Source organism: Coptis chinensis, chromosome 1, assembly GCF_015680905.1.
Source record: "Coptis chinensis isolate HL-2020 chromosome 1, ASM1568090v1, whole genome shotgun sequence".
Taxonomy (NCBI): domain Eukaryota; kingdom Viridiplantae; phylum Streptophyta; class Magnoliopsida; order Ranunculales; family Ranunculaceae; genus Coptis; species Coptis chinensis.
In genome coordinates, this window is record NC_141456.1 from 87,401,901 (window position 1) to 87,473,989 (window position 72,089).

Genomic DNA, 72,089 nt, shown 5'->3' on the forward strand with positions numbered 1-72,089 from the left:
CTGGTGCTTTTGAGACCAAAACTAGGAAATCTTTCGAGAAGTAGAGATTTTCCTGAGGACACAAAGGTGCAAAAGAAGCCATTGAAATTAGTTTATATGATAGTTCAAAACTTGATAGAGGACTAATGGTTTCTTATAAGTACCAGATTTCGTAAGTTGAATATATGATTGTTGAAGACAATACATATATTCAAGATGCCTTTCTCGTGGCAAACGTTATTCTTTTCCTGCAAGTTTGGATTGTAGTGTTCTGTTCTATGATAGTTGCAGTCGTATGTATAGGTGAACAAGTTTTGAAGAAAAACTATATATACAACTCAAAAGGTAGACAGATATAATGCAGTTCGATGACAAGATCAACATATTCATGACCTTGATATATCTAAGTTCTAAACTAGATCTATAATAGCACAGACCTTGGAATCAATACACAGTCAATAGTTTCTAAGTTCTAAACTATATCTCATTTTCGTTTTTTTTTAGCTTCTTTTTGGTGTTTTACCACAACTTGATCCCATGACCAAACTAGCTAATATTTCATTTTACATTATCTTGATATAGCCCAATTAAATGAAATACCAAAATCCAAACACAACGGGTCGTCTTGGTTGTATAAGATAAAATGATAATTTATGTCAATGTCCATGTTAGACTCAAAAAGAGAAATACCTCATGACATATCAACAACTTGAAAAATAAATAGGATAGCGAGAGAGGGAAAAAAAATGCTTGAAAATAAATATATTTGGTATCTTGACTATGAGTATGAAACTATATGGGCCTGCATTTATATTGCGAATGGCCCACAGTTCCTACGCAAGGGCCCGTGGTGAAATTTCAAAGACATTTGGAAAGTGTTGAAAAATAGTGAAATTAATATATAAAAAAAAAACACCCGGGCTTGAACATTTAGTGTTTTGAGGACATTGAACAAAGAGTTGTTAAAGAAGATTCAGGATTGCCACTCAAAAGGAGCTGCTACAACTAACATACACCACAAATATCTAGGATTGTCACTCAAGGGGGGCTTCTAGCTACAACTAACATACACCACAAATATCTAGGATTGTCACTCATGGGAGGCTGCTACAACTAACATACACTACAAATATTTTTTTGGGAGAATTATATACGTACACTATTATAACGAGTATATTTTTTTTTGACGAAAAAGTTGGGTGTGCAAAATTTCACACACCCTATGAACAATGAGTGTTAAGCCCCAGACAAAAAAAAAACACTTGCAACGTCGGTTGTGATTGGCTGGTCTAGAGAGAGAAGAGAGGAGAGAAAATTTGACTCGTTATTTTATTCCAAGCAGCCTAATCACAGTCGACTTCGCAAGTTTTTTTTTTGTGCTGGGCTATGTGTTGTAGTTTTATCCTTTCAAGAAATTGGTCCCAATGCCCATTTGAAAATCACTCTCAGAACCAAGGTTTTTTTTAATCACTCACAAGGACAATTTTCAGGTGAAAATAACCCTACAAACCAGTCTTCGAGTGAAAATAACCCGTAAGGACAAATAGTCTAGATTGTAAATAAAAATTTTCCGATTTTACCATTTCTGTCGTTTTGCTATGAACAATGAGTGTTAAGTTCATACTTTATGTTGATGTATGAACAATAATTATTCATACCCAAATAGTTAAACGTACCTCATACAATATATTAATGTATGAATAGTGATTGTTCATACTCCAATATGTATTATTATTGATCATACATTATGACATTATGTTAAAGTATGAACAGTGATTGTTCATACGAATAATAAATTAACAATGATTGTTCATATGAAGTTCATACTCTAAATATGTATGAATAATCATTGTTCTTACTATATATACCGGGTCATTTCAGTTAAGCTGGACCGTTTATTATTTTACTGAGTCGGTTTCTTTCTGCTCCCGGTATACTTGATTTTTATCTAACCGAGCCGTTTTAATTTAGGTCGGAGTATACTTGATCTTTTATCTATCTGGTTCTTGTGAGTGATTAAAAGAACGGTGAATTACTGGATCGGACGTTGAATAAAATATCATTCCATTCTAGCCCGTTGAAAGTGGCAGAGATGTTTTAATCCCATTTTGGACATGGTCCCCATACAAAAAGTAGTTTTGACAAAAACACAGTTACGTTTATACCCTTCATCCTCTCTCTCCTTATTTTCTCTCACGGACTCTCTTTCTCACCGCTTTCTCTGTCTATCCTAGTTTAACACTTTCCAAAGGCTTGTGTTTTCTTCTAACCTACTAAGAAGGTTCTACATATGTTGTCATACTATTAAAAAAAAACATATGTTGTCATAGGAAAACGTTGGTATCCTCTTCCAAAAACAGACTATTTATTTCCATCGTTAAGGTGATGGCGGTGACCACTATACAATAGTTTGAACTAATAGGAGATTGTAGCCTGCAAGGTAGATTTCAAGATATCGGCTTCCCTTTTTCTTAGCTATCTCATTCAAGATGTATTCTGCCAATTAAAAAATCGTAACCTACTAACAATTATGTGAATTTGATGAGATTGGTTACTAAAAATCGTAATCTATATGAGATTAATTGGTTACTATGAACTTGATTTGTAGATTATTTATCATTTAATGTTTGTGTTTGGCGTGATGACAAGTACTTATGTGCTTCGGTGAGCTATTCCTCCACCTATACACTATTATTCAATATAATGTCTTAATTTCTTGTTATGTTGTTTCTATGTTCATTTTCAGAATAAATTTCTACAACAGTAATGAATATTAAAAGGCTAAGGAAAAGGAGCCCTCACATAGCTAGAATGAGACGAATTTAACAGCACAATGCGCATAATGTCGTACAAGTGAGATACAATGTCTTACTATGATCATATTTAGTTTAGTTAAACGTGTATTTAACAGCACGACATAATGTCGTACATGTGAGATACAATATCTTATTATGATCATATTTAGTTCAGTTAAACGTATATTTTCAGGTTATCCAAATACGAATGTTACAACACTACATAATGTCGTACATATGAGACACAATTCTTCATATATAAACATTGTGGAAGGATATTAGGGTATTTCATACTATCATCAAGTAGAGGCCCATCCGGAAATGGAATAAATCTTCTATAACACATTCAAAAGAAAATGGTTTTGAGAGTTACTTTTCCCCGCAATCTGTGTATGGAGAGTCACTCGCTGATTGGTTTTAGGCTTTTAGCATCGAAGTTTTGAGACCAATCATTTCACTACAATCTATTGCTGATTCCGTTGTTATTCAGGATTTCAGGTCCAGCCCATATAGAGTTATAGACAAAAAGGCGCTAAAGAAAGGAAAAGCTGGAGCACAATAAATGCAGGGCATGCAGGCAATTTTAAGAAACTGGAAAACAACAGAACAGCCAAAAGCGTGACTTAATTAAGAAAAAAAAGACAAAACAAATTTCAATCCCCCTAGTGAACTCCATCATGATTCTCCTCATCTTGAGGTTTTGCTGAAGTGGAGAGAGAAATGAAGAGTTTGAGTGGAGGGCCAGGGACTGTGAGTGGGTTGCTTTTGAGAGTGGGCCAAATTTTATTTTCTTCTGCTTCAATTGGAGTTACACTTTCTGCTTTCAATAGTTTAGGATTCAGTTCTTTCTGGTAATTCTTTCCCTTTTATTTTAATTTATCTGCATTTGGTATTTGTAGGAAAGTAACTAGCCCATATGATAGTGGTAATTGCTAGTTTTACGTAGTAACCCTAAATTAATACCATAGTAATTCCTTTATGTATGAAGATGACACATCACGATGCATTTTAATCCTAGTGACCTCTATTTAGTTATGTCAGCATAACATCAAACAAAGTTTCCAACTTGATTGGATGCAAAATTACGTTTGTTCATTCTTCCTTCAAGGAACTCCACTAAACCGTATTATAATCTCGACCAATTAAAACATGATGTAGCTAATAACTAAGCCAAACATTCAGAACCGGAGCTGGAGTAAGTGAGAAAACTTTGTGTGCTCTCCCTGTTCCTTAAATGATGGTGACTGTTAATTTCCTTAACTTTTGTGAATGAGAAAATGAATATCGCCTTGTTGTCTAAGCATGTAATCTTGGTTGTTTGATATCAATGCCACTAGTACTTCACATAGTGACGGACCTATGATAGATTCGTTGCTTGTTTCAATTTAGTGCCAATTGCAGTACAGCACATTGAACTTTAAATCGATAGAGCTATAAGGCTATAACAATTCATTGACTTCAGAGATGTCAATAAGCAGTATCATCAGTGGCGTCACTAGGAAATTTGAGGATAATCAATATTACCTGGGCTTTCTGACCTTTTATGTCATCATGCAAGGGACCAAAGATCATTAGTTTTGTTGTCAAATTCGTGTCATTTCCTTAGAAAAGAGGATGAGGAATTTTATGATTTCATTACTTGAGTTTTAATGACTATAACAACCTCTTTATAATAGGCAGAGGATTCTAAGTTAGTTACAAAGCTGGAATCAGTTGTTTGATAGTTGTCTGAGACAGTTATATACTTAGTCGGTTATATACTGGCATACTGCTAATGTGTCACTTATCAGTTATCATGTAGAATATACTTGAGGTAGAACATACTTCTATAATTTTGTAATGATCATTTCATGGAATCCTTTTCTTCAGCTGGTTGCTTGCTACAATGGTGCTCCAAGTACTCTGGAGCTCGGGACTTGTATGTTTTGATGTCTGTGCTTTGAGAATAAAGAGAGACATTCGGGACCCTGGGATAGCCTCCTTTCTCGTTTTCGGCGATTGGGTAATGATTTATCCCTCTTAAAATCTTTATATATATCCTGCATAGAGACATATTATCAATTTGCAGCTACAATTCTGAGGCATGTCTGCTTGAACTAAATCTTTATTGTTTCGAGAATATTATGAGAGAAAGGAACACAAACTGACACACACACACACACACTCACTCTGTCTCTCCCTCTCTCTCTCCATTCTGAATGTATTAGTTAATTTGTGGTACATTATATAGTTTCAGGGAAGTGTGTTATGTGCTCTAACTTGTAAATCATTCACTGTGCTGTAACTCATTCCACACAACTTCCTGTATTTGTGGAGGTTCCAACGATTTGTAAAATACAAGATCGTGGCCTGAAAACTGATGGTTGTGGGCCTAAACTTACCCTCCACCTGAACTTAAAATGCTAGGCTCATACATTCAGCTGTCTAGAGCTTCTAGATACTTCCAAAAGGTTTATAGATCTCACTAAAGATATATGGTAGTCTCTGCTCTCATTTTCTTCAAATGTTTCATTGACAACTGATACTCTTTAGTTAATTGAATGCAGGTGATTGCCACTCTCTCACTTTCGTCAGCTTGCTCATCAGGTGCGGTGACAGTTTTATATGCTATAGATTGGAATGTTTGCAGTCAGGTTCCAATCTCTTGCATCAGACTCCAAGTCTGTGTAGCTATGGCTTTCATCGCTTGGTTCCTCACTGCCATATCTTTTCTTGTTACGTTTTGGATGTTGGGATCTGTTTGAATTTGAAGTTAGAAGACGGGCTCCTCCTCACTCACTCAGTCTAACACAGTCAATCAGGCACACATTATACTGCTTAAGTTTAGATGTTAATAGTTCTATACCATACGCCTTACTCTTTGGGTGTTCCTAATATGCAAAAAGAATTTATACTTGTTGTCTTTCTGTTTTACTGCATCAGTCTTAGTAGGAATATTGATTCGTGAACCTGTGGATGCAATATCTGTGTAAGCGCATATCAGCCCATCAATGTGGAGAAACAAGAAACGTGATTAATTTAAGAACAAAATTTTGAAAGCCAGGATCTTTCAGAAAACGGATTCGGATACCGCTTACATTGGAATGTATACATTGTCTGCATAGCTTCGCTAGGAGTGCTGTTCTGGTTTGTGGTCAGTGCCTTATTGAATCTAGTCAAGAACGTCGTTGGTTACGTTCTTGAGCATCTTTGACTCTTTTCAAACAAGAAAACGAAGTACAAAGGTTATCAAGTGCCAGCGACCAGGTTACCCTCCTCGGTTTTTACAATTTAATGGTGATGGCCCGTATCTTCCGGAAGAAGCCTCTATAAATTTCATTAGCCATATACTTCATTCGTAGATCACTAATCTTTCATATGTACCATTTGTTGCACACCAAACTGAGATGAAGTTATTCAGGCCCAGCCCCAACAGACAAAAACGCGCTAAAGAAGCACAATAAAATGCACCAATTCAAGAAACTCAAACAGAACAGAACAACCAGCAAAGTGACTTAATTCAGAGAAAAGACAAAACAAATCTTAATACCTTTAGTGAACATCTCCATCATGCTTTTTCGTTTACCTCAAAACCCCTTTGTTGAATCACTGAAACTGGTTTTGGTGAAGTGGGGAGAGGGGAAAAAAATGAAGAGTTTGATAGGAGGGCCAGGGACAGTGAGTGGATTGGTTTTGAGAGTTGGGCAGGTTTTATTTGCTTCTGCTTCAATTGAAGTTACGGATTCTGCTTTTAGACATTATATGTTAAGTACTTTATGGTAAAGTTTTTGACCTTTTTTGTTTTAGTATAAATGTGGGTATCCAAACTAGCCCCTACTATAATGGTAGTTATTAGTTTGGTGTGCAAAAAAATTCATGTTTGGGTTGCTCAACGTTTGGTCACGAATCATGAGAAATGTATGTGTATTTGCACATTAGTTGATTCAAGCAAGTCCTTTTTTCTATTTGTGATTTTTCAACGAATCTGTGTTTTTAGGTATTTCCTTTTGTGTGTAGGCGTTTAGAATTTAGGCTTGTGAACCATTTTGGTTACAAGCTATTTTTTGTTCTTCCCTTGTTTTTCTCAATATTTTTGTTTTACCTTGAGATAAAATTATTTTCCAATTTTGATCTTGTGTGCATTATCATCGCTGGTTCTTAATTGAGGCTATAAGTTCACCGTTAACAACTCTATTTAAAGGTTTCACAATATAGCCCTAAACTAGTTAATTTGTATTTTGGTTTATTTATGAAGATAACAAATCGTGATGCATTTTCAGTCTATGACTTCCATGTAACCATCAAAAAGTTGAAACAAAATTGCCGACTTGATTGGATGCGCAACTGTGGAATGCTCAAATTATGATCGTTCATTCTTCCTTCAAAGAACTCTGCAACACCTTCTTATATAACCTTGATCAATTACAATATGATAGAGCTATAAGATACGGTTGAATGGGAATATATATGAGGTTTTTGACATGAACAACTAAGTCAAACTTTCGGTACAGGAGCTGAAGCAAGTGAGAAAACTCCTTGTGTGCTCCTACTCTTCCGCAACGGATGCTGATAGTTTAAACTTGCAGAATAGTAACAGTGATGTACTGGTGTTGCTTAGTTCTTTTGATAGGTGTGATCTTGCTTGTTTTGAATTCAATGTCCTTTGCAGTTGTTCACATCGTATTTTCAGTTGTTGGACCTGTGGTAGACTCATTGGTTGTTTTATGTTCAATGTCGCAGTACTTCACACACTATACTTCAGAGATGTCAATTAGCAGTACATATCGTCTGTGGAATCATTGGAAGTTTGAGTGTATAGTCCATATTTCCTGGGTTGGCAACTTGGCATACCTTTATGTCACTGTGCAAGGGACCAAAGATCACTAGGTTTTTTTTTGGTCAAACTCATGTCATTTCATTACTGCAACTTGTAATGATCATTTCATACAATCCTTTTCTTCAGCTGTTTGCTTTGGCAATGGGGTCCCAACTACTCTAGAGCTTGGGACGTGCACGTCTTGATATTTATGCTTTGAGAACGAAGGGAGCCCTACAGCGCACCCTCGGCTGATCTTTGCCTTCGCTTACGGTGATTGGGTAATGATTTATCGCTATTAATCTTCATATAAATCCTGCATAGAGACGTACTACATTTTGCTGCTACAATTTTGAGACATGTGTGCTTGAACAAAACCTTTATTTTGTCGAGAATATTATGAAAAATGAACTCTCTCTCTCCATTCTGAATGTGTTACTTAATGGCACATTATATTAGGGAAGTGTGATATGTGTTTTAACTTGTAAATTATTCTATCTGCTGTAATTCATTCCGCACAACTTCCTGTATGTGTGGAGGTTCCTAAGAAGTGTAAGATGCAAGACTATGGCCTGAAAACTGATGGTTGTGGGTCTAAACCTATCTCCCACCAAAACTTAAAATGGTAGGCTCAAACATCCAGCTATATAAAGCTTCTTAGAGCAAGTCCAATGGGGTGTTATATGGGCTGCTAAAGGTCCATATATATAGCACCCCAAACACCAAAATGTCATTCCAATGGAGCTGCTAGAAGGGTCCTAAATATGGCTGCTGTGATAAACCCCAGCCAAATTTGTGGCTTTGTCTAGTAGCTGCCACAATTATGTTCCGGGAGACGGACGTCAGAGTTTCTACCGTCTGTATGTTAAATTTCGACGGACGGCACACTTTCTGCCGTCTGTGCTTTAACTTTCAACTTAAGTTACGAAAATATTGGACAGACGGCAGACTTTCTGCCATCCGTATCAATTTGGCACTCCAACTTTAAAACCCCATTGGAACTGTTTTTCGGTTTTCACATGCCAAATTTGACTTGCCTAGCTAAACCTGCCAAAAAAGCTTAGGTGACACCTTTTAGCAGCTCTCCATTGGACTTGCTCTTAGATACTTCCACAAAGCTTACAGGTCTCAGTGAAGATGGTCCCTCTGTTCCTCAATTTTTTAAAAATTTCTTTGACAAGTGAGACTCTTTAGTAAATTACTGCAGGTGACTGTCGCTCTATCACTGGCGACAGCTTGCTCATCAGCGGCGGTGACAGTTTTATATGTTACAGATTGGAACGTTTGCAGTCAGCATCCAGCACTCTATTGCATCAGATTCCAAGTCTCTGTAGCTTTGGATTTCATCACTTGGCTCCTCATTGCCATAGGTTCTCTTGTTACGTTTTGGATACTGGGATCTGTTGGAAGTTGGAAGTTGGAAGTGCGCTCCTCCTCACTCCCTCAGTCGAACACAGTTAATCGGGCACGCATTATACTGCTTAATTAGGTTTAGATGTTAATAGTTCTATACCACACCCCTTACTTTTTGGGTGTTCCTAATATGTAAAAGGAATTTATAGGTAATGTATATATTGTCATTCTGTTTTACTGTTTTACTGCATCAGTTTTAGTAGAAATGTTGATTCTTAAACCTGTGGATGCAATATCTGCATAAGTGCACATATCCCGCCATCAATGGAGAGAAACAAGAAAAGTGATTAATCAAGAGCAAAACTTACGATATTGCTTACATTGGAATGTAAAATTCCAAGTATACATTGGCTGTATATTTTCGCTAGGAGTGCTGTTCTGGTTCATGGCTAGTGTCTGATCTAGTTAAGAACATCGAGGGTTACGGTTCTTGAACACCTTGATCTCTTTTTAAACAAGAAAACGAACTACAGTACAAACGGTCTCATTTACTCTATTTGATGGTGATATATATTTCATTAATTAGCCATATACGTCAATCTCATATCATTGATGTTTCTTGTGTAGACCATCATTTGTTTTCAGACCATATGGAAGTAATTCGAAAATGCAACTAATCCATCCATTCTCAGTTTGCATGTGTCCTACTGTGGATTTTCTTAATCTAATGCAAACGTGAAAACATGCATTGAAATACAATAATCTTGTGTGTGGGTTTGGCGCTTTAAAATACCGGCGCGATTTAAAAGTCACAATCCAGTATTACTACACTGGGGATATCGATCAATGGCTCAAAGTCCAGTCAAAGTCAATTTTTCCAGTATCAAAAACCCTTATTACCTTCTCGCGCCCGCTCTCTCTCTAACCCAAAATGGTACTTTTCCTTCCTCCTACCGCAACTTTACTGGAACTCACCTCCCGCACACACACCACCACCACCCCAGAGTTTTTTTTCTTTTTCAATTTCACGAACAGGGAAGAGCTTCAGGCATATATTAATGCATTGCAAGCACAAGTTGAAAGGTTCTATATTCTGATCTCTTGTTGTCAGACAATTTGCATAAAATTTGTTATGTTTTCTGTTTTTGATGGTTTCCTAGCTATGATCAATCGCTTGCTTCCAAACCTGGTTTTGCATTACGTTTCTGATTTTCCATATTGCACCATACCATCTTTTATTAGTTCACTTATCTTATTTGTTTTATTAGTCAATATTTTGTTCAATTTGATGAATAAGTACGTTTCATTTTCAATATAATATGTCGTTGTCATGTTGATCTATGGTTGCCTTGATTTTCAGCATTAGGCCATGTCAGAATAACTGTACCTTAAGCACGATTCTGCATTTCATAGGAAGAATGGTTTTATGAATCTCAACGTAAAAGCATGGCTGAAAGTGCAAGTTTTGTTTATAAATGATAGCTATTCTAATTCCACCCAATTTTAATTAACACATCCAAAGGCTTGACATGCTGGTTTCTGTTAGTGTCAAAGGTCACACTATGCATAATGACTTCAAATCTCTTGTCATTTTTGAAGCAGCAAGCATTTCTTGTAAAACCCCTACAAGAATCAGTAGTGTAAAGCAGCACACATTCATGTTTCCAAAATTTAATCCATATCCTTAAGAAAAAGGTAGTGTAACGTGTGCAATCAGATGAATCTTTGTCAGATTGGTTCATTGTTGTTTAAGAGTTCTTATTAAGGTTTAAGCCCATTTTCGTTTCTTCCAAATTATGAAAACTTAACAGTTGTCATCATTTTGACAGACAACAAAGTGATACAAAGCAGGTTCTTGAAGAGAGGATGGAGTCCTGTTCAGATACTATTGACTTGCTTCCATTGACAAAGCACGTGGACTTGTCAGATGAGAATGTGGATAAAGCATGTCTCAGCGATTCGAGATCAATATCAGTTTCTAGGGATGGTGTAGTTCAGTTGGATGTTGATCAGGTTCATCCCCGATCCATAGGAGATGGTGAGTAGAGTGATGTACAGGCAACAGATTCAAGGATATCTGATGTAAGGGAAATCATGCCTGAGGCAACAGGTACTAGCTTAGATATTCTTGTGATAACTCTACCAGTTGATGACCACCGTGAGCATGACAGAAACTCGTTTCATCAACCTTGATATTTGACGTCTGTAAAAGAACTTAAAAAATGTGAGAGTCCATAAGTTTTTTTGAGTGACATTATTTGTAGCAGTCAGTTCAGTTCAATCAATTTATAGATCTCTGTCTGTGCAGTGTTCAACTTTCGGTGCATGTATGTCTTTGAAATCTTTTAACTTATATATATCCAAATTGGTGATAAGTGCTGGTGTAACACTATAACGCTGATTTTTGAAACAGTTAGAGATTATGTATTTATGTTGATGGTGATATCAAGGATATCTGTTGTAAAACTTTCAAGATATTGACAATTGTGTTTATATGACACTAATGAAAGCGAACTGCAGAGGCGTTAACATGGGAGTAATTGACATTTTGATATTTGCATTTAAAGCCTCTGGATAAACAACTTGCAATTGTATTTCATTCTGCGGCATTGATTTTGTTCAGTCAGAAATTGCAAAAAATGATTTAGTGAATTAACACTACTCAAAGAGGCAAAAGATCCAATTGATTTTTCAAGAGTGTAAACACTGAGAAAAAGCCATCCTCTTCTGAAAAATCAAGAAAGCTTAGTTACATCTTCTTTGGAAACAGTACAGTAAGGTTACAAAATCTGTAATGAACAAGATCTCAAATGATCGTCAAATCAATGTATACAGCTTCAGTTGATATACTGAGAAAAAGGCTTTCAACAATATGCAAGTGCAACTCGGACCTTCTTAGCTGCTGATGTGGACAAGCATAATTCACTCCCTCCAAAATTTAGCTTGGCCTGAAAATTACTACCATGTGATATCTGCTTCACAAATTCAGTGAAGCAGGTCCAGTTATCACGTTCAAATAGAGTCTGCCCCATTCTCAGAAAGTTGAAGGAGAAGAACAACTCGTCAAGACCGTCTGAATAAAACATGGACATCTTCAGCACCTGCTACAATGACTGTTTATTGAGTCTTGCTACAGAATTTTCACCATCAAAAGGTAGATCAGATGCCCAGGCAGCCAACAGAATTTGTCTATGCAACCCTTCTGAACTGCTGAGTGGATGCATCTGCTTCTCCTCCGAGTCTCTCATTTCAAAGCCAACACAGCATAAGATCACTCCATACCTACCAAAGAGGCGAGCTATGGGGAGGTATCCATCTCTGATAGAGGTATTGTAGTAACCAGCAGTCAACTCAGACGGATGAGATTCGGTGCCATAGTGCCAGTGCATCCCTGCCAATTTCCCAGAAATGCTTACTCCAGTCCCCCAAAATATGGTTTATGCCGTCAGACACAGCCTCTCCCCATGTAGAAGCAACATACCAGAGTGCCATTCAAGAAAAAATCTGCCGTATTCCAAGACCCATCACTTTTAAAAAATTCTGTTTCTTCAGGATTCTGCATCAAATTGCCAGCTCCAAGAGGACCACCATTTCCCCACTCTCGCATTCCAACCTCTTGTGCGCATGCATTCAGAGAAGCAAGCATATACTGTACAATTGAAGAGAAGAAAATTGAATCTAAAGCAATCCCATTGTATAACAATACACAAGGTATAGTTGTATTTGTATAGTGTATAATGTTTATACAAACAAATGTGGCAAAACTATAAATTCCATATCATAGCACCTTAAGAACAAACTGTCATAGCAGGAACTCCCTCCCTTTTACCCCACAAAATCGTTAACAAACTGTCAATTACCCTTATAATTCAGATTCACGACCAAAATAATGTCCTAAACAAAATGGAATTTAACGTCTTGCACTCCCGCTCTGAAGGTAATTTTATTCGTAACAACCAATGAGTGAAGAATCGCTGGAAACCTGTAGAGATTGGAGCTGGGAGATGGGTTGCAATGTAAATAATTTAACAACCAATGAGTGAACAAACAATTTATTTTAAGACAGAATGTAAATAAATCGAAACAAATCTCGCAACAAGTAAATGAAAAAAAAAATGAAGTTGGAATCAAACCTATTCAAAAGGCATTGTTGGCAATATTTGATACAGCAAGGCTTATTATTATTTCTCTAGTTCTTGCAGTTAGCCAACAAACGGGACGTTCTTTGTCGACACTACATCAACCAATCAATCAATTAGATCAAATTAACAAACGAAACCTCAACAAATCAATTTACCTGGTCACACGTCTTTGAGAGTCCAAAGAATTGATCTTTATCACATTTGACTCGTTTTGAAGATGGGGAACAGAGAATGGGAACCTGTTTGGGTTTGATTTTGGGGACGGAAATTTTGGTAGAATGAATTTGGGTTATTCCAATTTTCGATTTCCAGTAGAGAGCGCGCGGGTTTTTGATCGCAGAAACAGAAACGAAAAGAAAAATGGTCTCTTGACTTTTGCTTACGTGGATATGACACGTCACCAGCCACCTCATTGTGCTTTGGTGTGTGATTAAATTAGATAGTTAGCCAAGTGTACCAATTCAAGAAACTATAAAGTCAAAAGTTACAAAAAAAAACGCGCTAAAGAGCACTATAAAATGTACCAATTCAAGAAACTGGAAAGAACAGAGCAACCAGCAACAGTGCCGGCTTGTCTTTTATGGAAAAAAAGCAACCGCCTAAAGGCCTATTTGAAAATGTATTTGTTGGGAAATCCCAAAGTTTACCTTAAAAATAGAAATTTCGGAAATCAAAAACCCAAAATAAATTTCCAAGACTCTAAACATGTAAATGGCCTCCACTGAATTCAGATAAAAGAAAAAACAAATTCTTAGTTTCTTAAACTTATATACTAATTTTTTTTTTATTAAATTTTTGAGAAAAAAGGCCTTTATGAAATCGCATGAACATCTCCATCAAAACAAACGTTAATACCTTTTACTTGAACATTTCATCGTTTTCATTTACTTCAAAACCACTTTGTTGGATCAATGAAACTGGTTTTGGGGAAGTGGAGAGAGAGAGAAAAAAGAAGAAGAAAATGAAGAGTTTGATAGGAGGGCCAGGGACATTCAGTGGATTGGTTTTGAGAGTTGCGCAAGTTTTATTTGCTTCTACTTCAATTGAAGTTATGGATTCTGCTTTGAATTCTCATAGCTTCATTACTTTCTGGTAATGTTTTTTTTTTTAACTTTTGTTTTGGATTTTTCAGGACCTGTTTGGTTAATATTGAAAAATGTATGTTATCTGCATTTCGTAATTTGTAGAAATGTAGGGGACCCAAACTTTCCCCTTATAAATTATGATGTTTGTGTTGCTCAATTTTTAAGTCATGAAAAATGTGTGTATGTATAGTTGCACAATAGTTGATTGAAGGCTTCAAGCAAGCCCTTATTTCTCCATGAACTAATTCTTCTTCTTTCTTTTTTGAAGGATGGTGAAAGATTTGAAGGGTTTAATCTTGCTTGTTTAATTTCAATGCCCATTGCAGTAGTTCACATAGTATTTTGCAGCGATGGACCTGTGATATGTTCATTGCTTGTTTTGATTCAATGCCCATTGCAAAGATCTTGCACATACACACGGGCTAGTAGACCTTTTATGTCATCACCCAAGGGACCGAAGATCATTAGTTTTGTTGTCAAACTCATGTCTTTTTGTTGTTGCAACTATGTAATGATCATTTCATTAATCCTTTTCTTCAGGTTCTTACGTCGGTTCAAAGCCGAACTATTATGCATGGAGAGTGGCCTCAAAGAGTCTTTTGCTACACTAGCATTCTCCAACGCCTGTCGAGTGCGTAGTATAGACCTCTCCAAATCACTGATGAGATCACGCCCTGAAACTCTGTCTGCGCTATACGCGCGGGTCGACAAATATATTAAGCTGCAGGAAGGGTTATGACACCACGGTCTACCAGAAGACCAAGAGGTCGCTGCAATCTCTGATGACACCCCACCTGCCAAGAAGCGATCCCGGTCGCAAGCGCCAAAATCAGGTAACAGAATGGACAACAATAGAGAGTTCGCTGTCTTGACATGCTCTCCCAGTTACATATTGAAAAAGATCAAGCGAGCTTCATATGTCCGACCTGATGTGCGGCAACCAGCAGACCGACTTGACAAGCCCTACTGCGTTTTCCACAAAGCAAAATGTCACGAGACCGATGCTTGCTGAGGACTAAAGCACTACCTCCAGGACCTCATTGAAGCTGGACAGATCAAACAGTACACCAACATTGCCGACGGCGACTTGCGCCATAAGCTCATGACTCACCGAGTGCGCAGCAGATCGCCACCTCGCCATGCACGCCAAAATGTTCAAGCTCGCTCCCGCAGCAGAGGACGTCCCATAAACCGTTCTCGCCATGAGTGACGCCAACACTCCTCAAACCGTGACAACGCCAAAACCATCCATATGATCACTTTCCCAAATAATTATGTTACTTCTTCCAGAGAGAAACGAAGGCATGTCGGCGCTCTTCAAGAAGTTTATCATTTTTCTTCACAAGCAGCACACGTCCCGCGAAATTCAGGTCGCCACTCAGGGGGATATCACCTTCACTGAGGCCGACCTCAACAAGGTCTGCCTCCCTCACAACGATGCGCTTGTCGTCCACGTCAAGATCAGCGACTGGACAGTTAAGCGCGTCCTGATAGACCGTGGCAGCTCATGCGACATTTTGTTCTACCACACAATTCAGGAAATGAACCTACCCAAGTCAGTCTTCATCGATCCGATTGCTCCTTTGTATGGATTCAACGGCTCCAGGGCCGACCGAGGCGACATCATACTTCCAGTTTCGGTAGGATCCCGAGAGGATAAGGTCAGCTTCAATACGCGTTTTAGCATCTTGGATATCAGGTTGTCCTATAATGCCATTCTAGGATGACGATGGATTCATCAAATGCAGGCTATACCATCTACTTTATATCAAGTTATCCGTTTTCCAGGCCCCAAGGGCATGATGGAGCTTCGAAGCAACCAGCTCAAAGTCTATCATTGTAATCAAATCCTCTCAGTAGATAAGACCACTGAGGCTCCCATCAGCACCAGAGACGAGCCCACTAGCTATACAATGGCTAAAGATTTGGTGGCACACGTTAGAGCCAACGCACCAAATCAGCACTGGGGGCTCCAGCAAGAAGGTCTATTCACCTGTCCCGACCCTGAAACTCACTAAAGCAGTGATTGGTCCAACAATCAAGACCCTTGAGGTTGCTCCAGCAGTCAGCGTCCCGCCTGTTCAGACCTCAGAGATCACCCCACCATATCCTATACAACTCACTCCAACATCTGTTGTCATGATCACAGAAGTCACCTCAGACCCTGTTGTTGTAACCACAGAAGACGCTCCGGTTCCTGCAGCAACTCCCGTTACTCATCAGACCAACAAAGCATCCATAGAGCGCAGTCCCCCAGAGGACGCTCAACCAACACAAGCTACGACACCAACTGAAGAAAGGCAGCGAATGAACTTAGGAATAGAAGATGACCCTAAGTTCGTCTATGTAGGGGCTAACCTCGACCCCATACTCAAAGCCCAGCTTGTAAACTTTTTATCCATGAATAAAGATGTTTTCGCTTGGTCGTACATTGATGTGCCAGGTATAGATCCTAGTGTCGCATGCCATAGGTTAAATGCCAACCCTAACGCTCGACCAGTTCGACAGCGACCTAGGAGACTATCATTACGATTTCAAAAAGCAATCAACGATGAGGTCGACAAACTCAAGCAAGTCGGTTTCATCCGCAAGGTCGACTACCCAGATTGAATCGCTAACATAGTAGTAGTTCCGAAGAAGAATGGCACGATTCGACTTTGTGTTAGCTTCACCAATGTCAACCAAGAAACACCCAAAGATAGCTTTCCATTACCTAGAATCGACCGACTTGTGGACCAGACTTGTGGCCACTAGCTCCTCTCCTTTATGGATGCATATAGTGGGTACAACCAAATACCACTCGCTGAAGAAGACCAAGAGAAGACTTCCTTCATTACAGAGCAAGGAATTTATTGCTATAACGTCCTCCCGTTTGGCCTCAAGAACGCTGAGAGCGACGTATCAACGTCTGGTAACTGACATGTTCCAGGACATGTTAGGAGATACCATGGAGGTCTACATCGATGACATGGTTGTCAAGAGCAAGAAAGCAGACGACCACCTAACCCACCTTGAGCAAGTGTTCTCCAGGTTATGCCGAACTCGAATGAAGCTGAATCCAGAGAAATGCCTTTTCGGAGCATCCTCCGAAAAGTTTCTGGGCTATCAGGTATCACAGCGCGGGATCGAAGCAAATCTGGGTGTTCTTGGACATGCCCGACCCACAGACAAAGAAACAGATACAGAAGCTATCAGGCATGGTCGCTGCACTCAACCGATTCATATCCAGGGCATCAGAAAAATGCCGACCGTTCCTACAACTCCTCAAAATGGCGAACAGTTCTCATGGAACGATCAATGTCACCAAGCCTTCTCTACTCTCAAAGAGTATCTCACAACACCTCCCGTCCTAGCCAAACCAACAGACGGAGAAACGCTAGGGCTTTATCTAGCAATATCAAACTTTGCTATTAGTTCGGTTCTCTTCAAGGAGGACAACAACTCAGAGAAACCAATCTACTTTACAAGTAAGACACTAACTCCAGCCGAAAAGAACTACTCTTACATCGAAAGAGCAGTATTAGCACTATTATATTCTGCAAGGAAGTTCAGGCCATATTTTCAAGCGCACCAAATCAAAGTACTCACCGACCTCCCGTTGAAGAAAATACTTCATAAGGAAAACAAGACAACTCACATGGCGGTTTGGGCCGAAGAGCTCGGGGAACACCACATCGAGTTCGTCCCACGCACCTCGCAGAAAGGACAAGTCGTGGTTGATTTCCTCGCCGACTTCCCTGTGGACGATCTACATTGGGAACCAGAGACAGACGTCCTACCCCACAAGCACAACGACAAGACTGTTTGGTATCTCTTTGTAGTGTCGCCCGCTGGAGCAATGATGGAGAAATCAGTTCGCATCAACTTTGCGACCTCCAATAACAAAGCGGAGTACGAGGCAATAATTATGGGGATCAGAATGGCGCTACAGCTCGGGGTACAAGAGCTTCATGACTCGCAACTGGTCGTTCGCCAGATTGCTAAAGAGTACACTACCCACGAAGGTAACCTTTTTAAATACCTTAAAGTTGTTAATCAGTTACTTCTATCTTTCAAGAAAGCCATCATACACCACTTTTTGCGTGACGAGAACCGTCACGCAGACAGTTTAGCTTACTTGGCTACTTAAACACCGAGCTGCGCCTCTAGACAACTACTCATTGAAGTAGTTGACCGACTTGCCTACCAAGTAGAGCACGTCTTAGAAGTCAGCGGCCCACTCTCTGAGGATCAGATGAGCCAGACATGGATGCAGCCCATCATAGAGTACATCCAGAATGACACACTCCCAGAATATGTACCAAAGCCAGATAGATTCCATATCAAGCACGTCGTTATTGTAAGTCCTTGGCCATTCCACATGTGGGGTATGGACATCATGGGACCATTCATCTTACAGAAAAGCACCGGGTTTCGCTTCGTCTTAGCTACAACCGATTACTTCACTAAGTGGATCAAAGCAGTTCCTTTGGCAAGTGTCAAGGAGTCACATGTTAGAAATTTCATTTGGACTCACATTATCACCAGATTTGGTTTGCCACACACCCTGGTGATGGACAATGGTTCCCAGTTCAAAGGCAAAATGGTCAAAGATTTTCTGGCCAAGTGGAAGATTGTTCACGCATTCTCCACTCCCCAGTATGCTCAAAGCAATGGCCAAGCAGAGGCCAGCAACAAAGCCATTTTAGAAAAATTGAAGAAAAAGATTGAAAAGAACAAGAGCCAATGGCCAAACTAGCTAGAGAACATTCTGTGGGCTCATCGCACCACAGCTCGCTCCAGCACAGGCGAATCACCATTCTCCTTATATTATGGCATGGAAGCTGTTATTCCCACCGAGCTGACAATCATGACAACTCGATCCGAGCTTATCGAGTCAGGACATAATGACTCAATCCTAGCTCGAGAGGTCGATTTGCTAGAGGAATGTCGTGACCTAGCAGCCATCAGAGTGACATCTTACCAACAAATTCTAAAGAGGTCCTACAACAAACGAGTACACCCTCGCTCTTTTCAACCTGGTGATCTAGTCTTGAAAAAGACTCAAGATGACTCCAAGCTAGCACCAACATGGGAGGGACCATACATAGTAGACCGAGTCGTTGGCAACGGGGAGTATTGGATCAAGACCCGAGAAGGGAAACCATTACCACGCCCCTAGAATACTTATCTGTTAAAAAGGTTTTATCAATAAAAAAGCATTATTCTACAATTCATGTTGTATTTTATGTAAAGTTCAATAGCTTAATTATGTTTCTCTTATCAACCACTCCGTCCAAACGACATCATCGACAAAACCAAGTTCGCACCAGCTGCACCACCAGTACAGACACATTTTCAACACTCTCATGGCTCTGAATTCTCTTCGTGAGCAATACGCTTTCACAAGCTAAAAACGCTCTCCGTGAGCAGTACGCTTTCATAAGCTAACCTCGCTCTCAACGAGCAACACGCTTTCCGTGAGCAGCATGCTTTCACAAGCTAACCTCGCTCTCAACGAGCAACACGCTCTCCGGAGCTAACAGGCTCCTTAGCCTCTCCGAGTCTCGCTAGTTGAGGACCTATACTTCTAGGATCGACTCGGTGAGAACTCTCCTCGAAAGCAATACGCTTTCACAAGCTAAAAATGCTCTCCGTGAGCAGTACGCTTCCACAAGCTAACCTCACTCTCAACGAGCAACATGCTCTCCGGAGCTAACAGGCTCCTTAGCCTCTCTGAGTCTCGCTAGTCGAGGACCTATACTTCTAGGTTTGACTCAGCGAGAACACTCTTCGTGAGTAACACGCTTTCTCAAGCTAACAGGCTCCTTAGCCTCTCCGAGTCTCGCTAGTCGAGGACCTATACTTCTAGGTTTGACTCAGCGAGAATGCTCTCTGTGAGCAACACGCTTTCTCAAGCTAACAGGCTCCTTAGCCTCTCCGAGTCTCGCTAGTCGAGGACTTATACTTCTAGGTTCGACTCAGCGAGAACGCTCTCCGTGAGCAACACGCTTTCTCAAGCTAACAAGCTCCTTAGCCTCTCCGAGTCTCGCTAGTCGAGGACCTGTACTCCTACGACCGACCCAGCGAGAACGCGTCTAGTGAGCAATATGCTATCCTAAGCTAACACGTCCACCACACAGAACGACACTTACGAGCAAAAGGCCTACTTAAGCTAAGTCTTAGACTCCTTAGCCACTCCACATCATAAGCATAATAAACAAGAATAATAATTACAAGCAGTCAAGCACAAGCAGGCATTCCATATACATCCACCAATCAAACTGCCCGGTCAATGCCAGGAAACCAGTTCACGAATCCACTGATTTGCTGGGTCTACCTTGAAAATCCAGATCGGTTCTTTGAACAGTTGTAACAAATTAACGAACTACCACTTTCGTGGAAACCAGTTCTCTGTATCAACTAAGGCGAACTGCTCAGGCAAGCCTGAAAACACAGCTCTATTGTTTAACTCTCATAGAGAGGAGAACAGACAAAGCAGTCATCAAACTTCAAAACTTTTCAAAAACAAGAAGAGAAATCACCATCAAGGAGCAGCCACAACATGTTTATCCTTTGGGGTAGCACTGGTCGAGGGAGTGTGACATGCAGACCTCAACACAACGCGCATACCTATACCCTGGTCCCCATGTGCCTTCTTCAACTGGAAGTATTTCTCATCCAGTTCGGCATATTGGATACAGGCCGTGGTATACACATCTTGCCCTTTGCGTGCGACACCCTGACATTTCTTGGCATACTCGGTGACTTCCACTAACTTCCCTTGCAGATCAGTCATCGCTGCAACAAGCTTAGCGTTCTCATCAGCAGCAGCACGGTACTTATTTGTCATCGCGTCCAGCTTATTCTTGTCAACTCCCCATGCAGCTCACATACATCCTAGCTCGACTCGGGAGTTTACATCGATATCGATGTCGCTTTGCCGCTTCTTCAGTTTGTCATACCCCACCAAAAACTAAAAGTACAAAGCCAAGGTCAAGATCACTCACGAAACAGAACGAAAAATCTAACAAATAAACGCTCACCAAACAAGTAGCCATGTCTATGGTTCCCAACAGCGTCTCCATATCTTCATCCTTTACCTCAGCTTTGTCGCCGTTCAACACGAACCCCTTCAGAAGACTGGTCGCTATGGGTGCCGAGTGGAAGCTGCAGTCAGAGCGTTTCACAGCGCGCTTCTTCCTCGTCCTCCCCAGATAGTAGAATTAACTCCCCACATCCCCGGTATGTGGGGGCGAACTCTCACCAGCGACATGGTGACCTTGGCCCAGATCGCTAGCTCCCTCAGCAGCCCGATCGGTATCATCCACCTGCTGAGGCGACCTGAAGACAATGCCACCCGTCGAGCGACCCGAACTCCTGGGTCGCTTGTTACTCTTGGCCCCTGAAGCAACAACCTTTCTTTTGCCACGATCTCCATGCACATGCGGATGGAACTCCATTTCCTCTATTATCAGAGGGGAGGTCTCTCTCAAACTCCCCTCTCCCCTAACATATTTGCGGCACCTGGCCATAATGAAACCTACGAGCAAAAATGACACTACGCGAGTTAACAAACAAGCCATAGGTTTCTTTTCACAAAAAATAGCCAAACAGAGAAGCCGAACGTACCTGAGTAAAGAGGCAAAGCAAACGAAGCACCACAGTTGGGAGAAGAGAAGCTGCAGCAACAGGAAGAACATTTTGCTCTTCCAAGAACACTCCTATTTATGATGAAGTAACGTATCTTCCCAAGACAGGTCATGATGGCATCGAGACGCCAAACGGCAGGCCACCTGGCAGCCATCATTTCATATCTCCCGACCGCCCCTATTCCTACACGTGCCACGCACGCACTGTAGCTCAAGCAGCTCCAGGGTAGAGAACGCCCCTTGCGTCCTCAAGATATGTGCGACCTACAACATTTAAATAAAATAACAAGTACGACAGATCAACAAAGTCACAGGTCATCGAGACTATACCCTCCGTACAACAAGTCGCAACATCATACACACGCTTACAGAATGCAATCACATATATCATACACAATCTTACTTGAACAAAGCAAGGCAACTTATTTTCCATTCACGAAAATGAGTGAACTGACGACCTCAGTGAAGCCTCAGTTCGCATACTAACCGAGCTGCTGAGGATACTCAGGGAATCCAACTCAGTTAGCCACTAGTCATCATAATCATAAGCAAAGAAGAAAAACGAACTGCCCAGGTCACCCTAGGAGACCAGCTCTATTGTTTCAGGCCAAAGGTCGAGTACAAACACAAACACAAACACAAACAATACTTCTCAAACAACATCATCAAAATTTTCGGAAAGAAGGACATTCAGCAGTTGGGAAGAGCCCGGATCACCAGAAAATGCCACAACTGCCTCGGTTACGGTCACATCTAGCTCGCCAGAACCCTGAAGCTGATCAATCACCACACCAGTAATAGGAGGAAGCACGACTGCAGGAACATGACTAGCATCTTCGAGTGGCCCGCCCCCGCGTTCCCTCGAAGCTCCACGTTCTCGTTCCTCCTGCAGATCATCACATTGCTTCTCCATATCCTGTACCTCAGCACGGATGGCAAGATAGACATCCTTCGCCTGCAGTGTGGCTGTCTTACATCGTTCAGCATAGGCGTTCGCTGCGACCAGCTTGCCCTTCAACACCTCCACCTCATGCTTTAGTTCGATCGACTCGTTCACCGCAGTCGACTTCTCCAACGTCAAGGAAGTGAGCTGTGGCTTCAAAGCATCCAGTTCTTTCTTCTCAGACTGCTGCACAGCTCGAAGAGTCAAGAGCTCGTCCCTCAGCGACTCGACCTTTATCTTCTAGCTCAATTAACCGAAAGGCCGTCTTCAACTTTTGGTACCCAACAATAAGCTAAGACAGTTCGCACAATGATCCACATTAACATCGAGCAATAACAGGATGCACAATACAACAAAAGAGCCTAATACAGAAGGAAATTACCATGCACAGCGCCTTATCCATGCCTCTGAGGTTCGATTTCAGCTCCTTGGAGTCCAAGTCTTTTCTATCTCCATCCAAATACATCCCCTCGAGCAAACAAGCAGCTTATCGGTCGCGGATTTGTAGCTAAATCCGACCTCCTCACATAGCGTTTTTTACCATTCACTTCGCTACTACATACATCAGCTACGCCCAAATTATCTTTCCCAATCGGGAGTGAACTTTGCCGATCTCTTTCATCACAATCTTCCCATTCATCTTCCCGGAGTATCTCCAATGACCTAGGTGGGGAGCGACCTCCCCGCTCTCCTCACCCAACACGCGGTCGGGCATCGACCTCGCCTCGAGCTGTAAGCTGCCCTCCCCCCAGTTCGTCCTTCACCACTAGTTCCAGAACCACTCCCAAACATGGCCTCCACTACCCGTGCGACCTTAGCAGCTCGGGTCTCAGCATCGTTACCCTTCCTTTTGGGCAAGCGAGTTTGCTCAGGAATCTCAAAGAGGCTGTCATCCAGGTAGTAAGGAGCGTCTTCCTCACCCTTCCCCGACCCAGCCACAGACGAACCAGCACCTCCAACAGGTCGCTTCGGCCTAGCACGGCCTCGGTTCTTATCTTCCCTCGTCACCAGGTCACTCTTGCGCTTTTCCATCACAGGCTTCCTTGATACCCCCCTGTCACCTTACCTCGTGCCCTTGTCTTCTGCACTACCATTTTCTCCCTAATTGCATGCCCTCCCCGTTCCTTAAAGAAATGCGAGACCTCTGGCAATTTTGCCCATTTCTCAGCTAGAGTAAACCACGCGAACCTCTCAATCTCCTGCCGATCAGTTTCCTTCTCTAGAGAGAGATTTGCAAAGATAACAAAATAAAGATGTTAATGCAAAGCTCATCCAATGCAAGATCAGAATACCCAGATACAGAACGGATACCTACCAGTAAAGTCACATATCCTATTCTCCACACTGAACCCCCTAGCACAGAAGTTCCCAACCAACAACAACGGTCTTTTATCCCAAGACTCGTTGCTCACACCATCCAGAACACTCGACAGCGTAGCTCGCGTTTGCAAGCTAAAGTTAAACGACCGAGATCACTTTAACAAGAAGTGCTCAATAACATCAGCGACCTCTATCCGGTATTCACCACTCGCGTTCAATAGGTCGAACACCTTAAACAAACGCCAGGTGTTACCCACAAACTGGACAGGCGCTTTGCCACAATGGTTCAAAAACTAGCAAACCAATTTAGAAAACGGGATCATCAGATGCGCCCTCAGCTGCCCCTCACAGATTTTAACCCCACAGTTCGGAGGGTTATACAGATCGCTAAAGACCCGTGCATACTGATCGGGCTCGTGGATCTCCAGACCGCTTACGGTTATACCATACGTCTCCCTCAAGTCGGGGAACGCCACCAACGCATGTCTGTCTATAGCCCTAGGGGGCAACCCACTAGACGACGACCTCTCACCGCGACCTGACGTGCTAGTGGCAACAACCGCAGACGCAGATCGGGCATTATCTTCCCCACTTTTTGCCCCATCAACATCATCATCACCATCATCACCCTCGCTCACCCCATAAACCGACTCGTCTTTCTCTTCCTCCTCACCATCCCAACCAAGAGAAACTTCGCGAACCTCATTAGACCGCGTATCATCTGAGTCAGACATCTCTCCTTTATATCTCACAGTTCTAGCCGCTAGTAACTAACCGAACGTCCTAACAACTCTAGACCAAAGACTAAGAACGAAGTAAGAAGCAGGAGTTAATAATGGCAGAAAACTAACTTGAAAGCTCTTGGTGTAGTGAAGTGTTTTCTACAAGGCGAAGTAGCAAAATAACGTTTCAAAGAGCCAGCGTAATTTTTGAACAACCGCCCCTCCAGTTTCCAAGGCATCATGATTACACCCTAGCCCTAGCCGCACACGACTTCCAACAAACTGTCCTGTCTTTTCAAATCCCAAAGAAACGGGGTGGCACGTTTTCTCTGCAGAATCGCCGATCCTCTCACGTCCCAAACACATGTCAAACATCTACGCCCACCAGCTCACAGGACAACACAGATCGTTCTCCCCAACTCGTTGGATATTTCCACATCCGACATGCTCCACGCGCTACTGGTTTCTCTCAACAGGTCGCTTCCATAACCTGCACGTCCTACTGAGAGGGGGCTGTGTAAGGGAGTGATATCCTCCTTCAAGAATATCAGGCACGTACTCAGCATGGCAGAAATACCACACTGACCAGATCACATCTACAAGCTGAGAGAACGCTCCAAAACAGTTCGCACTAGCACGCGAATCAGGCTATAACGTGACTCAGCTTACCTTCTAGAAGCAATCATGAGCAAAGATGCACATGCACAAATCACTGCCGCAAGCTACTTGCCTAGATTACTAATCCCCATTATCACAGCAGACCTATAAGCACAGTTCTCACACGCCTCCCTAATCTCCACCCCACGTTTGTGCATGGTGCACTTTACACGTGGTGGGTGAGGATCCACTCTCAACATCTATAAATACCTCTCCTATGAACTACGTCAGACCTGATTCTTCTCTCCCATTAGAATCGAGAGCAAAATACGTAGGCAGTTCGCTCCTAGAACGAACTCGGTCTCTTCAATAATCAATTCCAGTTCCCCTCCCACCGTGTATGTAAAGGAAAACTAAAACACGCTTTTACATAGAACCTTCAAGATAAGGAACTTGAACGTCACTGATTTTTGGTATTTAGGCCTCTTTTGTTCGTAGATAGTAGCAGTTTGAAAATACAACAATATTGAATATCCAGCCCTTCTCACCGCTTCAGTGTGCAATACAACTGATACATGCCATCAAACCAGTGTTTCACTTTGCAATATGATAAGCACATTTGCCTATGAATGTGACATTGCTAATTCTCTGCGCAGTGGTGAGGTAGTCTCCACTGCAAATCGCATAAACAGCCTCTGGTTGCAAGGTAAGGCGTACATTTGACCCCAGACCCAAAATGGCGGGAGCCTCATGCCTAGGCTAGCCCTTTAAACAAGTAAAACAACCCTGATAGTGATGGCTCAAAATTGGATCATTTACGGCCAGATTACGTTAGACTTGTGCATTTATTTTGACGAAATTCCAGTCAATAGCAAGTATAACTGAAGAGCTGTGATTTGATTTCTTTGTCAATGGATTACGTTCTAGTATTGTCTGTGCATGTGTTCCCCATAGCCCGCCAAGCCCCAATTGCAAAACCATTATTGTGCGGAAAGCAAATTCAGGTGGCAAAGATGCCAAGCAGGTAGCTATATATGCATTATACTTCAACTCATGGAACAGGACAGATGATGCAACAAAAGGAAGCTGTATTTGCTCGTAATTGCTTTTTGTATTCCATAACTCGCATAATATTACACTCGCATAACTCGCATCTTTTTGGGTATGCTAGTGAAGTGTATGTTAGCGGTTAACCTTAATGACATGTTCATACAAAGGTGGACTGTACGAAGATGAATTAATAATTGTTGACATGACAAGTCATCTTTCTTGTATTCTGCTTTAACATCCGTCGTATATGATGGACAGGAGTTCATTTTATAAGATGGGACAATGACTATTGAAGCCACGAGATTGTAAACTTGTTTACATCAGCAACCACGTTTACGTACAAGTTCATTTTGTCATATACAGGAATTCAGCTTTCTTAAACTATCTTACTGAAAGTCAGTTACAGTTAAATAAAATGTAAACTGGATAGTCATAATCTTTAGGGTTAATTTGTCTAAACCCCCATATTTATCACCAATTTATAATAAACTCTCCACATTTATAAACATTACAATTTCCCCTGCGCCGTTTTTCTGACTTCCATCTTAGTTTCGTTAGTATTCTAAAATTACTCCTAAAAAGAAAGAGTCATTATTACATTTTATTTTTTTCCTATTTACACTTGAAAAAGAGCTATTGTTAAATACCCGTTATACTCTTAGTTCAGAGATAATTTTGGTATTAGGTGAAATACCAACAGAACTGGAATAGAAATCAGACAGCGCGAGAAAAATCGTGATGTTTACAAATGTGGAGGATTTATTATAAAATGGTGAGAAATGTGAAGGGTTTAGAGAAATTAGCCCTAATCTATATGACTAGTTTTTCTCAATTCGTTAGTAAGAAACATTGTTTCTACTTTCTCCCACCTGTCCACATGTAAAAGGACTATTTTCGCATTGAGCAATAGTCATTAGTTATTGCAATCCCCCACTCCCGGAACAAGCAAACAAACAAAACAACTTGTACAGATTCTTGGGACATACAAATTATTCATTCACATATTTTTTTTTCTAATATACTTTATGATATTTGGTGACTAAACAAGAAACAGAAAATAGATGAATTTGCTTTGAGTGCTCTCTAGTGGGAAGTTAATTAACACTACAGAATAAATCCAGCCTTCACTAAGGTCTACAACGAACCAACAAGACAACGGAAGTCTCTGTCAAGCCCTACCACCCAACTGCCAGAGAACTAAATTTATTTCATTGCTCCGCAAATTTGATTCAATGAACATGGTTTTGCTGTTGTCATTGTCTGGTAGCATCACATTCTCTTCCCTCAATGATTTAATGCAGAACTCAGTTGGAGGTAGCACAGGGAAGAGAAGATAGGAGGGTCTGGGATTCTAGGAGGAGTATGCAAGGAACTATACTATAATGCAACAAGCACCCATACTTGAAATTTAAAAAATGTGTAATCAAAGTGAAATACAAGACAACAAGCCCATACAAATGACTCAACAAACACCAATACAAATAAATTTCAACAAACACCTATTGGGATATAGACATATAGTGGTCAGCTTTCTGTGGTACATTTTAGATACTAAATAGATTATAATCAAAATGAAAGTCCCTCCATATTCTCAATCCCTCACTCGATAGGATTGGTACAAGCCCATTGCATCAGACAAGAAAATTTCATCCAGACCCATATTTCTTACCTACATATAATGGAACAAGTGAATACAGTACCTGCATATTGAAGGAATGCAGACACCAAATCTGCAACACTATAGACAACACTACATGATGTAATTCACTACATGATGTAATTTTTTTTATCCATAAATTGAAAGTGGATACAGATGTCGTCAAAGGCAATACAATTTCATGTAAACTACGAAAACCAGACCACCATGGATAATTTACAACTATACATTTAATACTATATCTCACTTCATCTCGACTCAAATCTTTACTGAAACTGAAATTTATTTTACAATTCTGGACTGAAAGTAAAAAAAAGAACCCAATCAACGAAAGATGACAATTTCCACATATTTGCAAATCTAGACATTTCAACAAACTCAGCTGACATAAATAGGTTTTGGTCCACTCTCACATGACAATTTCCGGCTTCAAGATGCTAGACTTGATCTCCTTGTGAGGAAGAACAACACCTCCATTGCTGTAGATTTCATCACAAACATGTACATCTTCTCCTAGGATGGTCATATTTTCAACACGAGCCCACTGCCCAACAGTGGAGTGCCACCCAATGATACTGCTTGAGATGCAAGCATGATTTTTTATGCGAGCACCACGCATTACAGTACACCGTGATAGTCTTACTCCTGATTCCACTACACATCCTGGTCCAATGGCTACATCTGGACCAATTAAACAGCCTTCTCCAATCACAGCAGTCTCATCAACCAGAACATTTCCAACGATGTGAGGCCCCCTGGCCAATTTGGATGAGGTTTTCTTGCGCAACGATCGAGTCCAGATACAGTCTTAGGCCTATGATGTAATCTCTTGGCTGTCCAATATCCATCCAAAAACCTGGTAGCACCATAGCAAAGAGCTTCTCTTCTGCTGCAATCTGGGGAAACACCTCTTTCTCAATAGAGGTGGGCCTCAGCTGGATTTTATCAAGTACAGAGGAGTTCAAAAGATAAATCCCAGCATTAATCTTGTTACCTACAAAAATCTTAGGGGGTGTTTGGATCCTATTTATTTATTGCCAAAAAGTGTTTATTAGTGAAAAAACATTTTTTGAAAAAATAAATGTGTTTGGTTTCTATTTAAAAAAAAAAATAGTTTTTCTTCCAAAAAACACTTTTTGATCCCAAAAAGTTGTTTTATGATAATTAGGTAAAACTTGTTTTTCAAGTTAAAAAACTATTTTTCTTTGAAAGAAACACTTTGGGTGCTAAAGGCAAATGAACTCCCCGGATGTTTTAGACTTTAGTGATTTATGCCACGATATGCCAAAATATATCGAGAAACATAGTGCGAAATCTGTTTTCATAAAATAGCTTTTAAGAAAAATCACAACCAAACATGTTTATTGAAAAACTGTTTTTAGAATAAATACTTTTTCATAAAAATGTTTTTTAAGAAAAAATGATTTTTTGAAAAAATGAGAACCAAACACCCACTTAGGCTTTTCAACAAATTTCTCAACCTTCCCTGTATCCTCATCCAAAACCACCAATCCATACTTTGAGGGCTCATCCACCTGTAAGATAACAAAAGTTCAGAAATTAGCCTCATCTTGAAGACTAGAACCGGGATTTCCCTTGATGGTACGACTTCAGAAAAAAGATTAAGACTTACCTTGGTTACCATGATGGAGGCTTCTCTTCCATGAGATTTATGGAATTCAATCATTTCTTTTAGTGGATACTCACTAATAACATCACTGTTAAGGACAAAAAATGGTTCGCCGGAGCCATCGATTAGCTTGTCCCTGGCAAGAGCCAAGGGACCAGCAGTTCCCAGTGGTTCAGTCTCTTGCGAGCAAGTGATGGTGATTTAAACCTTTGCCTCAAACTCCTTTAAAAAGTTCAGCATGACCTGCAAAACAAGGTCTTTGCTAAGAGAACGGCACATACCAAACCTAAGATTTTCAGTTATGAGAGGATTTAGTGGTGTATAAGTGGGATTCTGGTTTTCTACCTCAGGTTAGTAATTAATGGCCAATACAACTTCAGTCACTCCGATAGCTTTGAGAGCCTCAATCTACACAAATTCAAAGACAAACTATTAGCCTGTGGTTCAACCCAAGCAATCCATCAAATACTAAGATGTGAGCCACACATCTGAATTTAGAATTGCCCAAGCAAGGGAACAAGGATAGAATTTAGATTCAAAAACAGAAAGATTAGTTTACAATACAAACCTGGTGCAGAATCATTGGTTTGTTGGCAAATTCAACGAGAGGCTTTGGTACACTGAGTGTCAAAGACCTCAAGCGCGTTCCAAATCCTCCAACAAGAATAAGTGCCTTCATTGTGTAAATCCTTGTTTACCTATAGAAAACAATCAGTTTATCAAAAACAAACAGACATCCAGTCTAAAAAGGGATGTGGATAAGCAAACGCATCCACAGGGCCCAAAATATCGCCGAGATATCCGATATCTCGCCGATATATCTCGGTAAATTGGTACACCGATTTTGATATTTCCGATATATATCCACCGAATATTGAACCCCTTTTTTTCCGAGATATATCGGAATTTCCGATATGAAAGTTTATATCGCCGATATAATCGATATTTCTGAGATAATCGATATATATCGATTGACTTTTTGACCAATTGTTAATATTGAAATTTCCGAAATATCCGATATATCCGAGATACATCGGCAAGATATCCGAGATATATCGGTGAGATATCCGATATTTTAGAAACTTTGGACTTTTTTAGGGTTTAAGGTTTAGGGTTTAGGGCTAATTTAATTGAGTTGAGTAATCAAATCAAATTGTATCAATAGTTTCATACATCGTTCTACAAAGCTAAAAAAAAATATCTCCATCATTCAATGAGTGCATTTTCAAAAATAAAGTAGATGGATAAGAATTATTCTGATTCATCATTTTTATGACAACCTACACACGCGCGTTCCGGGGGGGTTCCAAGCCGAGCGCCTCGCGGAGATCTTGGAAGAGCGGCATGGACCCCTTAAAATGGGTGACATCCTTCATAGTCTCCAAACGGAAGGCTCGCATAGTCCGTACTTTCGGGAAACTCAAACCGATTTTAAAATCCTCCGGGATACGGGAGGTACGGAGAAGCAACTCCGTAATGAGTGGCAAGGCCGAGATTAAGAATGTCGCGTTGGTTCTACTATCATTTTTAGATCAGTATAAAAGAAGGTGTACCTATCCCGATTGATAGAAAGACGGTCGGGCTCGGGGAGAGGGCTGCCGCCGTGAGGAGACTTTCTTTCACGGTAGGCGAAGGTAAGGTGGGGCGCGGGCTTACCTTCTCTTTTTTCCTCTACTATGTCATAAGCGTTACCGAGCTGCGGGATCTCCTCATCGGGGTTTCTGGAGGCTTCTACCCAAAAGCAAGGTTTTGCGGATGTCACGAGGGAGACTTTCCGGATCAAAGCTTTCCTATGGTTCAAATAGCAGTTTTGCTGCGTTATTGAGAGGTTCTCCGCCCCGCTTTCTTCCTAAATAGAGGATCTGGGTTATGAGCTTTACTCGAGCTAAAAGAAGTGGGTTCTTCCCCCGGCCGCCTAAGCTCGAGTCATTCCTCTTCTATTAGCTCAGTAGCTAGTAGAGGAATCATAGGCTTATTCCAAGATTCTTTTGTGAATTCCACGTGCAAGAAGTTCTACAGCCTATAATATAATGGGCTTTAGCTTGGCTTTCCTTTTGCTTTGTCCCACGAGTCCTCCCTTGGATCCCGTTTTTGGGTGTCACTATAAGCACAGGATGTGTTCCTAGCTGTAATAAAAAGCTTTGCTCGATTCCTAAAGAATGGGATAATAAGGCCCTATTTGATTAAGCCTAGGTGATCCTATAACTATATGTAAAAAGTGGATTCTCTAGCCCTGGACTTCATCCCTTGCGTAAGCCAGACTAAGTAGTCCATTCCGATGTTCTGCTTCATGCCCACTACAACTACTCGTAGCAAGTCCTACATCCTCGATGCTTTCCGCCCTATCACGTAAAGGGAAGCCATTTTGATCGACTACCGCTAACCGGTTTGCTCTTAATAAAGAAAAAGGCGTGTTCGTGTTGTTTAGTATAGACTAGACCTAGCTTCCGCTCTTTCCTTTCTTTTATCTTTTACTTCAAGGTGAGAAAAGGTGCCTACAATCGCAGGTTGATCTATTTAGTCTACGGTTCTCGTCACGGACCTCAACGGAAGAAGAGACTTACATCCCTAGGAAAAACGCATTTTTTAGATCTCTCACGGGTGCCTATTATATCAATCAATGGCTGCGGGATCTCTTGAAAAAGGCTTCTTTCTAGTTTTCCCTCGGGAGGGCGCTTAGGGCAGGAAAAAACAGGTGCTACTAAAGTAAATTTCTTTTGTAAACCCATTTTTATTGTATGTCCCATCTCCTTGCATGCCTTACTCTCGAATAAGGTCCGACCCCTCCTTCTATCTAATCTAGGTAGAAGGCTATCCCGCTATCATGGCTCAAAGTCACTCTCCTAGTCCCGGCTGCAATAATATATAGAAGTTAGTTTGGGCACATAACATAATAAATAGGCTTTTCGCGCAATCCGATCCCCGAAAAAAAAAACCTTGCTAAGGGCGGGCCTGTTCTCGGGCCAGTAGGCCTTTTCTTATAGTAGCCGCCTCTTTAGTGCACGAAATCAATGTGACTTTTTGCAATCAATATGCCGTCTTTGTCTATGCCTAATAAGAGCTCTATCTCCGAAAGTGAAATGGTAATAGAAAGAGTAGCAAGCTATCCGGGTACATAAATGCTTTTGTAAGAGAATCGGTCCATAGCATTGGGCTTTCTGGATAACTATTCAAAGATTAACTCTTTCGGTTTCTTCGAAGTCAAAGTCTCCGCTTATACGGATCGGTTCAGTCTCAAGTGTCCCATTTCGAGTTCATTAGCAAGAGCACGACCACGACCGACCTATATATAATAAGAGTTGTGTCATTTGAATATGCCCTTCCCCTTTCACTATAGGGCTAAAAGAATGAATGAGGATTTGCCCGCTTAAATCTTATAAAATGTTGTCGATGTCACCAAAACGGCTATTGTATATATTTATATAACAAGAGCACTTTCGAATGAACCGAAAAAAGCGTCGCTATTGCCCCAATCTAGTAGCCCGAGTTCTTTTTTCGTTTTCCCTCAGATCGGCTGGAAATAGATGCTTGTCGTCATCTTAATTCATGCTCGATGGGGTCGGTGTTCGGTGTAGAGGGATCGCCTATTTATTACCAGCTGCTGACCTGAACTCTCTAGTGCTCATGAAGTAGCTCGCTTGTTAGTAGTCTCTATCTCAAAGGTTCTCTACCGAGGGGCGCCGGGGTGAAGGCAAGGTGCTTCTGGATTGTTCATGAAGAGTGGGTGAAGGCCGGAACCGACAAATGACTAGCCCCATCCGTGTAAAAGCGCTCGATTGGGTGAGAGAAAGCAAACTAGATGAATGCAAGTTCACCAATAGTCCCCGGTATTAGGCTCGAGCCCGTGTTCTCTATTCTATATATGAGACGGGGTAGGATTCCGTTCCGTGAGTCGAACTTCGAGGTGAGACCGATCTCGGAGTCGACTAGTGCGCTTATCAAAGTCAATCTTTCGTTTCTTGCTTGAGGTTCAGTGCCAATGGATTCCGAGGGGAGGAATATTGGATTTGTTCAACGGATTTCCATTCATAAACCGACTTGATTGATGCAACTTGGATATGAGACCACAAAATGTTTTTTTTGTAGGCGTTCTTTAAAGGGAAGAGCTAGCGTAGGCTTGAAGGTGTGAGTCGGGAGGTGGTTGTAAGCGAGCCCCTAAAAGGAGGGAATTGTGGTCAGTTCGAGGAGAAGCTAGCTCGACCAGCGGGAGAGGAGTCAAAAAACATCTATTTTGCTACTTGAGCGGATTTGGCTGCGGGGAGGGAATGGAGAATTTCCATTAAAAGGAGCGGACCGATGGGGTCGTTTTCAACCTAATACCTATTTGGCAATCGATAATTGTACTAATATGTGTAAGGTAGAGATAACGAGCTCAAGAGAAGAAGCCTATCGCCACGCCGACCCCTATTCCTTCTCCGATCGCTTATCCCTTTAGACCGGGTTGGACCGGTTTTGGCTTTTCGAGATTGCTTGCTTGCGAGATCGAGACCCGAGATGGATGATCATTAATGGGATAAAGCGACTCTTCTTGGAACCACTCCAGTTCATTCGGCTCTCGCACGATTGGAACGTGTAAATTGGATTTGGTAGTTCATTGTCCGGAAAGCACAATGTCCAAGTACTTTTGATGAGTCAAGAATGCTAGACAAGTCCAAGAAAGGTAGTCCTTTCATTGGCTAAAGCCATCGAGTCCCGAATCTGATGTTTAAGGTCATGGTATAGCTCCCCAAAAATGATTTACAACCTTGGATCCCGACGTACCGTAGATACCGAGGAGATCGCTATGATCGTTACGCATCCCGACTAAGGTCTTAGTTGAGTTCCGTAGTATGTGTGTCGGGCTGCCGGTTTGCTTGACTATTTTAAGACGATATCCCTATATCTCTGTCTTTCCCGCCATGGGTCACATCTTGAAATGGAGATATATCTACGCCATTTGTGAAGTCCGGAGACCAACCTTGCCTACTTTTCTATCGGTTCCTCAATTCACCATTTCAACTTTATACATTTCAGTCTCTTTAGCTAAAGGAGGTACGGACCCTCCCATAGTGCGATGCGATCACGGTTGAAATGTTGCCATTGTGACTTGGTCCTGTTGTTCCCTTTTGTTATATCTATAAAGTTTTCGGGTATCACAGTGAGTAAAACGTTGACCTAGAGCTATAGATTTAGAGGAGTTGACGGTCTTGTCCGGTCTTGCGGTTACCTGAGAACAATCCAGTAGTTTCACGGTCATAGTTCCCTGCTGTTGTGGCGGCGTCTTGTAGCTGTGAAGGAGAATTTGCTGTCTTTAAATTCGCACTATTTCCGGTTCACCGTTGAACTCGATCAACAGGGCCAAATGTTCAAATGCGCCTCATCAGCCCTTAGTGCGGTGTTCACTTCTTGTTCTGGATGCTCCTAAAGGAGTCGATTCCGAGGGACAGGAAGAAAAAAGTCCGTATAACCTTCGGGGGCGAAAAGCGCAAAGATGGCAATCGGAGACAGTCCTAGTTGATCTCGTTTCATCGGCTTATGTTGATTCTTTTGCCTTACGTTGGTGGCCAAGATGTGTCCGGAGAGGTGGATAGATAGGACTACTAGTTGCTCTTCTAGTTTATCGTCCACGCCCATTGCAGACCGGGCGACGTCTCCCTCAAGTTTAGTCTTTTTGACAAAAGTGGCGGGGATAGGGGGAGGACTCGTAGGTTTTGGTGGGCCTTACCCTTTTGCTTGCTTAGCTCCCGATCCATAATCCAGCCATTCAATACCGGATGGAATTCACTCAAGGGCAGCCCACTCTACTCGAGTGCTACCCCCACCTGCTGATTAAGGAATTGGATAAGTGCGACCTACTCTATTGTCTATTGCCGGCTTCTATCCTAAAAGTAAGTCATTATCCCTATCTCTCAACACGAATTCGGATATCTATCAAGCGGAAGGCCATTTAGCGGCAAAGTTGACTAATCCCGAATGCCTGTTGAAAGGGTGCCCTAATGTGATAGAGGTGCACTGCAGGGCTAAGGAAAAAGAGGACGTAATTTACCTCCCATTTGTTTATCGAGATCCGGAAAGCAAAGAAGCCCTTCTTCTCCTTAGGATCCTTTGGTCGAAAGTGACCGGGCTAAAGTAATGCGATGGAAAGGACCTAGTTTGTCCGTTTCGGATCTGATCTAGCCTTGGAGCTCTCCCTCGCCTCGCCTTTGCCTCGAAAGGTAACTATTTACTATCCGGCTGCTGCAAACGGAAGATGCTTACGGAAGGAAGAGAGGAAAGCCCGACCACCGATTTATGCTTTAGCGGTCATGTTGTCTTAATCATTACACACACGCAAGTCGTGAGTGAAAGCCGAACGGAATCTAGCAAACGAGGGGGCCGCACGGGAAGGGAGGAAGAAGGTTCTTCAAGAATGTAAGCTAAGGCGAATGAGAAATAAGGAATGGCGTAAAGAGTAGCTTAGGAAGTGTACTTTCACGGCTGCACGCACGGACCATAACCCGGAGGGTAAGAGAGAAAGCCCGGTATGGATATTCATTCCGCTAGAGCAAAGGTGCGTTTAAGCGGACGGAGAAGGAGTGGTTTCCCTCTCTTGGAAGTGATACATACTACTATTTTTATAGATAGATAGAGAGGGCTTATGACTAAACATCATCGGTGAGAAGTCACGTCTTGCTTGCATACACTATATCTTAATAGTAAATGGTCACATCCATTCGCCTTGACCGGATCATAGCGTTAGCGGAGTGGGAACTCCCCACCTGAAGAACCGATCGGCATCTTGACCTCCTCGAGCTTTTATGCTTAACACATGTGTGCGTGTAATGTAATCGGTTGAAGTGATTGAATTCGAGTCCTAGAGTACGAGCGAAGCGTGCCATCAAGTAAAGATAGGTTTGAGAAAAAACGATTCTAAAAAGAAAATAGAGTAGTTCCGCCCATACAATACATGGTCCCTTTCACCCGCTTTCTTCATTTATTTAGAAGTACGATCGCGAGGCCTCTTATATAAGCTCTCCGCCGCCCGCTTCAAAAGAGAAGGAGAGCTAAGGCCATGACATCTTTTCTACTCTTCAAAAAAAGGTTCTTCGATAGAGCCGCCTTTTTGCTAGCTATTTACTCCTTCCTTCCCCGTCCCCTTGGCTAAATTCTTGTATTCCTTCACTCAACCTTGGCTTGATAGGCTCAAACCGCGATACTACGGTTCTTCAGCCCGACTTCGGCATGGTTCACCACGTTCCTCTGCTCTTTTGGCTTGTTATAGTTCAACCCGGCTCCTATGGTCTATGATTGCTCTCCTTAAGACCCGACCGGTAGGTTTGTTCGAGAGGCGACGCGGTTCCGCTTTGGGGCGCTTCGCAATAAATAGCATATATAATATACAAAAGTGATAGTTAAGGGCATCTTGGTATTGGATCCGTTGATTCTAAAAGTGACCCCTATGTACGTAAGTGATCCAGATTATCCATGTGTTTTGCAGCTTCATCAATCGAAAAGGGGATTTCGTGTGTCCCGCCGTTTGTTATAGTTCGAATGAAGTTAATCGAGGAAGGCTTTGTGGGCTGATTTGAAGAGAATGAGCGATGTAGTGATTGACCAAGCCCGGACTGTTATGGGAGATTGAAATTCTTCTAGATACCATGAGGAAAAGATGGGTGGGAGTGGGAGAAGCCATAAATGCTTGTTAGATATAGATCTGTTTGACCTCCCTTTTAAGGGCCCGCTCTATATACTTGGTCCAACCGTAGAGATAGTGAGCAGATTATTGCCGGAAAGCTTGATGAGAGTGTTGGTTAATGACGGTTGGCTTGCTACCTTCCCGAACTCTGGCGGACTTCACAGGCCAGGCTCCAATAAAGGGCTTACACCTCACCTATTGGCGCGCCCGCCCTAATGTTAGCATTCGTCGATTCTCATCCACGGCCGGGCAAAGGTGGACACCGCCCGCCTTGCCCGGCTTTGGAAACCCCGTCCGGTCGAATTCCCATTCCGTGGCCATCCCGTTTCGCTATCCGAGTGAGTCCTATCACGGGAGAAGGGGGCCCATCTGTTTCGAAGGTCCAAGATTCATTTCAAAAAACAGGGAATGTCGAGGCGGTTAGTCCGCATGTCCCTAACTACCTTGTTCCCCGATTGGATTGCTTTCTTAGTGTGGCATCTTATCTTTTTGTTAAATCCCAATCGGTGATATTCTCATATATAAATATAGATAGAAAAGAGGCTAAGCTAAGCCTAAATGCTTATTTATGGGAACGACTTTTTTTGTCCGCTTTCAGCTATGCTATATAGATCGCTACCCTTGTGAAAGAAAAAAACATCGTAAGTAAGTAGCATCTAGAATAGGCAGCTAAGAAAAGAAAATCGAGTAGCTTGCGGGCGGTCGTCATTGCACACTAGCTGGTCGATTGGGGGTAAGAGAGTGTTCCGTTGGTGTTCTCGGTCTCGGTCACGACCTTGCTTGGTCAACAAGGGGATCCAAATGTCCCCATCAATAAAGTGAGGGCTTTCCCTGACCTTCTCCACCTCCACTTTTTTTTTTTTCCATGCTTTCCGTTGGTCAACAACCAACCACTTTTGAAGCTTTGGTGCGCAAGGGTTCTTCCCTAGAGCTTTCCCTCATTTCGGGACTTTTAGCACCATATCTTAAGCCATCGGGGATGTCTAGCATCCACAGGCCCTCCCTGTTCCCCAAAGAACTTCAAGGCAACCAAAGGGGATGTAGGGGAGATGGAACAACGTCCAAGCTGTGACAACCCGGCCAGCAAGACAACACGCTTCGGCAAAGAAAGACAGTTCCACTCCCAAACCTACCGGCAATCTCAAGTTCGAGTCAACCACCTCAACAACAATACTCCTGTGCTCCACTCCAATTAGGGGCAACAAAATGAATCTCCTTCATCCCAACAACATCCAGCCTCAGCCCGGTCTTAGGTAGTGAGTAGTCATTGCTATATGGAAAAGTTTTTAGTACATTCTATCCTTTCAACCCATCCAATTTGTCCTCCTAACCCACCCCGCATCACATTATTAAGTAGTTACCCGCTATATTCTATCGAATTCCGAGAACTTAAGTAGTCGCGATTGTATTAAGTAAAAGAAAGATTTATAACCCAACCTCAACATGGACAAAATAAAGAGACCGCTATAGCAATAAAGAAATGGATGAGTCTTGGGGCGAAAGCGAAGGGGCGGAAAGGAAACACCACATTAAGCCACACCGCATGCCGCTATATATAGACCAAGGAGGGATGAATCACTAACCGGGGAAAGGGAAGAACCCATCCACCATACTATGAGTTGCACTACTCATGAGCTCTAGTTGAAAAGCCTATGAAGAAGATCGGTCAATCGGAAGTTTCATGATAAAAGTAAAGAAGTGGTCCAGTTTTTAGAAGTGCCTAAAGATTGGTGCGGCCCATGTTATTCCATGATGTTGATACTAAACCTATGAATTAGGCCTATCTCCCCGGGAAGAATTCAAACCATTGGTTGACCTCTACTATATACATGCAAATGAGCCAACATCTACTAGAATGCATGCAGTTGATCCCACCAAAAGAATTTTAGGATTTCCGCCTTTCATAATAATTGAAGTATGGAAGCATGGGACGGGCGGCTGAGAATGCATTCGATCGGACAAAGATGCGAAGGAGGTGGGAACCGAAGGCGATCTCTTTACCGTGGTTTACCGACCTTCCTTCCTACCCAAAGCTACCGGTGAATCGCCATACTATAGATCTCCCACTCGCGATGGTTCAATTAAATATAACATGAAATCCGTGTTCCAAGGCTAGGGAGAGATGGAGCCACCGGACCTCGCCCGGGACCATCGATGCATTTCTCCAAGAGAGGGGAGGATGCACTTGCGGGAGCCTTGATTGAAATGACTTTAGTCCCGAAGTCTAAGGAGGAGAGGACCGGACTTTGACCCGAACTATGAGCTAAATAATGGACTCTCTTTTCCTGCCTAGGATGGGATGGAAGTTCACTCCACGGACTTAGGACCCAATGCCTCCCCCGAAGAAGGATAGATGCATAGGAATAATCAGAACGATGGAGAGACAGAGAAGAAAGAGGAGCTTCGGATAGGAATGCCATCCCTGACCTTTTGCTTGTAAGGGAGTCTCTGGTCTTTGGATCTTGATCATCGTTGGTTCGAAGGAACTGCATCTTTCCTAATAGCCCCGAATTAGCAAGCAGACATTTTGATATGGAACCGCGAAGGCCCCTATCAATGTAAACATTGAGAAATCCATGGTTTGGAAAGATTTGAAACCATTGGGCTTGGGATATTTTATATGTATTTTAGCCAGCATTAAGAAGATATATTGATCGACCTCGAGGAGAACTGACCATTGCCCGGAGAGGAACAAGCAAGCTTCGCCAAGGCAAACAAGAGAAGAGCTCTGTAAGTAAATGGCTCCCATCCGGTCCCTTACCCCATCTGCTCCTAAACATTCAGTCGAATCTTAGGCAAAGACTACTGTTTAATATTTGTCTGAGTCTTCCCCATCAATTGAAGATGTTGGACTTTAGACCAAGGTACCGGCACCAGGAAGAAAAATGAGGGATCTCCTCTTGTTACGTAGAGTCTTTCTCTCCTCATTCGCCCTTAGTTGATTAGAGGCTTACTCTCCCGATTCTCACTCTTGCATTTAAAAAAACCCCTTGATCTAGAGGAAGATCTGTTCCCCACAACTTCGAAACATCTCGAACTTCGCCGTCAAAGGGATGGGCGGACCCGGAGTAGGAGAACTTCTTTAGTCAAACATTATTCATCAATACTGCTGCTCACCCTTGATTTCACCGGTTTATGTTCGGACCCCATTCATGACCAAAGGGAAAGGAAGTAACTTTTAAGGGTAGGAGAGCTTTTCCGCGAAGACTCATAATGTACCCGTGGTTGGACTGAAATCCAAATCCGCTTTTTGACTCCATGGTTGCAAAATTTTCCCATTGACTCGCAAAATCATGCGAGTCAGGCCCAAATGCACGTTCATCATTTGGATAACAAGAATCGGCGCTAGAGGCGGCAAGCGAAAACTCTTAATGAGCTCTCTATGTCTTTGGGGGCAAGGTCACCACATAGTCGAATGGGGAGGAGTCCCCCAGTCCCTCCGGACTTCCGCTCGAGGAACGGCTTTTGGAAGACCCGAAAGAACATCTTCGACGGTGAAAGCATTTGAGACCGCTTTGCTTGGAAGGTGCGCAGGGATGTCACTCAAACCCGGTCCCAAGTCTCATCGCTCATTAGCTGACCAATTACAGCCACAAACTAAAGGTTAAAAGCCTTGATCATTAGATTCATGAAGAGCTAACACGTGTCCACTTCTATAGATAATAGACCTCCATCCCCATCGCCGTTATAAAATGAAAACTTTTGAGCAAGGTCTCTCGAGCCTCTCTTTCTTGATGCTTTGAATAAGCGTCATTTTAGTTATTCGATTTGGAATAGTAGTCCCGTAAGGTATGTAAATCTGGATACTTTTTGTTCCTTGGCAAAGGCGAAGGGGAAAGCCCCACGTTCCTCAGTAGCCCCAAGCAACAAGTGAGTGACTCGTGCCTTCACCTGTTATGTGAGGAGAAAAAGAATTCAAATCTAGCCGCCGCCTCCCAAAGACGACTAACTTAGGAACGATTCAGAGAAGAAGGGGCTTCCATGAAAAGAGTAAAGCTCTTTAGGAGCCTTCTTCGCTCGAACAAAAGAAGTTGGTAGGAATAAAGACAACTTGCGGAACCAATGGGAATTGTCTTTGCTCGAAAACTCTTTTCTCCTAAATGATCATCACTTTCGGTCCTCCGCATCACTTGATCCAGAAAAGGAAAGACTTTTGCTAATGTAAGCTCCCCATCTTCCGTCGGCCTGCGTCACACTCGTTCGCCCGCCACTCGTTGGCCTTTCTCCACCTATCTCACTTTCGCTCAGCGTTAACGGGCTAGCTGCTATTGGTTTTCATTTTGAGATTCTCGAGCCTAACCGCGACTCTTTAAGCGTGCATTTGGAAGCTAACTTCAGCGGGGTCACCCGCTTCGCTTTGACTACACTAAGGGCGAGAAGGGTTGATTAGGGGCTCAACTTCAACATTCCCTTCCCTCGTAATCTTACTTGCGGTTCAAGGAGCTAACCAATTGCCCAAGAATCTAAAAAGACAGACCGAACAGCTCCACCAAGAAAAGCGGATGTGGAAGGAAGGCGGCGTGGCTCTCCGTAAAACAAATAATTCACTTATTCTATCTAATATATCGTGGAAGAACATTTCGAGACTTCGAAATAGTTTCTCTCTCCATCATTCAAGACCAATGATCCACCGTCTCCCATCCCAAGCGGAAAGAAAAACCTAATTAGAAAAAAGCCAAAGCTTTTTGACGTAATAGCTACCCCCATTCTAGGGCAGCCAAAAAGCATACCGAGCTTGACCCATCTAACGAGGTTTGCGGTGTTTATTTAGTCCAATTTTAGCCACTTTCGTGTTATGCCCAAATGGCTAGGCGGAGAAGGCAGATGTATAGCTAAACGCAAATCGCGAGAAGGTGGTAGATCAAGTGAAGTTCAAACTTCCGGAGGTCAACGGTAGGTAAGCGTCGAACCTAAAGCTCAAAATCTTCCGAGTTGAATTTTGAGCATGTATTGCTGAGGCAAAATACTTTTTCAACTTATCAACTCGAACCGCTTTTTCAGCGGTTTCATGTTCATGTGTAGTGATCTCTCATTGCGTCTGTTTTCACTCGGATTCTCTTCAAGGATCGGGGCGGTAATCACCCTCCGTTTCAAAGCGTCTCCCTTTCTCTTGTCGTTCAAAGCCAAGCTTCTCATCTCAATAAGAAGAAAAAAAGATTGCTCGTTAGCACTTGAGAAGAGTGTGGCGGGGAATGGCAAATATGAGTTCCCATGGGACTAGTTCCACCCCTAATTGGTGATCGATGCAAAGAGGGCCCTAATCCATTTCATAAATATGAATAAATAGGGGTGCCTCTACCCCTTGCAGCCGAGCTACTTCTAATCAAAAGTGACTTTCAAAGGGGTCCCTTTGTACGATAAGTCCCCTCAAATGCAATAATTGTCTTTTTGAAACCCGAGTGGCTTACGCTCTCTTCAATTTTTCATAAAGAATTGAGTGAGTCTTCCGCACAAGCAATAATTAAGTGACTTACGCTCCTCGGCCTTCCGGAAAGTCTAAGCTGCTGCCCGTGAATCGCCACTTGCCTTAACGAAGTCACTCTCTTTTTCTCTTCTTTCATTCCCCTTGCCTTCTTCTTAGGACTACTTTCCTTCTCACGGGCATAGCAGCAACCAAGCTTGTAATCCCTTGAATGGGGGCTAAGTCGGGTAAGCAAGTAAGTAAGGTGTAGTTGCAACAACGGCTTTCGCGTTAGCCGTTGCTTGGTTGAGGTCAAAGAAGTACAACCTTTTTAGGTAAAGGGCAAATGCAAACTAGCGAGGTAAAGCGCATTCCGCGGCTCTTTCACCAATTGGAAGAGGCATCCCCGGGAATGGCCAAAAGAAATTCCTTTCCAAAATCCGCGAGTTGAAGAGCATCGATAACGGATTTTCGGTTTGTCATTTTCTTTCATTCCCCTATTGTGGCAAAAAGAGGTAAAGAGATTTTCCGGGATTGACCGATCTTGAATTCCCGCCCGCTTGCTTGCGGACCGGGGAGATTTCATTCCCATTGCTTGTTGCCTTCGGCAGCCCTCTCGCTTCGAGCAAAGCGTGGCTTCCCTTTCTTTCGGTTGGTTGGAGAATATCTTTCGGCTAAGGCAAGTCTTCGGAAATCTATACATCTTGAATGTCCTAGGTTTGGTTTTCGAGGAATGAGTATCACCGAGTAAATTTCCTTAACCCGGCGACTACTCCATCTATTGGTTCCATATTTATAGAAGACTTTGACTGCTTGCTGGCTTCAAAAGCTTAGTTCCGCTTATCGCTTCTAATGTAAATGGTTTCTCCTATAGAAATGTTTTCCTACTAATTGATTGGAGCACCCTCCCTATTCTAAAGGCATTCTAGTTGATTTTATTTTTCAGTCATGTTTTCTTTTCGGAACCAACGAAAAGAAAAGAAGACTTTTCCGTCTTCATAGAGGCATATATCAAAGTCGGGATGGAAGGCATCTAGGGAAGGATTAAGCCGTCAAGTTTGCGGGGCGTGCAAAAGAAGGATGGCTTCTTTGGGATACCGGACCAAAGCAAGCGATCCGGGGTTCGGTGGGAATAGGAAGAGAGATAAAACAGCGAAGAAAGGTTGGGATAGATTGAAGCACCAATTGGATAAGAGTGATTCAACCCTGCGAAAGCAAAGAAATTTTTTTGTAAGTTCGCGAGCCACGGGAGCCTTTTCGCGGAAAGAAGCGAGACATAGGTTTGGGCAATAGCAGCTGTAGTAAGCGACTCCACTCGTCCACGGTACATAAGGAAAGAACCGGACCAAGGAAGCAACCAAATGAATGAAGGAGCGAGCCACTTGAATCGATTGCCCTCTCCTACTCAATCCCGTGCGTGCGTTCCTTCCGACTTACGTCCTACTCGAGCTTCTCACAATCGGCATCGCAAGCAGCGAAGCGCCAAAAGAAACCTGCAAGTGGAGTTTACGGGGGTCCGAGAGCCACGGGTTGAACGCCATCGGAATAATAGAAAGAAAAGGTAAATAGTTAATGCAGAGTTTGCCCGGATAGCAAGATCGGTAGAACCGGGCACCTTGTCCTCACTTGAGCAAGGAATGATGACTTAGGAGCTCACCTTCATACCCAAACTTGATCGGAGAGGGGGGCTTTTATATGCGAGACTGCCTTGTGTCCGGAGAATGAACCGCTACCACTGTAGTAGATTATTTACCTCGGAGATAGACCCATTCATTATAGGCCTAAGACAAATTAAGGCATATTCGGTGCCCCAACTATATAGTTATTCCGACCACGCTTGCTAGGAGAGGAATGACTTGACTAGATTTATGCCTTTAGGTTTAGGCGAGGGAAAGTTCAACTACTTTATTTTATATAATACATATCGGGCGCTGCGAAGAGATGCTTTCACGTCGCTCTTCGATCGATTAGTCGGAAATATTTGCAATCCTCAAAGAACAACCTATTCTTCTACAAAAGTCATTTATCTACAAAGATAGGTTATAGGTTGCTACTATCTATAGAACTAGTTAACCGAGAGAGTTAGATCGGATAAACCAATAGAGGAAAGACAAAGCGGGCCTTAGCTATCCTACTATCCTCGGCTATTAAGCCTAGCAACAGAAAGCAAGAAGAACTGATCGAGATAATCTATTCAAATCTATCCTATTTTGCTCTAAACCCGAAAGTCAAGGAGCTACACATCTAGCTATCAAAGGAAAGAAGAAAGCTCCCGGCTAATACATTCGTTTTGGCCTTAGCTCTTAGCCTAGCGAAGAAGAAAGAAAGGCAAGGAGATAAAAACGAATACCATTATTATCTAGCCTGCTCTTCTCTTATAGAACATATTCACCTTTCTTTTAAACACTAGCAACTCGAAGAACTACCACTCATAAGTAAGTCGGATCGAGAAATCCAAGATTGAGATAGCTCGGTAGAAGGGATTCTAGATGCCTTATAATCCCATTATTTACTTGATAGAAAAAGTTTGAACCTAGAATTCATGTTCAAATAAGTTGGCTTGAACAAAGAACACAACCCTTCTCTAATAGCACGCGTCTCATTCATGTGAAAGATCGCTGTCTTCATGCTCAATCGGTAGCAAGTTGACTTAATCCCCGGGACCGTCCAATTAGAGGACCCTTTGGTGAAGGAAACTACTCTGTTATCTTGCATTCCTCATTAAGCATTAGAGACGGACAAGCTTTCTTATTCAAAAAGAGCTCTAGAAGTTAAGTCGGTGTTCTCTCATCTCTTAATTAAGAGATTTTGAAATAATTGATCTAAGGGGTTGGGTTCTTTTGCCTCGAAATCGAAAAAGCTTTTTGAAGTGGCTCGATGAGGGATTCATCGAAAGGATGAAGTTGCTTCGAATGAAGAAATAATAAAACAACATATTGTTTCGGATCAATCCAAGGACTAACTAATTAATGAAAAGGGAGGGAGTAGATCTATAGATTCAATACCTTGTTATAGAACTTCGTGTTTTCGTGGAAATATCAGATTGGATAGAGTCGAGGAATGAGGTGGTTTCATTAGCAATTCACAGATTCAAAATGCCAAAAAGAAAGCTTGCACCCCTTCTATATCTTGCATCTATAGTATTTTTTGCCCTGGTGGATTTCTCTCTCATTTAATAAAAGTATGGAATCTTTGGTGACTAATTGGTGGAATCTTGCGCGGCAATCCGAAGTTTTTAAATGATATTCAAGAAAAGGGCGTTCTAGAAAAATTGATAGAATTAGAAGAACTATTCCTTTTGGGCTAAATGGTAAAGGAATACCGGGATACACATATACAAACGCTTCCTATAGGAATACACAAAGAAACGATACAATTGGTCAAGATGCACAATGAGGGTTATATCCATACCATTTTACATTTTTCGACAAATATAATAAGTTTAAGCTATTCTAAGTGGTTATTCTATTACGGGTAATAAAGAACTTGTTATTATTAATTCTTGGGTTCGAATTTTTCTATAACTTAAGCGACACAATAAAAGCTTTTTTTATTCTTTTATTAACTGATTTATGTATTGGATTCCACTCACCTCACGGCTGGGAATTAATGATTGGTTTTGTCTACAAGGATTTTGGATTTTCTCATAACAATCAAATTATATCTGGTCTTGTTTCCACCTTTCCAGTCATTCTAGATACAATTTTAAAATATTGGATCTTCCGTTATTTAAATCGTGTATCTCCATCACTTGTAGTGATTTATCATTCAATGAATGACTAAAGAATGATCCGCTGATCTGAATCTACTCATAATGTTTTTTACTTCGTACATAAACAAACCATTAAAAGTATTACTTATTCTTTATGTTTTTAACAGCAGTTTCGCATCCCTACGCGACAATCGTATAAAGAGTCTTCAAACGTAAGATTTGTCGTTGTATAAATGGGCTTCTAGCTCGTTTAGGGCTTTTCTCTTCACTTTATGACTTACGTCGGTCTATCTGAAAGCTGACTAAGAAAATAATATTCTCTGAAAAAAGCAAGCCAAGCTACTCTGATTTTCAATTAGCATTTGCTTAACACACCTATATTGACTATCGGAGCTGCTTCTTATGCCTAAGTCAAGTACGGAAAGAAAAGCCGAATCTTCAAGAACGTTGTTCTATTTAATGATCGTAAAAGTCAACACAGATATCTTTTTCACTCGCTCACTTCCTCTCAATGTATACCTCCCTTCGCCTTTTTGGGGCTATGAGAGGTATACTTGGAGGCCGTTCCCTCATTCGCTAGAATAGATGTTTCAATGCTTCCCGTTCGATACCCTTTTGGAAGGGTACCTCTCTAGATGTCATGTAATTGCGTAAAGAGATGTCATGTAATTGCGTAAAGTGATTCTATTATAGAACACGGTTTTATACCTTATCGGTCCCATCTATCGAATGACTTAGATGTCTTCAAACAACATCTTTCTTGTTGGATAAATGGGCAATAGAAAGAAAAAACAATCAATTACGAGACCGCTAACCACCAGCATCTTCTCTCTTTTCCACCTTTCCGGTGGCTGGAATGAGAAGGAGCGAGAACGTGAACAGGATTGGGAACGGAATTCTCTTCATTGGGATTGCCTTTCCTTGGGCCCTCTCAAAAATAGTAAGCTAATCCAGTTATGCATGTGTTCCACAGCTCTCATTTGAATCATTTGCCCGGAAAAGAGCTAGATCTTAAAAGTCTCGCATATACCGCTTCGAAAGAAAAGATAGGAACTAGTTTAGTTGAGGCAGAAACTCTGGTTGCTTTGAGCTCCCTCATTGGGATCAAACCGACGGGCAGAGAGCGAACAACCTACTTTAAGTAGTTCTATTGCTGGTAAGCTTAGCCGCCTAAACACGACGAGACTCTCTTTAACATATGATGTCGTCGGATAAGTTTTTATACTTCTTTTGCTTCTTTCGGTATGATGGAATTGGCTAGGGTTTACCAGAAATAACTAAATAGCTAGAAAAATAAAAGAGCCATTCCGTCACTACAGAATCTGTAAGAAGTGGAAGTATAGTTTTTGTTTCTCCCGGCGACCTAGCACCCGTGCATTTGAGAGATTTCAAGTCACATCCCTTGGTGGGAAGAGCAGCGGCATCCTCAAGCTAAGCTATGTCATCCACAGTCATGGAAATCCGGAGTTTAGCACGTTGTTCCATCTCGAATTGAAGCTTCGGTGTGCTCACCGGTCGGTAACTCTTATTCGAACTGCCACGGTTAGGTCTCACAAAGACCTTGCCTATGTTCTTGCCTCGTCAATAGTACTTGCTTACTTATGAAAGCCGCTTTCAATATAGCAAATTCTTCGCATTGCTCGAGGGAATTTCATAAAGATCGATCCAGTGAGGAGGAAGTTTGGTATTGGCATGTATCCGGTTAGCATTTTGAACCATATCTAGTGAATTTTTAGGAATTTCTTTATGGAAGCATCACGAAAACATAAGAATTTTAACTCCTATCCGAAATCTTTGGGGCCTTGATCATGCGAGTTGGAATGCCGAACACCAGCTCTTCTTAATTTAAACCCGATTAGGTTGCCCACTCTCTCTATGGATAGGAAGATCCGGAGAAAGCGGCGATTGGAGAAAGGTACTATGGCGTGGAGTACCTACTCCGCTTTCTGGAGGCTTACCCGGAGGAAAGCATGCCATGCTATACTACTACTCTTATACTCCATACCGGAAACAACAAGTCTTGTATTGAGTCTTAAAAAGATTGATGTGATCGGTAAGTTTGATAGCAATTGGAGGGATTAAGCTTGTGTTCCGTGAGGGCAAGAGCGGATTCCCTTCAAAAAAAAAAAAAAACTCAAACCAGAAGAGAGTTGGGTAGGATAGTTTTCGGATCTTATCTCCGTTTTGGGGCGGCCTATCACTTGAGAGTCCCTTCCCCACTATCAAGTAAGTTCCGTAGTCTCCCCAACTACTCGACTCGAGAAAACGGATCTCAAAATTAGCTAATCTTTTAAAGACTCCTTACGGTTTCGGAGGAGGAAGCAGAGCTTGAGCTTCGCCCCTCGAAAAGGGAAAGGGGTGGCTTATAGTTCCTTGCTTTCTTTATTAAATAACTTACTTTTGAATCAAAACTCTAATTAATGAGCTTCATAGTATCCCCTTCTTCCGGATTGAATCCCCTGATAATAACTAACGAGAATCGGAGGCCAGCCCAAATATGCATCTAAATCTCTTTGGTCAAGGTCTCCTATCCATCTATCTTTCAAAGTCCTTATTCCGTCCCTCCGCCTCAAGGCAAACCAATTCTTTATCTTCCGAAGCTAGCCTTTCACTCTCGGTTCAAAGCATGCCCCCTCAGAGCTTATCAATATTGGGATTTATCTCCCCGCCATCATCGTCCAAGCATTTCAATCGAGTGGATCAAAGGGACCGGGGCACCAAGTAAAAGCTTACCCGGGCGAGCCAGCCCAAAGTAAGCTAAGCTGCCTCAAACTCTCTTGTTCCCGTTCCTCCGACTGAATGCACATCCATGTCTCTTCGTTCACCAAAGGCAGTATCAAAGCCCAACTACCCATTGGAAGTTGGAAGTCAGATTCGAGGCAAACTCAACTGATTCCAATCACAGTTCTTGCACTGGGCAGAGGGAGGATAAAGAGTTTGTTTTTAAGCCCTTTCTTTGCTTTAGCCCTGACTTTGTCAGAAGCTACACCCAGAGTTTTACACAAGAACTGCTTGAAGTAGAAAATCACACGGTTTATACATGAAATGCTACATCTCAAGTTAGAGTCCTCAAACGAGAGATTAGTCTAAGGAGAAATGGCCATAGAAAGGGTATCTCAAAAGAGCTACTGTTACTATAATATAAGAGATCACTCTTAGGAATAGAAATACCATAAAGAACAATAGAGAATATGCCTCCCTATGTTGTAAGGCAACTTCCCCCCTTCATCCAATTCCCGACCCAGTGCTAGTGAATGATCCAACAGTTCCATCTCCAGTAAAAGCATAAGAGGTGCATCTGATCGGGTAGCAGTGGGAGAGGAAGAAGAGGCACCCACTAGAGAAGCAGCAAATGATATGGCTCGTTCGTATAGGCAGATAAAAAGTGAATGCCTAGTGGACCACGGTAGGAAACTCTTTAGTGGCGGTAGGATGGTATCCGATTTCAATAGCGGTAATGGGTAATATCTAAAGTTGTTAATACATGTACAAGATAAATACAAATTACTAGAAATTATAGCTATGTCGATAGATGCCGGGGCGACCCCCGGAGAACAAGTATCTTATCGGTCCTATCCCTTTCGGTCGAAGAGAGAGTCTTGCCTATCGGGGAGCATAAGGAGGCCCGGTGCTGCTAATTCCTTTTCAGTCTAATACTTCCGTCCGATAGGGAATGGTGACCGGGGAATTTTCATGAGAAGTGTGCACCTCCTCTCATTGCTATGGGCGTCGCCCTAGGGGATTAAATGCTATAAGAGTCTGAAGAGTAACCCATTTCCTTCCTTAATTCATCCTCACCTCTCCTAACATAAGAGTGCAATCGAGAAAGAAACACCCAATAAAGTACCCCCATAAAGAAAGAGAGGCTCACTCTCCACTGAACCGCCTCTCGGGGGAGCAGAAGGAGTGAAGCTTGAGGACCTCTCCACGTCCACTCGATTCATTGATCTATCGGTTTTCTTGTTCATTCTTCCCTCTGGTTTATCATCACTCCCCTTCCCCACTTTTCTATATATGTCGCAACCTATCGATTGTGAGAAGGCCTCCCTTCCTCCCTTGTTCACTGAAAGACGGTCAAGTGAGGCAAGAGAGGACTTTTGCCTTTCCTATCTCCGGAGGGGAGGGAGAGGGCACTGGAGCAATGGATTGATAGTTTGGTCCCGCTTACTTCGACAATTTGTCCCGGAGATGGTGAATAGATAGATGCTTTATCGAGGTCGAGGTTCCGGGAGATGGGGAGTTTCTTCCCGCTTTTGAGCTTTTTGGTTCTCTTATCTTCCCTCCATGGGGAACACACAGAGGAATCTTTTGATGGTTCGTCCCACCGGATAGGTGTTCATTAAGCCCGCTTCGGCGGATTCAAAAGAAAGAGAAGACGCCCACCAACTCGTACTTTCTCCCTTCCGAGCCCTCACCGGGTGATGGAAACAAGGACTTGGGTTCACGGGAGTTCTTATGCTGTTTATGCCACGGTCCGGTCCCAAGCATTGGATATGAGGATGGCAAAGAGTGAGATGGATCGGCACCGACGTTGGATCATTGCCATCGAGGTTCACCTAACCTATGAGAAGTGAAGGGACACCTAGTTTAGCTTTCTCTGGTTCACGGGTCTGATAGAGAGCATTGCTTCAAGTAAGTATTAACAACCCCTCAAATGATGGAGATTCAGACTTGATTGGGGAGGGATTGGAAAAGATTCATTCATTGGTGTCGACAAGGAGGGGCTGGCGCTTAGCTTCCCTTTGCACAAATGGCTGGCTTATTCCGAACCCTTGCTTGGGCTTTCATGACCCGCTAGAGAGGATGTGGTTGGGAGTTCATAGCCACTTGGCTCGGAGTAAAGAGAGTGAGGAGCGGAGGGAACAACATCGGCTGGAATGGGTAGATATTTGGCCCGGGAATGGGCTTAAATCCCGCCTTTGGTTCCGGGGCAGAGGGGGATGGGTGGGCATCAACGGAATCGGATCCATGGTTTGATCGATAGCCGAATCACCTTATTTGGTGTCAGCTAGTTGCTCCGAGCCAGCACCATAATCTAAGGTGATGGGACCTGACGGAACGGAACTAGACTAAATGGTGGCAAAGAGTGAATTCCTAGTACTGCATCCCTCCCTTTCCCTACTCCCGATGGGGATTCAAATGCTTGTTTGGTTGGCCATCCTTCGGATCCAAGAGAATAAGAATGCTTTGGAAGACCTGGGGATATCGTCAGAGTCCTAAAACGTTGGAAAAGTCTAAGGAGATATGTTATTTCTATAGATCGAAGGAAAAGACTACTCTAGTTATTGATATCTAGAGGTTTTGTTTTCTGATTTTCTAGTCTTCTTTTCTTCTTCTTAGGCTTATGATTGTATAGAGTAGGTTGTCCCGTAGTTTCTTGAGGCACAGGTTTCTGTAATCCCTTTCTTCTCTTCCCTTGCTTCACTCACTTTTTACTTTCAAACAAACTAATTAGATCTTAACCCGGATCAGAGTTTATAGCTGTAAGCCTTAAAGGAAACTGCTACTCGTGTACAAACAAGAGATCCCTTTCTTTCTTTGCTTTAGCCGTGAATTCTTTGCTTTCGAGAGCGTTCAGTCCCCAACTCAAAGGATACCTCTTATGATTATGCAAGGTCAAGTAATTTAGAAAATAATCACTGAAAACAGTTGATCATTGAGGATAAAGAGCAAAGATCTTTGAGATTTCCATGTCATAGCCCCGGAAGGGTGGGGCGAGTCTCACGAGTCTAGGCGCTTGCTAGATAGCAGCTGCTACTATCTCTCTAAAATAGGTCTTTGCTAGTGTTGGAGGTTTTCCTAACTAGATGTGCTTCTTCCACCGGTTCTACCGTACAAGGCGGCGGTGATTGTTTCCGCCCAAGGACATGGGGAAATAACCGGATTCGTTCACTTTGAATGAAATGGCAATAGCCTGCGGAAAAGCGGTGGCACTCCTCGGCGAGCCGATGCCCTAAGTGAACTCGCGTGTACTATGACGTTAAACCCATACCCACTAGGCCGCAAGTTAAGATAGAATATCCCTTAGGGGTTGACTTATCCTTTTCTTGCCCTAACCTAGGCTTGTGTGGAACTCAAAACATATGCCTTTTTGTCCGGCGGGACGATGGGATATCTTACCGGAGAGAACAAGAACAATCGGAGCTACATACATTATTTCACTTTCGCCACTTACTCTCAATGGATTACTCCCTTCGACTTTTTGGGGCTATGGGAGTCATCCTTGAGTCGATTCACTCATTAGCGAATCGATGTGTCAATGCTTCCTGTTCGGTACCCTTTTAGAAGGGCACTCTCTCGATAAGATGTCATGTCATTAGGGCAATCCGGAGAGAACTAGCTTATTTCCGGACAGGCAACTGAGTCTTGAGTGTTGAATTCAGATCTATGATTTCAAACTGGTTGTATAAGGATTTCTTCATCTTTATTAATTATCCATACAAGTTTAGGGGGAGGGGAAACAGAGCAGGGATAGCCCTCGTACACGGGGGTGCCATAGGAATATTACTCATATAAATCTCTTAAGGCATATTCTCTATTGTTCTTTATCATATATACGCAAATATAAATCTGGTTATGGAGGACTCGTTTATGATTCTTTTTTCTTAAAGTTTAGAGCAGGGAAGTGAAATAGCGAAATCGGAAGTTAAGCCCTCGATTAGCAAAGAGCTCCCCCAACGAGCTCTCTCCGTTCTATCTACTATTTGCTAAAGTGAAAAGGCCAGTTTGAAGAAGGTCCAATGTCCATACATGCGAAGTAAGTGAAACTGTCGTACCAAATCTTTCTAGAGGTGCCTATAAGGAAGTGGTAATAAATAGTAATATTCCAGCCGTAGTTTATTGGCTGTTAGGTCGGTGAAACTGTCCCTGTAGCTAAAGCCAGTAGTTCGCGTTCTAGTTCTATTTTTGTAGACCAGATTAACAAAATCTCTACGTTCATACCTGCAGCTAACAAGTCGAAGTGTCCCCCGAGTCCGAGTTAGTTGTTCTAGTTCGGAGGTGATTATGGGACCTGTTGCTTAGGGCTTTGGAAGCGAGCAACCAACCCGGCAGTAGATCGGAAGGGAAATCCGGATTCAAGGGCAAATCCTTTGATTCTTGGTTAGTCGACTAAGGGGATGGATGGGGAAAGCGCATTGCTATAGGTTCGATTCTGCTTTGGATGCACTTGGAACGTTTAGTTCAATCGGGTAGCTCCCAACCAACTAGTACATTATTTTTTACCTGCCCTTCTTCATTAAAAGAGGCAAGCGGATTGTATTTCTTTATTGCACTTGTTCCCAAAACAAACCGTACCTGATGTGATGACCGCAAATGTATCCCGACTTCGGCTTCGTGAAATGAAACCCGACCTTTCTATAGAAAATCTATAGAAGAACCTTGAGCTTTGAAGCAAGTGGTCTATGCTAGCTTGTTTTTTGAGAGGGCTTTTCGGTTCATGCTACGGTATCGGAATGCCTCCCATTAGGAGAAGTGAAATCATAAACTTATGACATGCCAGTATTCTTCGCTATAGTGGGAGGCGAGGTCAACGGTAAGTGGGCGAGGACCGATAGATAATTCCACATAAGGATACATTTGTGCATCATATTTGTAGTGTGCATGAAGTTGCTAGTATTCTTTCGGAATCTCGCTTTACTCACTATCTATACGAAATAACGATCTCAACGGCTTGCAAACCTATCTATTGATTAAGGTAAAGAAGGCGGGATAGGAACATCAATCATCTAATTCTCTTAAGGCATATTCTCTATTGTTCTTTATCGTATATATGCTCGTATATATGCAAATATCAATTATATGCAAATGAGATTTATGGATGATCTTTAAAGCCTCACTAGCCAACGCTCGTTCGGCTTTCAGGTCAACGGAGGTGGGCGGTCGGTTGGGATCGATAGGCTTGCTAATAAACAAAGGATCCGGCTTCGTCTTGCTTCTTTCTTAGGCTCGAGGATGGTCTACGATCTTATGCAGCTCCACCAGTAGAAGTTGATGTGGAAGCTGGCGTGGCTCTCCCTTCAAAGGCAGAAAAGGATGAAATCAAGCCTAGCCGAGTCTACTCCCGTCTTTCCTTCGAATCTTGCTTGATCTACGACCAACCTTCCTTCCCGCGCGGGGAGATTTACCAAGTCCAGAGCGTTGTTTGGTAATTTGACAATCATGAAAGTCTGTTCAGGTAGCGAAATTCCTTGTCGGGTAAGTTCCGACCCGCACGAAGGGCTTTAGACCAAGTAATAAAGGATCTGGCCATAGGAACGAACTGAAACTTGGGGGGTATCGACGGAAACTTCAGGATCGGTCATAGAAAGCTGGGCTTTGCCCCAACATTCAGAGTTTGCACTCGCTTCTCGGACGAGACTGAGAATTGTTATTGTATAAGAAGGGCAAGTTCCTTCACTACCTCTTGTTGGTCAACCTCCCTCCAGCATTCGCGGATGACCAACTCGATCTTTATAAGCCCCACAGAGTCGCGATAGCACTTTTCAAGGTATCGAGGAAAGTGGTTCCAACTTTTCGTTTTCTGGCAGCGGTTCCCTTAGTGGAACAAGTCGGGAAGTGCATACGTCTGAGATAAGGCCTGGTTCCGCTAAAGGAACGTCCCTCAAGCCAAAAAGTGGTAACCGTTTTTCAGTTGAGGTTCTACTCAAACCGGGGCTTACTCAACTAATAGGCGAGATCTTTTCGATCTCAAGGCTCTGCAGGATAGTACTTTCTAAAGCTGCTTTGTTCTCGGGAGGGTAGGTCCATCCATCGTAGTCCGATAAAAGTAAAATGAATAGTCTACCTACGAAAAATGAACGATGAATTCACAACGTAAGTAAACTTAAACTATTTTCGTGTCTATTATCAAAGCTTCTACTCTCGATCACGATTGCACTAAGTGGAGTAGGAAGTTCGTTCCACTCCTAGTTCCCTAGCATGGATTGTCTTCTAAGTCTAAGAAATCAGCCTTAAGTCAATGAGAGCTTTACGAAATGTTATGCTAACAAGACGCGTTATTTTAAATAACTAGATATAATAAATAACAAGATAAAATATAAACTAAAGATAATCTACGAAAGCTACGGGAATACGATTGTTGACTCTAGATAAAGAAATAGAGGGGAATTAAATCCACCTCGAATCCAACTTAATAACCTAGTATAGATTGTCGTATCTCGATTCTTACGTTTTCACGGCAAGAATTTCGAGTCTAATCCCTAGTGTTCATGGCATTCCTACCGGATACTAACTAGCATGTGAGGTCGTCCACCCATTCTCATGGCGAAACACGACCTTCTAGAGTGGAATAGATTCTACAACCAATTCTATACTAACCACTAAGTTTTCATCAAGGCTTCATCAACCCCTCTAATGGAGGTTTTAGCCTTGAGTCATCAAACTAACATTTTCCATTGAATCTAAACTAAACATAATGTAAGAAATTTAGATTACTTAATTAAACAATAATGAATCTAATTTAATGGCTGGAATGGAATAAGAACAAGAATTTAAATTAGATCTAGAATGGAAATGACAAGAACGAAATTGAATAATAACTATTTTATTTATCTAATCAATCAAGAACAATCATTCAAGAATTTAATCTAAAACAAGAATTGTAATGGAACTAAAACTTAATTAATTAATTAAAACAGATCTAGAATTCTATATATTAATTTAGGTCTAACTAGCTACCATTAACAAAGAATGAAGCTTTTGTTTTTATACATCCAGATCCAAAAATCGTGCATGGGCTTGGAGCCATGTTTTGGGCCAGAGAATCAGGCCCAAAACCCAATTCTTTCGGTCCAAAAAGGCTTCTTCAGCTGCAGTTCGCTTCAACAGACTTTTCGTCCACTTCTGCTCCTCTAATTAGGTCAAGGCTTGGACCATTGGAAAGCTCTTTCCGAGCGGGTCATTTTGACATAAGGTAGGCCCAATTCGAGGTCTGAGTCCAAAGATATGGCATTCGAAGTTCTGGCGACTGTTGCTCATTTATCTCGCTAAAAAGTAGCGCGATTACATACATAATGGACTTTGAAGCCCTAAAATGCATAAAACACGTAATCGGTATTAACTCTTACTTATTATTCACATAATTGGTCTAACAAAGATGATTATTAAGGGGTTAAAACTACAGTTTTGGGCTCTTATCAAACCACCCCAAACATTTTGCTTATCCTCAAGCAAAGATGAGAAATTAGAATAAGTGACCAAAATGGAGTTCTAACTACTCTCGTTTTATTTGAGTCGATTGCATTGACCATATGCAACAAGGCCTTAAACCACTAGGAATTCCCTAGTGGGAAGTTATAACCTCGTGAGAGTTTTTCGATGAAGGTACTCACAAACTTCATCTATACTACAACGACTAAGAAATAAAACTATTGTTTTCTCATTCATGTCTCAACTATCTATACATCTCACTAGCAAATACATAAGAATAACCCAGTCAGAACCCTAAGCTAATATATGCATAATAATCAATCATCTAAAATAAACATATAACAATGAGTAATACTATGAAATGTAATAGCAGGTCCGTTTATGAAAACTCGGAATAGCGTCCTTAAGTAGGTCCTCACATAATTGTCAAGACAAAAACCACTCTGATTTTTCCACTCAAGTTTCGCTACTCCATTAATGTGCGTAAGGCACACTTTACCTTACAATCTCAATGACAACAAGGAAGCCGGAGTCGATCAAACACATCTGCCACTTACTATCACACTAACCTATTCCTAATTGAGCTAGAGGTCTTTATTAGGTGTTGCGGGGATTAGGAGATGGTTTAAGAAGGAAAGAAATGGATATTCAAAAAGGACAAGTCTGAGATAATAGAGTCTTCATATTATGTAACTAGAGAAACCTTGTTATTTACCTTTGCTTCTACACTTTGTTTCCATCCTTAGCCATATTTTTCTTTTTATTTTCTTTGGCTTTTGACTCCCTTTATTCTATTTTTGGAGTTTTGATTTATTTCTATTTTTTTTTTCTCTTTTTCTTTGGATGGAAACTTCTTTTCTTTATTTCCGGAAGCAACTAACTAATTTTTGTTTACACAGGTTTTTCTCTTCTTCTTTCTTCATCATTCTATTCTCAGACTTATTCTAAATTGGGTAGGTTGATTTATTATTATTATTATTTTTTTATTTTGTTTTGTTTTTGTAACAGGGTAAAGGAATTGTGGTTTATGGAAGGGCTAATGAAAGGCTCGAGGGCTTAACTAGCGGAAAATAATTCATAGGTTTGAATTTCTGGCTATATCGATCCAAAGAGGGCCTAAATTCTCGCTTAGGATATGGCATAGTGATCAAGCAAGTGGACGTGTGATTTCTCTATCCGGATTTTACTTCTCCCTTGTGTCATTTCTCAAATGTTTCGCTCATATAAGGCTTTAGGCTATATTCTCACAGGATTTGTAGAATAAGTACTCTAGCCTAGATTTCAGAAACTTACTGCTAACAATCATAGATACTCATGTAATAAATTTATAGATAGATGCAAAGATTATTACCTACATATTAACCTAAGTTTCTAACAATTATTCTGATGCAAAAGCTATGTGAGACTTCTAAATTGTTAAGAGCATAGAGAAAGAAAACAATACCAATATTCCTAAGTGTATAACATACTTTTTTTTTTTATATTTTTGAATTTTTTTGAAATTTTAACTAGAAAACAAGTGCATATTATACATATCTATATCCTAACAGATGTCTTACTTACACGTGTTTCTATGCCCCCCCCCCAAATAAGAAGCATGCTTTGTCCTCAAAGCATTTAAATAAAGAGGGTAGGAAAAATACCATTGAAGCGTGAAATTCGGGAACATCCGCAAAACAAAGTTAAAACATACAAATATAGTAATAAAAATATCGACGCGAACTCTATAAGAGTTCCACCCATTATGGGGTTAACAATTAAATTGCTTGGGACATAAGCGGACATACTAACTTAACTAAAAACTTACCGCACCCCAAAGATCTACTCGTCATCCTCCTCTTCTATATGAGGTTCTTTTTCGCATCCCGCCATGCCATAACAACTTGCCACGCCTTCCGTTGTCTATCATCAACTAGTGCTAACCTCTCTAGTGTTATTTGGTCTGATGGGGTGTAAGGGCAACCAAATGTGGTTGCACCTGCCATCCCGCCAAGTCATGGCTCGGAATGATCTTACCACCACGATTGGTGGGTCTCATGGTTTCGACCCTTTCCCAATCTGTATCGTTATCTGAGAATATGGGTAGGCAAAGCGGCCGCGTAATCGCGCAAAACCAAGACAGGCATAAGAAGGTACTTATGCCTCAAGGTATGGCCTCGCCCCGTAGTAGCAACTAAAACTTCGGGGAATGTCATACCGACGACGTCCCTCAGGCTAAAGCAAGGAAAACGTCACCGGCGATATTATTGGCGATAAAACTGCCGTTCCCTAGAATGTTCATCATGATGAACAACATGGTTGTGCCTACATTCAATTGATAGGCTACTTTCGGGCGATGTTATATTGGTCTTTGTCCATGATAATAAACACCCTCCCCATAATACTCATGGAAATAGGCATATTCATATAGGTATGAGTTATCTCATCATATATCCCCATGTGCATAGGTCGTAATGGCAACCCCGAAACCAAAGCTATCAATTGCTTCTTCAATTTCATAGTCGTTGCCATCAATAGCAAGGGAAAATTTTTGTTCCCCTTCGTGGGTACAATAAAAAGTAATATTATTATAGAAGAATTCAGTTAGCTTAGGTGAAAAAGAGTCGCCATCACTCACCGAGAAGATGCCGCCATCCTAATCGCACGATCCGGCGCTGAAACGATGCTCCATAGGTATCGGTTCCCATCAAGTCTTCAAATGACTGTTCAGAATCACTATAGGAGGTGTCATCTTAAAACTACTCAGAGAACAGGTCGCGAAAACCTGGAAGAAACCTCGAAAAAATTTGAATTTCACATTAACTACGGGAGGAGATGCTGGCTGCGCTAGAGGAAGCGAGCGCCGCTCTTAGGTTTTTGGAATTACAGTATTTGAGCGCGGGTCGCGCTCTGCTTAAGCGTGAGGCCTCGAGATTTTTCGATTCTGATGTTTTAGGGCGAAGTCGTGCTCTACTTGAAGCGCTGGCTTCAACAAAATTCGACAAAAGTGTAAAGTTGGCGAGCGATCCTCAGAAGCGGCGGCGCCGCTAAATAAAATCTGGCCGAGTTGACAAGAGAAACAAGAAGAAAAAGCTTGGAGTAAAAAGTGAGAGATGATTGTGGGGTGTAGTGTGGGTTGTGAGTGTAGAAAGATGGAAGTTTAAATAGGTTCTGGGTTTCCAAAACGAATCGGCAAGTTGCCAAATTGTTTTAAGGCAATTTCCGGAAATAGAAATCTGCCAAACCCGAAAATGGAAACTAACCATAGTTTTGATTTCCTAACAACCCTGGTATCTTTTAAACTTGGTTTAGAATAGGTGCTTCTAAACTCTCCTACATATCATGGTACCACTACAAAAATCATAGATATGCCGATATCGACTAATTTTCAACTTTGACTCCAAGACAACCTTACGAAAAATGATCAAAATAAATTATATTAAAATAATATGAAATCCAAGCAATCTAAAACAAACAACTTAATATTTAAATCTAACTACTGAAATAAAATTCCACTAACAAAACAATAAAACAATGAAATAACAGGACAATAAATGATGGTGAACACCTAGGCGCAGGAAGAAGATGGTCCCCGAGATGGAGACTGTTCTCAGGTGAAGAATGGCTTGAGCCATCCGCTGCGGGCGACGACTCATGCCTCTCGACTCGGTGAGACAGACTCATCCACGAAAGTGGCATGCGTCGTAGCATCTCTATCCCGAACAAGCCTTGTGCTTCCATCTCGCCTCTTGATCGCGATAATCGGGCTTGGTGATTTTGGTGGATAATCTCCAAGTTAGACAAGATATCTTCCTCGACCCTTCGAGCATTTCAACTCTCGTCTGAAAGTTTGTTTGCTTATTTCAATTACAATTTGTCTATGTCGGATATCTTCACGGAATCACGATAACCGCGTATCGCAAAACCGGTTCGCGGATTATCATTCGTTCTAAATTAGAAGTTTGACTATCGAAATTATCCTCAACCAACCATGTCATATCTTAGCCTTCATTATTCGACTCAACTTTATTCTCTGCGCAGACAACGCCAAGTCTCTTGGATGCATTCCTTATAAATACTTGCATTAGAATGCAATTTGATCTTAATAGGAGCCGATTTAGCGACAACTCTAAATGAGAGCATAATCTTAGTGATCAATACGGAAGAGAAGCGCCATGCTCTTTCCACTCCTCTAATCACATTCAAAATTAAATCGAGGATGCAGAAATTACACTCATTCGTTTGCAAAATCCAGAGAACGTCGCGCATTAATTTGAAGTCCTATGTCGCTGACTTTGTCTTTCCCGGGACGTTCCTACTAATCCACCGAGCTCTGACCCGGTTGATTTGTTTCTCGTGGTCGTCCCGACGAATGAGATATATCGATTGTATTCACCCTCTATGACCGATCTTTCATCAAAACAGGAACTGCGTAGATAATCGATTCCTGAATGGTCGATATCTAGGTTGGTTACTGGTATTCCTAATAGCTCGACCAACAACCGTCTCTAGTTACTTCCCTCCCTCGTTCCTGCTATCCTAATGAAAATCCTATTTCCCTCCAATTCGTTTCTTATAAAAATGTTCTACCAAATCATAGTGATAGAAATCCCGGTCGAATACCACGGTCTGTTCCAATCCCTCTTAATCATATTGGCGCCGTAAAAAATGGTGCGAAATGGTCGGCCTCAAACGCGTGCTCGTGAACATTCTTCGTCGTAGCGCCATTGGAGTTTGAACTGATTTGGGGTTTGTAGATGGAGGTGGATGCAAGTTTGATGAAAAACAAGGAGAAACAATGGTGGTGGCGGTGGTGGTTTCTGGTGGAGGTTTGAAAACTTGAATTGGTGGGTGGTTTCTTGGTGGAACGGTTGGAGCTTATGTTGGTGTTTCACAAAGGCATGGGATGTCTTTCTATTTTGATGTATTCTATTTTTATTTTTATTCTATTTTTTTTTTTGGTTGCTAGGGTTTGAATTTAAATTTGTGAGAAGCGGTTGGAGAAGATGAACTCAATGATTTGGATTTTGGAAAGGGGCCTTGGCCACTGTAGGTGAGTTGGGCTCCAAGCCCATTCGATTTTTCGACTTTAAAATCGATTTTCAATAAACTTCAAACTAAATTTGCCGCTTCGTTATCGGTCCGATTTTTGCGAATGAGATATGGAAATGATCAGGAGAGAATTTCCAATCCATTGATCCATAAACTTCTCTATTCCGACCGTGGGTGACATATAAGATAGTGGAAAACGCCTCGAAATGCGTGCATGACGTAAGTTATGCGAACAAATGAACACTAAATTAGATGACGTCAACCCCAATGAACTATACTAATGGACCTAAGCAACGCAAAAGGAAGGTTCGAGCAATCCAGATGCAAGGATCGACTGCCCACCCCTAAACAAATTTTTAAACACAAAATTTGTTTACAACGTGGGTCGTTTAAAGTCAGATTCCCAAGACTTGTTGGATTGCTAGTTTTATGGGTTTAGATATATATCTATATCTAAAAATGAAAACAATTATTATTATTATTATTATTATTATTATTATTTTTATTTATTTATTTATTTTTTTTTTTTTGAATAATAAGCAAAAACATTAAGCAAATAAAGACATAATTCACACCATAGAGAAACATGACTCAAAATCCGAGAAAACATGCAAGAGTGGAAAACGCGTGAAATATGTGAACCGTGGACTTAGGATCCGGTACTTCAGCCCACACACTCTATAGGGAGGGCCCGGTTACCTTAATGGTGCACTTACCATTAAATGGAAGTGAAAGGAAGTACACCAATGACAGGGTCATTCCTCATATATAGGGTCCTGTAAAAGGACTTCCTCTATATCGTGGGGATGAAGTTCGTGAAAATGTTTTAACCATTGACCGTTAACTTGAAAGGTACTGTTGTCCTTTTGGGATTTACCAAGGTAATTGCCCGTAAGGGGTGACTTCATAACTTAAAAGGACCGGACCAACGGGTTTTAGTTTCCGAAAAATATGTAGACGGGAGTTGTAAAGCAAAACCTTTTGTCCAACAACAAACTCTTTGGCGCAAGATATGCTTATCATGAACACGCTTTCATGTTAGCTTTATAATCCTTTCTCAGATCGTAAGAATCGCCACGGATTTCTTCAAGCTCATTTAATTGTAACTTCGTTTGACACCCTTCATCAATATTGTAGTTAAGGCTTTTATAGCCCACGAGAGCACGATGCTCTAATTCAATCGGCAAATGACATGGTTTCCCAAATACAAGTCTAAAGGGAGACATACCTATAGGAGTTTTGAAAGCAGTTCTATATGCCCATAAGGCATCCGATAGACGCTTCGACCAGTCTTTTCCTATCAGGGTTTACAGTTGTTTCTAAAATCTTTTTGATTTCCCTATTAGAAACTTCTACTTGTCCGCTTAGTTTGTGGGTGATAAGGAGTTGCTACTTTGTGTGTAACTCCATACTTTTTCACTAGGGATGCAACAACTCAAGGTAAATATGTGTTCCACCATCACTAATGATGGCTTTAGGAATGCCAAACCGGCCGAAAATATATTCTTTAATAAAAAATACCACGGTCTTATGGTCATTTACGCAAACTAGGGCCTCTATCCATTTAGACCACGTAATCCATGGCAACTAGAATATAAATATAACCGTGGGAAATAGGGAAAGGGCCCATGAAATCAATACCCCAAACATCAAAAATTTCTACTATCAAGATTGGATTTAATGGCATCATATTACGCCCATGGATTCGGCCAAGTTGTTGTTGTAAATCGAATACACGCCTTGCAATGCACTTGGGCATCCTTAAAAAGGGTAGGCCAATAAAATCCACATTGAAGAACTTTAGCGGCTGTTTTCATTCCGCTAAAGTGGCCACCACACTCTTTGTCATGGCGTAACTATAGAACTTCATTATATTCCCACCGGGAATGCAACGATTTAATAATCCGATCCGCACAATACTTAAAAGGTAGGGCTCATCCCAAAGAGTATAACTTGACTCGCCAAGAACTTCTTACGCTTCATTTCTTGTCCAATTATAAGGCATAACATCAGCCGCTAAATAATTTACGATGTCCGCGATACCATGGTGATGAAAAAATAGCATACAGATGCTCATCGAAAAAGAATCCGTATGGACTCGGAATCACTACTATCGCCATTTGTAAGTCTAGATAAGTGGTCGGCAACTACGTTTTCGACCCTCTTTTGTCCTTTTTATTTCTAATGTGAACTCTTGCGGAGAAAGAATCCATCGGATTAATCTCTGCTAGCATCCTTCTTTGCAAGAAGGTACCTATGGCTGCATGGTCCGTGTAAACTAAAGTTTTAGAACCAACCAAATAAGGACAAAATTTATCTAAAGCATAAATGACACTAAGAATTCTTTTCAGTAGTTGTATAATTCCGTTGGCCGTTTAATGTTTTACTAGCATAATAAATAACAATGGACTTATTATCTAGTTTCGTCCCCAAGACAAAGCTAACCAAGATATAGTCACTAGCATCACACATGAGTTCGAAAGGTTTAGACCAATCGGGGAGGCTGTATAATAGGTGCGATGGTTAGGCGGCTTTAAGGTTTCAAAAAGCCTGTTTACATTAAAATTAAAATCAAAGATTGCATCCTTCAAAAGCAGGTTAGTTAAAGGCCTAGCTATTTTCGAAAAATCTTTAATGAAACGCCTATAAAACCCTCGCATGGCCTAGAAAGGTTCTAATCTCACCTGACAAATCCGCGGGTTTAGGTAGGTCGCTATCTTATCTAGTTTGGCTTTATCTACTTCGATGCCATCACTAGATACAATATGACCTAGTACTATGCCCTTTTGACCATGAAATGACACTTTTCCCAATTTAAAACGAGGCTCTTTTCTTCACACCGTCAAGAGACCTTAGACAGGTTAGACAAACATTCTCAGTAAAGGAGTCTCCATAGATAGAAAAATCATCCATGAACACTTCCATAAAGCCTCTACCATGTCACTAAATATATGAAGCATACATTTGGGAAGGTACCGGGGGCATTACAAAGGCCAAAAGGCATTCGCTTATAGGCATATGTTCCGGAAGGACATGTGAAGGTTGTTTTCTTGGTCATCAATATCAATAATAATCTGAAAATAGCCGAGTAGCCATCCGTAAAACAATAAAAGGCATGACCAAATAGACGTTCTAGCATCCGATCTATAAATGGTAAGGGGAAAGTGATCCTTTCGTGTCATAGCATTTAAACGCCTGTAATCAATACAGATTCTCCATTTCATAGGACCTTCGAGTGACAACATAGTCACCCTTCCCGCTACGCACCATGGTAACTCCCCGATTTCTTAGGAACTACATGAATGGGACTTACCCATTCGCTATCGGAGATTGGGTATATAATACCGCGATCGAAAATAATCGCAAGACTTCTTCCCTAACCACCTCTTTCATGGCGGGGGTTCAAACGACGCCGAGGTTCGCGAAAGTCTTCGCGTTATCCTCCAAATGGATACAATGAGTGCAAACATTGGGGTCAATTCCCTTAATATCGGCTAGGGACCAACCAATCGCAGACCGATGTTCCTAATCACCCTTATTAAACATGTCTCTTCATCCTTAGTTAACAGAGAAGATATAATTATCGGGTGACTACCATCCGGATCAAGTTGAATATATTTTAACTCCGGGAAGAGGTTTAAGACCGTGTGGACGGATGTCCGTTGATGTTTCATAAGTGTCCTTATCTTAATAATGAAGACTTGCTTAGGTAGCAAGTCTTCGTGAATCGATATGGAGCAACCGACGGTCTACAATTGGTGTGGACTCCAGGATGGTGTTGACTTCCTCTAAGTAGGAGTCATTTACAAAATCGAAGGTCCAAAAGAAAGGAATTTGTACATATTGTTTTCGTGAAACGTGTTGTTAAAATAATCTTGAGCTAAACTCTCGATCATGCTAACCTCCCCATCTACGTATGAATCGTAACCGCTTCATCATTTTAAAACATTTACCTCGACGTAAAGATGGCCAAAAAGATAAGGACATCTTTCCATCGCGACAATTTATAAGCGCATTGGCAAATTGCCAAGAAGGGGGCTTCCTAAATGATCGGTGCAGAGTCATTAGCGACTTACTTCAGACGAGGGATAACAAAATTAGTAGGATAGTAGAAATCCTGAACCTTAACAAGCACGCTTTTCCACTACACCTTTAGGATACTTAATTGACTTTGTCCGCTAATTGCAACGCTATTTTGTAGGTTGCATTTCTCGTAGACCTATTTGTTTATACAAGTAATAATGAGTAAACAACACTTTCCCCCGAGTCTAATAAAGGCGCGGCCGCGGTGGGAATCTCCTAAGGTGCATTTTACGAGGGATCTACCAGTGGTCCTTGTACTTAACAATTCCATTGTTTTCGGATAACGTTAGGAACCTGCTTCAGTTAAAAAGGCGCCTTTTAGGTATATTGGTCTTACGCCTAGTAGTGCACAACTCTTTAAGAAACTTAGCGGGTTAGGTAGCTTTTAATAGCTTCGGTGAAAAGGAAGGTTTATCGTTAGATTCTTGAAAACGCTCCTAATTTCCTCAAAGTTTGTATCCCCGGGTTAGCATGGCTAATTTTTGAGGAACGGTGGTTTCGCTCTATATTTAGTGTTTGGCTCGACTTGAAGTGTAACCTTGGCTTTCTGTTTTTTAGGTTGTGGTTTTAACCGACCTCTACCGCGGTAGGTTCTTCAGTTTCTATTTCGCATCTAGTTCGATATCCGTGTGTAGGAGTATCGGATGGGGTAACTATAGGCATAGTTACTTTTTGTTATCAACCACTCTTCCGTGAATCGGAGAGTGGTGATGGCATTTAGGTCACCTACGATTGTAGTTTCCGTGACTAGAATTACCGCTTACCTCAAAGGCTCGTGGTTTGCTGCTTTAGGGTTTGGTATTGCTTGTCCCGAAACACGCCTTTGGTTGGGCTTTCGCTTGGGCTAACCGTTGTATGCCCCCGACATGGATTGTAAAATCTGTTGGTTTGATTGAGTCATTGTCCGAAAAGTTGTTGGGTAACTTGTATAAAGGCATCGATACGATCCGGTTGTGTAGGTGTAGTAGTCACGGGTGGTGGACCGAACTATCTCTGATTATTTTTATGGGTGGGGTTGTGATAGTTATTATTATTAACCGAACGATACCTTATTGGTATTATAATTATTATAATTATTCGACCTTGTGCTTGACCTTGTCGGTGGTTTAAGGCTTTGGTTGTTATAATTATTATAATTCCCTTGACCTTGTCCTTGTCCTTGCCTAGGTGGAGCTTGGTTATAATTGTTTGCTTTGCCTAACGCTTTGATTATTGTACTCGGAGGTGTTACTTGTTGATTATTTCTCCAACCTGGTTGGGATGTTGTCTCCAGGGGCTTAGGAATAGGATAGTTATTAATAGAGTAAACATTATCTTGTTCCGGTGGTTGTTGTTCATAAGCTAGAGGACAATAATCGCCGTGGTGCTCGACTCAAACAGAAATTACATGGGTTGGAGTTTACATTCATGACGACGGGATAGGCTTTGTGTTGCAGAAATAGCCTCTACTTTTTAGTTAGAGATTCGATTAGATTTTAAGTTCGATCGGTTTTTCTTCTCAAACATACCGGGCGGCCTTTTATTGAAGAAGAACTAACTCGAAATGGGGATATCATCACTACCCCCAATTATTATTCCGCTTAGTTTGGTCTTCTAAAAATTTATAAGCCTCCGGTGCTCCTTTTACTTAGGAAACTACCCCCATTCATTATGTCAAGGACTTCTTTATGGTGGTGTAGAAGACCTTTGAAAAGGCAACTAACTAACGGTCTTTAGCTAAGTTATGATGTGGACACTCTATAAGGAGATCGGTGAACGATTCCATGCCTCGTAAAAATGATTCATGAGGATTCCGGAGGAAAAAATGAATCTTGGAAAGCATCTCATCCGTCTTTTAGGGTGGGTAAAAATGTTCCATAAACAATTTGAACAAGTTTAGCCCACGAAGTCCACGTAATTAGGCTTTGGGCAGTTAACCAAGACGCCTTTATCGGGCTAATGTGAAAGGGAATACCCTCGGTTTAATTTGTTCCGCACCTACCGTAGGATGATGGAATGTTGTAAGGACTTGTTCAATCCTAACGATGTGCCGATAAGGTTTTTCATGGTCTAACCCATGAAAAACGGGTAACAAATTAAATATGTTTGGGGATTTGAAAATCCCCAATCGTCTCGCTAGAACGATGCACGATTTAGTATTATCGCCAAGGCTTTGTAAAAGTCGGAGAGAGAGTCTCTCTTTCTTCAGCCATTATGTCGTATGGTGTGTGTGATAGTAGTTAGAGGTGTCGCGGGTGGTGTACTAGATAGACTTGTTTGTTGTCGTAATTACGTTTGTTGTTTTGTTCGACCAGACCTTAATCTCATGCAAGACTAAGTTGAGCTTAACTAAACATGCAACACTCCAAACAATTCTCGATATACTAGTAGAAAACCTCTAACCGAAATGCGAGGTATGGAAGAAAGGAATACCCGATAGCGCCCTTGCTTCGCTTTATGAATAGCGTCCTTGTGTACGCTGCGTGTTCAAGTGTATATAAGAGATTAGAACACCGAAAAATATGAAAGATCAAAGTTTGAATCAAGACCGTGGAAATCGGGACTTTTAACATTTGGCTGGCCAAGGGCCTCGAAGTAATTTTCAGATTACATCTGTTTTTTTAGGTCGTCGCTCCAAATGGGCGGTCGCTACCAGTGGGGAAGTCGAAGTTCCAGCGTTTGAGCTGGTCGCTTCGGGAAATCGAAATTCCAGTTGTCTTAGCTGGTCGCTTCTCCTTTGGTGGCCCGCGGTATTTTCTCGGAATTTGTCACGCTTGAAATGGGCAAACTACGATGAAACAAACAAGGGTGGGTGGGTTTAATGGGACTTAAAATTGACTACTTCTACTATGAAAACAATGCTAAAGTGTAACTAAGATGGCAGCGGCGCCATTTGATAAAAGTAAAATGAATAGTCTACCTACGAAATGAACGATGAATTCACAACGTAAGTAAACTTAAACTATTTTCGTGTCTATTATCAAAGCTTCTACTCTTGATGTGAATTGCACTAAGTGGAGTAGGAAGTTCGTTCCACTCCTAGTTCCCTAGCATGGATTGTCTTCTAAGTCTAAGAAATCAGCCTTAAGTCAATGAGAGCTTTACGAAATGTTATGCTAACAAGACGCGTTATTTTAAATAACTAGATATAATAAATAACAAGATAAAATATAAACTAAAGATAATCTACGAAAGCTACGGGAATACGATTGTTGACTCTAGATAAAGAAATAGGGGAATTAAATCCACCTCGAATCCAACTTAATAACCTAGTATAGATTGTCGATATCTCGATTCTTACGTTTTTCCACGCAAGAATTTCGAGTCTAATCCCTAGTGTTCATGGCATTCCTACCGGATACTAACTAGCATGTGAGGTCAGCCCACCCATTCTCATGGCTTAAACACGACCTTCTAGAGTGGAATAGATTCTACAACCAATTCTATACTAACCACTAAGTTTTCATCAAGGCTTCATCAACCCCTCTAATGGAGGTTTTAGCCTTGAGTCATCAAACTAACATTTTCCATTGAATCTAAACTAAACATAATGTAAGAAATTTAGATTACTTAATTAAACAATAATGAATCTAATTTAATGGCTGGAATGGAATAAGAACAAGAATTTAAATTAGATCTAGAATGGAAATGACAAGAACGAAATTGAATAATAACTATTTTATTTATCTAATCAATCAAGAACAATCATTCAAGAATTTAATCTAAAACAAGAATTGTAATGGAACTAAAACTTAATTAATTAATTAAAACAGATCTAGAATTCTATATATTAATTTAGGTCTAACTAGCTACCATTAACAAAGAATGAAGCTTTTGTTTTTATACATCCAGATCCAAAATCGTGCATGGGTTGAGCCATGTTTTGGGCGCAGAATCAGCCCAAAACCCAATTCTTTCGGCCCAAAAGGCCTCTTTCAGCTGCAGTTCGCTTCAATAGACTTTTCGTCCACTTCTGCTCCTCTGATTAGGTCAAGGCTTGACCATTGGAAAGCTCTTTCCGAGCCGGCCGTTTTGACATAAGGTAGGCCCACCTCAAGTCCGAGTCCAAAGATATGGCATTCGAAGTTCTATCGACCGCTGCCCTTTATCTCGGGCTTAAAGTGGCACAGCCTCCATTATAAATGGACTTTGAAGCCCCGAATGCATAAAACACGTAATCGTATAACTCTTACTTATTATTCACATAATTGGTCTAACAAAGATGATTATTAAGGGGTTAAAACTATAGTTTGCTCTTATCATAGTCCCCCAAACCTTTGACCCACTAGAGGAGTATAAGTGGATGAAAAAGAATATTGAAGTCAAAGCCGGTGAAAAGGCCCCCATGGATCAAGAAATCGGGTTTTTGGGCCTCGACGACCCAAAACATGGACCCTCGGCTCATGACGAAAATGTGGATCTGGTCTCCTCCATTTCAACACACAAGACTTAGCTCTTGGGAGGAAAGAGCTTAGATAGAAAGGCCATTAGAGTAGCCGTGGAAACCTTAGTTCTAGATCTAGTTTTGAGAATTTTAATTAGTTTATTAATTAGTTTTCATTCTGTTTTAATCTAGATTATTAATGATTATTATTCATTAGATTAATTAAAAATAGTTAGTCTTGATAATTTAGGTTTTGACTTATTGAATTACTTAGATCTAAATTAGGTTATTGTTGTTATTCATTTCTTAGTTGTTTAATTTAGTTTTGAATTATTAGTTAGAATCTTTTATATTAATAAAGCGAATCTTTTATGTTATGTATTATTCAATTTCATTTTGGAAATGATAGTTTGATGAATCAAGGCTAAACCTCCATTGAGGGTTTGATGAAGCCTTAATGGAAGCTTGATTGTATGTAGTATATAATCGCCAGAAGAGTCTATTCCCCTTTCTAGATAGTCGATTGATTCACCATTGAGAATGGGTGGACGCCCCTCACACGCTAGTTAAGAATTGGTAGAGATGCCATGTATAATTAGATTAGAAGCGACCAATTCTTACCCCGAAGAGCGTAAGAATGGATTACATCAATCTATGCTAGTTTCTTAAAGTTAGGTTCAATTGGATTCAATTTGCCCCTAATTTTATTCTAGATTCAAACTTTAGTATTCTCAGCAGCATTTGTGGTATAATTCATAAAAATATATTGACTTTGGTAGGATTGACAGTCGTAGGAAACTTGAATGCTAAAAAAGTTAACTAGGAGTGGAGCTAATCTTTCATTCTAACTCTACTTGACAAGTATCGGTGAGTAGAAATCTTTGATAATAACGGAGTATAGTTTAGTGTTTAGTTTTCTTTCGCCAGAGTTTCATGACTTTATTAAATTTAGTAAACTATCATTTTATTGTTATCGGGAGTCCCGATTTGATCCGGGTTTGCCCTCGATTCCTCTTTTTATAAATAGATACCCCAAAAAGCTCCTGATGAGACAGTGAAAACACACTTTGAGGGTTGGGCTTCATGTGATATTCCTTTAGAATGTCAAATGACGCTTCAGTGGGAGAGATGATCTCCTCGTCTTAGGCTTTTGATCAAAAGATCATCTACATACACCTCCAACAATATCACCTATCAATTCTTTGAACATCTTGTTTACCAATTGTTATGTAGCCCCCGTGATTTTTTAAGTCGAATGGCATGGCGATAGTAGTACAAGCCATCCTCGGTTTGTAAAACTAAGCATGCTTGTGGTCCTCTTCATGCAAGGGGATCTGGTTGTAACGAGACAACCCATCCGCGGAAAGACAACAGTTCATGTACGGCCGTTGCAGATCCACCAATTTATCAATTCGTGGAAGAGGGTAGCCATCCTTGGGGACATGGTTTAGATTCCGCTGTGAAGTCGATACGATTCTCCATGATCCATTTTTTTCTTCTTTGGACAATATTAGAAATCCAAGTGGGAAAAATTGATTTTTGTGACAAATTTAAATGCCTTGACTTTTCAACTTCGGTTTTACAGCCTTTTCGATTTGTTAGCACCTATTTTTCCTTGGTTTCGCTTGACTACTTATTGCATCTTTGTGGACATTGAGTTGGTGACATGCCATAGGGATCGATCCACGCATTTCTTTCAAACCAAGCAAACACGCCCTCAGGTTTCGGAGGAACTATATCATAGCCATGTGCTCTTCGTAACTTAACATGGTGCCGATGAAAGTGGTTTTGGCGAAGTTGCCTCCCCAATATCCACTTCCTTTTGGGACCAGTCCTGAGTCAGAGAGGGAATCCAACCGAATTGACATTTGGCGGGCGACCCCACCTCTATCGGGTTCAAAAGGAGTGGGAATGCTTTGTTGCCAAAGTATAGCACATCTTAGCTGACCACGATCTCCTCCGATTGTCTTAATTTTCCCATGATGGGAATTTTAGAC

General features: G+C 41.5%; 1 protein-coding gene, 3 long non-coding RNA genes and 1 pseudogene across 5 annotated transcripts; 2 read left to right on the forward strand and 3 right to left on the reverse strand.

Annotated features, from left to right (window-relative positions):
• The first annotated feature begins 3,227 nt into the window (after window positions 1-3,227).
• On the forward strand, window positions 3,228-5,816 carry LOC147525651 (CASP-like protein 5B2). The gene is made up of 3 exons (XM_086557120.1): window positions 3,228-3,625; window positions 4,644-4,776; window positions 5,321-5,816. Exons 1-3 carry the CDS (start codon window positions 3,495-3,497, stop codon window positions 5,516-5,518), a joined length of 462 nt encoding a protein of 153 aa, XP_086413246.1. The 5' UTR covers window positions 3,228-3,494; the 3' UTR covers window positions 5,519-5,816.
• On the reverse strand, window positions 4,863-7,710 carry LOC147525652 (uncharacterized). Its single transcript, XR_015192898.1, has 2 exons — window positions 6,304-7,710; window positions 4,863-6,200 (listed from the first exon to the last, which is right to left on the reverse strand). It is a non-coding gene; the product is annotated as an uncharacterized LOC147525652 (long non-coding RNA).
• Window positions 7,711-9,813: 2,103 nt separating this feature from the next.
• Window positions 9,814-11,451, forward strand: LOC147525653 (uncharacterized). Its single transcript, XR_015192905.1, has 2 exons — window positions 9,814-10,005; window positions 10,752-11,451. It is a non-coding gene; the product is annotated as an uncharacterized LOC147525653 (long non-coding RNA).
• A 138-nt stretch (window positions 11,452-11,589) lies between these two features.
• On the reverse strand, window positions 11,590-13,405 carry LOC147525654 (uncharacterized). Its single transcript, XR_015192899.1, has 3 exons — window positions 13,220-13,405; window positions 13,056-13,156; window positions 11,590-12,571 (listed from the first exon to the last, which is right to left on the reverse strand). It is a non-coding gene; the product is annotated as an uncharacterized LOC147525654 (long non-coding RNA).
• Window positions 13,406-28,184: 14,779 nt separating this feature from the next.
• Window positions 28,185-30,421, reverse strand: LOC147525655 (mannose-1-phosphate guanylyltransferase 1-like; annotated as a pseudogene). The gene is made up of 5 exons (XR_015192908.1): window positions 30,268-30,421; window positions 30,045-30,107; window positions 29,703-29,942; window positions 29,521-29,604; window positions 28,185-29,073 (listed from the first exon to the last, which is right to left on the reverse strand). The product of XR_015192908.1 is annotated as a mannose-1-phosphate guanylyltransferase 1-like (transcript).
• Between the last annotated feature and the right edge of the window lie 41,668 nt (window positions 30,422-72,089).

What these genes read in the sequence shown, in the direction of transcription:
- LOC147525651 (XM_086557120.1), top strand. Translation starts at nt 3,495, where the DNA reads ATGAAGAGTTTGAGTGGAGGGCCAGGGACTGTGAGTGGGTTGCTTTTG. An exon ending in TTAGGATTCAGTTCTTTCTG is followed by an intron (nt 3,626 to 4,643) that starts GTAATTCTTTCC and finishes CCTTTTCTTCAG; the next exon opens with CTGGTTGCTTGCTACAATGG. An exon ending in TTCTCGTTTTCGGCGATTGG is followed by an intron (nt 4,777 to 5,320) that starts GTAATGATTTAT and finishes AATTGAATGCAG; the next exon opens with GTGATTGCCACTCTCTCACT.